This window comes from Ipomoea nil, unplaced genomic scaffold, assembly GCF_001879475.1.
Source record: "Ipomoea nil cultivar Tokyo-kokei standard unplaced genomic scaffold, Asagao_1.1 scaffold1074, whole genome shotgun sequence".
In the NCBI taxonomy this organism is placed as follows: domain Eukaryota; kingdom Viridiplantae; phylum Streptophyta; class Magnoliopsida; order Solanales; family Convolvulaceae; genus Ipomoea; species Ipomoea nil.
The window spans coordinates 1,093,440-1,162,915 of NW_017617502.1; the positions used below are offsets into that span (position 1 = coordinate 1,093,440).

A 69,476-nucleotide genomic window follows, 5' to 3' on the forward strand; every position below is an offset into this window, starting at 1 on the left:
AATCTGCCATCACAAGAAGATGGACCTACCAGTACCCCTACTCAACCAAATAATTCAGGCTTTAATTCCACTATCACCATCCTAAAACGTGCCTTTGACATTGCCACAACACAAACCCAGATTGAGCAGCCTTTATGTCTTGAATGCATGAGAGTGTTATCTGATAAACTTGATAAGGAGGTTGAAGATGTTAACAGGGATATAAAAGCATACGAAGCTTGTCTTCAGAGATTGGAGGGTGAGGCAAGAAATGTTCTTACTGAGGCTGATTTTTTGAAGGAGAAACTAAAGGTGCTTGATCAACAATGATCAATAAAAAACTCTCTCATCTTCCTTGTATATGTTTTAGACAAAGATTAATGCAACCTGAAGTATCATGATGGGTTACTTCTGGAAAGTTTTTTCTTCTTGTCCCTGTTTCCTTTGATGCCTTAAAAAATATTATTATGATCATTTTCCCTATAACACTGCTTTTAAGATTATGCAAAAGCTTAGTGAATGTCTCTTGCCAGCAGTCCAAAATATGCTTTGTTCATGTTGTGGTAAATTGGTCATTATGTTTAATATTTTTTTATTATTTTGTATTGCTATTCAAGATAGAAGAAGAAGAACGGCAACTTGAAGCAGCAATAGAAGAAACAGAGAAGCAATGTGCAGAAGTAACTGCTGAGCTAAAGGAACTTGAACTAAAATCTTCCCGCTTTAAGGAATTGGAGGAAAAGTAATCCCTGAAGAACTTGATTTGAATATTCTATTTGACTAGTTGTAATTTAATTAAATAGCTTATCTGTGTGGTTCTTGGTTGACATGATATTTTCTTTTTTTTTTTTTGAAATTGTTAGTCTTGTTGTTTCATATGATATTGTCTTTCCAGGTATTGGCTAGAATTCAACAACTTTCAGTTTCAGTTGATCTCTCATCAGGTTTGTCTAGTTATTTTAAATCCCTTTTTGTTTTACAAATTCTTAATCCCTTTTTCTAGTGTATGCATGATTCTGATCTGCCATAAGGTCTTAATCTAGTTATTCTTCCTCATTTTTCACATTGTAATTCGATGATAGTTGTGCTATTGGCACGAGCCACCAGTTGCATAGTTCCTTATTGATCTATTTATGCTACTAGACTAACGGAACAAATCTTTTTATGTTGCTGGTGTGTTTAAGTTTTAATAAATAAATTGTTTTCAACAGGAGGAGAGAGATGCAATTTTGGCTAAGACTGAAGTCTCGCAAGCTCATTTAGAGTTGTTGAAGAGGACAAATGTACTTAATGATGCCTTCCCAATTGGACACGATGGTGAATTTGGAACAATTAATAACTTTCGCTTGGGAAGACTTCCTAAAATTCCAGTATGTAACTCAACACAATTTTCTCTGGGAGATGAATTTAATGACTTCTTTCTTTTTGAGCAGCATCCTACAAGATGAAACCATAAATTTAATGTAAAATGTTTGGGCCAGAGCCATTTAAAGCTTTACCTTTTTTTCATCGACAGTTAGAGATTTATATTAAAATGGATGTTGTTTTAGCATGTAGCACGATATTTTTCGCTCCTGTTAATTAATCTAGTTAATTTATCAGTTTTTTTTTTTTTTTTTTTTTTTTTTTAATAATAATTTTATTTTGGCTAAATGTGTAGGTTGAATGGGATGAGATAAATGCTGCATGGGGCCAAGCTTGCTTACTTCTCCATACGATGGCTCAATATTTTCGACCAAAGTTTCCGTATCCTTTCTGCTGGTTTATATGTCGATCTGGTTGTTTCTTTTGAAAGTGTATCTATGTTGACATGTTGAACCAACCTTATTGAGCAAATGTAATGCCATTAACTGTTTATCACTAGATACCAGATAAAGATTCTTCCCATGGGAAGTTACCCTCGAATCATGGACACCAACAACCATACTTATGAGCTGTAAGTCAAAATACAAACATAATAGCATTATTCTGGATAAGGTCTACCAAGTATTTATTTTTTCTCAAAATTTTCTTTATTGTATGAGTGCACTAATCATTGTGTTTTCGGAAAAGAGGTTCTAGAACACTTAGAGATAAAAGAGAGTCGACATAAGATGAGAATTTATAGACATTTTACGTCTCTGAAGCCAGTTAAATTGTGTTTTGTTTCATTTTCAATATTATTGAACTTGTCTGCAGTTTATATTTTACTTATTTCGCTCTGTTTGCTTTTACGATATGGTTGTTTTCATCATTTCATGTAATTGTGTTTGTTTGATTGCATCCCATATTTGTTCTTGAACCTTTTGCTTGTTCCAGGTACCAACATTTTGATATCTATTTTTATTTATATTTTACAAACTGATGACTTTCCCCCTTTTTGAAGCTTTGGTCCAGTAAACCTTTTCTGGAGCACACGCTATGACAAAGCAATGACCTTGTTTTTGAATTGCCTCAAGGAGTTTGCTGAGTTTGCCAATGCTAAAGATAGAGAGAATAATATTCCTCCTGAGAAACGTTTTAGGCTTCCCTACAAGTAAGCCCCGCTTGAATCTTGTAGAACTTGATTCTGGATTTTTTTTGGTCCTAATACAAATGGTGAAAAGAAGATAAGTAAATGATTACTATTGATCACATTCAATCATAACTTTCTGGGCCGTAATTCATTTCCTTTTTTTGCAAATGAGAAATGACTTTTGCCAACATTTCATCTCCTTTTAAAATTTATGAAGTATGAAGCTGTGAATTCTCTATTGGAGGCTGACATGATAAGCCTCTATCCCTCTCAACGTTAAGAGGTTTTTGAAGACGGTGAATAGTGGACACATTTCATGATCAGGGAATTGCAGAAATCTTGTCCGCACGGGTTTAGTTCACTGGTTCAGTAGGCAGTATTTGGAAAAAGAAATCAGGGTTCAAACCTCGGCAGTGACAGTGTGGGGATTATGCCCAAAGTCCCAAAGTGGGCGCAGATCCCTTATGCGCATCGGCATTTGGCCCTGTCTGTTGAGCCATTGAGTCACCGTGATTTACATCCTCCCAAATGCTCTGTCGGACCGGGGTGTGAGAGGGGGGGGGGGGGAGGGGGGGGGCTTGGGGTTGGGGGTTCAACTTTTTGGAGAAGAAGGGAATTGCACAAATCTTAGGATATGAACCTCTTTGTGATATCATTATTTTGCATCTCTACCCTCTAAACGCTCAGAAACTCTGGATTTCATATAGCACGCTAATGCCAATGTTGGATTCTGACAGTTTGTTTTGTTTTCACAGGATCGAAAACGACAAAGTAGAAAATTGCTCCATCACTCAAAGCTTTAACAAACAGGAGAATTGGACCAAAGCTCTCAAGTACACCCTCTGTAACTTGAAATGGGTGCTATACTGGTTTGTAGGGAACACAAATTTCCAACCTCTTTCAGCCCCCGTCTCATCTCAATCGGAAGTTCCAGCTGCTGCAACTTCGATGTACAACAAAAAACCCACTGATGCCAAATAATACGATTCTATCTATAACTAACCATATTGTATTTAGATAAATACAGCAACAGGAAGGCCATCCTGTCCAGTTCAAAATTTGTAATTATATACTTCACAATCTACCCATCATGGGCTTCTTTAACTAGGGGACTTGAAAATAGTTCATTCTTATTGCATGTTAACAGCTTGCAAGAATTTCAATCATCCATTACCTGTTGTTACTTGTTAGCAGGTATGATACGATCTTCTGTGTACGCACTGTTTGCACTGACTTAGCTCAATAGTTCAGTAGACAGTATTTGGGAGAAGAAGTATTGTTCTTTACTGATCGAGGCAGTGGATATCCAAGGCTTGTTCTTCAACACTAGTCGAGCTACTAGGTCAGCTAGCCGAGCTGGGTATGAGATTTAGTAGTAATTATTCCAACACTAGTCCATTATTTTCTTATGCCGAGCTCATCTTGGTATGAGAAAATTTCAACATTTAATGATTTCTTTGCTAACCTCTTCCAACCTTTCGGTAGGAAAATGACAGATTGCTTCGACGTTGTTTTATTGTGTGAATCATGGTCTAAAACGGCGTCGTTTTAACGTTAAAAAATAAAATAAAAAAATTTGTGCTCTGCGCGCTTATGTGTCAGAATAATACACTTTCTGGGGTAAGATAATGTATTTTATGTGTTACAATAATATATTTTGTGTTAAAATAATGTGCTTTATGAATTAGAATAATGTACTTTATGTGTTACAATAATATATTTTGTGTTAAAATAATGTACTTTATGAATTAGAATAATGTACTTTATGTATTTTTGGATCGTAGTCCACACAATAATGATTGCAAATCTGGCCCATATAAATTCCATTGTGCTCTGCCCAATTTCACCTTAATAATCCCCTAGCCCACTAAAATTAATCTTAGACCTTGGTTGGGCCACCAAGCCCCATCACAGGGCTATTTAAAGGTAATTTATATCGTGCATCAGGGTGCGCATTGCATTGTACGCCCTGATGCAAAACGATGTCGTTTCACATAACTATATAAAAAAAATACACATAATTATATAAATAAACACACATAATTGTATAAACAAATATACATAACTGTATAAACAAATACACATAATCACGTCAACTTCCTACTGCGCCTCCCAAAACGACATTGTTTTGGGAGGCGCAGAACAACGCAAAGTGCAATGTGCGCAGGGTATAACGATTGCTATCTAAAGAAAAAAATCTCAATTACAAATGGTTGAAAAGTTAGAATTCACAACGACAAGCTAACTAGTCACTAAAGAAAAGTGGTTGACAATCTCTACCACCTTGACCTATATTTCCAAATTCCAACCATGTGAGTAGGAGATAGTTGTATGAATTTCAAGTTATGAATAATTGTATTAAATAATTTTTTATGATGCAGGTAATTTATATTATTATTTTACGACTCCAAGCGAAAAGAACTGAAGTTAGTAAAGCTTCAACATAGTTAGTAACATAAAAGACTTCAAAAGCATCTAGTGAAGTAAGTCTAGGGTGACCACGGTTCCGGTTCCGATTCTGAAAATGGACGAATCGGAATCGGAACCTTAATATACGGTTCCGGTTAAAATCGTCGATTCTAATTGGAATTCTTTTTTTTCTTTTTTCTTTTTTAAAATAAATTATATGTTATGTTGTTTGTTGCATATGTTATATTGTTTGTTGTATGTGGCAAAAGTGGCCAGTAGGCCACTAGCTTAGTGGCCTACTGGCCAATTTATTTATTTATTTATTTTTAAATTCACGGTTCCAAACCGGAATTGTCGGTTCCGAACCGGAACCGACAATTCCGGTTTCAAATTTTCTATAACCGGAACCAGAACCTAAGGTTCCGGTCCGATTACGGTTAGCACAGTAACGGTTACGGTTCGAACCCCGAAAGTATTGAAAAAAAGATTAGTAAAATTAATGAGTGAAGTAGAGAAGTGAAGATAGTTTAATAAAGTTGAAGATCGCTCATATTAGTGAAGTCATACATATTAAACGGCATAATTGTGACTCTTCCAAATGGGAGGTCACACGTTCAAACCCCAATAAGGACATTAACTCTTTATGCTTCAAGCATTCAATATGTTGAGAAAATATATATATAGACAGATACTACATTGTAACATAGTCAATGTTCTTGAAAAAAAAAAAAAACAAACAAACAAATTTCTTAGCCAAGTCTTCTGATTAAAAACTACTCCGTATAACACTAACAGACTATCCAACAAAAAGAATATTCTACCTAATTACCGTACAAGATTATTGAATATTGATGCAAAAATTAAGGAAGAATTACAAAAATACTGAGAAACAGTTTCAACATTCACAAAACTGGATTAGATACAAGCAAGAGAGAATAAGTTGAAATGTTACAAAATTACTAACACAAGCTAAACTCTAAAAATTTAGTCATTCTAAATTTCTCTCATTTTATTTTACTAAGAAAGAAAAATCAAATACATATAAAACAGAGAAGGAAGAATTTATCTACATCTACAAAATATTACTATACCATACTCATCATTAAAGCCTACCATTGTGATTTAAGTGGTACAGGTTGGTTACAAGCAAAAAGTCTACCATCCGCATCTTACATGTAGCTGGTCAAGCAATGTAGTTACGTAGAAAACCTTATATAGACAATTAGAGCCGGGTGGGCACTCATTAAAAGATTCTTTTAGGTTTATCTGCTTGACTCGTCCTCTACCGACTTCTTTGCCTTTACTCCTCCTTGCTTTCCTTGGCCTCCCTGGTTAATTGAAATACGTAAACTACAAAAATATGAAATGACAGCACAGTAACACACTACGAATGATTTCTAATGTTGATTTTGGTCCCTTCTGGATCCATAACTAAAGTAAGAAAATTTTCAAGTATAAACATATCCGAATGACTTATAATTAGTTTTTAAAGAAGAATGAAAGTAAAAAAGACAAGAAAACCCAGTGGTTCTATTTCTATACCAATCTCTTGTTTACATTTTTTTTTTTTGAGTTAATACTCAATTTAGTCCTAAACGTCTTTATGTGCTTAATTGGATCCTCAACTTTGATGGTTTTACCTAATTGAATCCTCAGCGGTTAGAATCAAGGACTAAATAAAAAAAAACCACTATAGTCGAGGATTAATTTGGTTATTAACCACAATAGTCAAAGACTAAATTGAGTGAAGGGAAATTACAAAGCTGCAGTTACAGAAGACTCAATTAGGTAAAACAATCGAAGTCGATAACCCAATTAAGCACAAAAAAATTTTTAGGACTAAATTGGGTATTAACTCTTTTTTTTTTTTTTTACTTACATCCATAGGGTTGTTCCATGTGTCAAAGCAACAGGAATGGTGCTCTTGAGACAAATATGTCAGAAATCAGAATGCACAAAATTACTACCTCTAATTATTTATTCTGATCATTGCAAAGCAAGTTATTAAGATGCTGCATAACTTACCGAAGCCTTTTGACCTGTCAGCCTCCTAGCAGAAGGTGCTCGAGCGACAGATGAAGCGGCTGCTGCTGCAGCAACGCGTATTCTGCAATCATAATAATGCCAAACAATCCCAAATGCTATCAGGATAATTTAGGATAGTGTGCTTCGGTTACCTATGATATTAATTGTCAAATAAAAAGGAGAAAAGGCATGAAATACAAACAGAAAGTTGATATGTAATACCTTTTGTGTACATCAATATATACATCAGTCTCATCTACAATTTCCTCCTGCACTCGTAAAAAAACAAGTCATAAAAGATGTGCAACCAAGGACCTATAAGTTACAAAATGCAGACATCTCTCGTTAACTTCAATTATAAATTTTGAAAATTGTTAAATTGACCCCCTAAGTCCAATGAATAGTGCAAGTGGGTCCCCTGACTGAAGGGGAAAAAAAAACCCTTCAATGAGGTACATTAAAATGGCCAAATAATGCAACTGGATCCTAATCTAAAACATTAAGCATGACTAGGCTAACATGTGGTGTTCTAATACTTGCATCTATCCCAAGTGTTTGAATTGTCTTTTAAGAACAGCCACCGGTTGTCAAACCTAAACAAGATAGCCATGGCTGTTGGAAAAAAAAAAAAAAAAAAAATCAATTTTTAAAAATATAGCAATGGTTGTGATATTGCTGATGGAGAAAGCCGCGGTTGTCAGAGTCCTGCATTTTAAGTTGTTTTTTTTTTGTTCAAAGATGTCCAATTCATCAAACCAAATCACCACCACATATGAAATAAGTACACATGGAAACATAGTTAATGCCACATTAGTGATAATCTACTGAATATGCCACATTAGGGTACCTCATTAGAGATTTTTTCGAATTAAGGGTTTAGGGTACCTCATTAGAGCTTTTTCAAATTAAGGGATCCCATTGCACTATTTATTGGAGTTAAAGAGGCCAATTTGACACTTTTTCCTATAAATTTCAGTAAATTCACTAGCATGAGTAGGAAAGGTTACTTGCAGAAGTTCTTCAAAAACATCTTCTAGAGTGATGATGCCAATGACTTCTCCATCATCAATATCCTCAGAAAGATCAGTATAATTATTTGTCACAACACCATTTTGCTGCAAAGACTTTTCTTTACTTGCTGTTTGCAGCAGCGAATCCTTATCAACATTTATCACAATACTATTTAATATTTGATCGTGCTTCTTCAACAGAGGAGCAGTTAATTGTGAATCCTCATTCCCAAGTTTGCTCTCTCGAATTTTCTCCTTTTCATGAAGAATAGGAGGGTTCTTATTCTTCCTTCTCACTTTCACTACAGCTGCCATGTGACTACTTCCCTTTTGAAACTCATTGAGAATATCATACAAGGGCATATCTGCTGGAACTCTGGAACGTTGGTGTATAAGAATTTAGAGAGTACATATGATTCTCCTTAAGAAATACAGAGTAAAACGGTAGAAATAAATTGGGAGGTGACAGACCTAGGAATCCTCCTGATGGAAACAGCACTAACAGGAGTCTCTGTCTCCGCTCGCACAGTAAGAAGATTTTTCACCTGTATTGCAGCAAAAAGAACACATGACAGTATTAATCCTCTAATCTGCAATTGGTAAACTAGATAATAGATGTCGTGGAATCTTGACCCTTGAATTTCATACAGACCAGTAGAAGTCCAATAATGTTCTTTGGATTCCCTGAATAAACAGGAACACGACTATGACCTCTGGCAAGAATTTTTCCTATTGCTTCCCTGTATTAGATAGATGATTTCAGACTTCCAGAAACCATGCCAGAAAACAGAAAAAAGGAAAAAGATAGGAGATGACGCAATGATGAAGATCTCTCTCTCCCCCTCTCCCTCCCAGAATTTTCCAAGTAATATGTCAAACTATGAGGTTCTCTTACTCTGATCTGAGATTTCCCCGTTCTTTACTTTTTGGGAGAAAAGCATAGGTTCATCATAAGAGCAAGATGAACATTCAAAACTTGAGAAGGTAGAACACCATGTATCATGTTGGTTATTACAGGTAAAGACACAAAAAAGAAATGGACAGTTTCCATAGGACACGTAAAAATCAGCACTCTTTTGCTAATGGACAAATGTAACATACAAGATAGGTTGAGAGGGAGATAGATATCTTGAAGAGATGGAAATCTTATGCATAAACGCACCAATCCAACTTTGAATTTACATCCAGGGAAAAGGTTGATTCAATAGGCGTCATAGCCTCCTCAGCAGTCTGCAAGTTTCAGAAAACAAGAAGTCACAATTCTCTACAATAAAAATACAAAGTTCTAAAGAGCACATAAAATTGACACTGAATTGGAGAAACAAGATTTATCTTTGAGAATAAGCATGAGATGGGGGTTGACCAGAGGCAGTTATAATTAGGGAGGAAAAGGTAACAGAAAAATCATGTGAGCTTGCTGTCTTTCTACTTATTACAAGTGAAAACACACCTACTTTTAAGTTCAAATTGTTCCAGCAGTGTCGAACTCTAAGTTCAAATTGTTCCACCAATGTCGGTTTAAAATTGTTTCCTTCTTATGTTTTATCTTAAAAGATTAACAACTGAAACAATTTAATACTTGAATGCATCCTTGCTAAAAGTAAAAAAGAGAGAGGATGGTGAAACAGAGAGTTAACATCCTCTCCATACAACAGGGTTAGTTGGGTGAGCTTAAATAATCTCACAATAAAATAATAGGATTGTTATATGGTAGAGGACATTCTCACATGGTTATTTTCTTTCGTGGGAGAAGTCCTGGAAATCTCTTCAATTTTGGCTATGTTCCAAAAGTGATATTTTGGTGACTCTCTCGGTTAATCAGACATGCCTCAAGATTCCTTGGCTTTATGCCTGATCCATCATGCATGTACCTACTTAAATAGGGCTTACTTTATCAGTGTTGGAATATACTTCTTAACAGCTAATTATTTTATCGTACCATTGCTTGTATATCTTGTTCTTATCTCACTATTTTTAACTAGCTCTATCTTATACTGTGACACCAAGGAGAGTCTCCTTGGTCAATTGATGCTAGAGTTTTTTATTTCTGTATATGCACTCTTTCACATCATTTTGTACAGCCTCGCTCTTGCTTTTGGGCTAAGGTGTCTGGAGTAATGTCCTAGGCCATATGCCACACATCATACATGTACTTATTTTGCTCGTCATTTATAAAACCCGGTAGGGGTGTACCTTGGCCATTCCTACCATTGGGTGGTTGCCCTTTCCGAGCAATAAATAAATAAGAAAGAGGAAACAGAGAGAAAGTGAACTTCAATGCATTGATTTTGCTAGACCTTTTCTGTCAAATCAAGTGCTCCACTAATGATCGTAGCTTCATCATGTGTTAGTTCACCGCCTTTACCAGCCTAGAGTAAAAGAAGAAAGAAGCCAGTAGTTTATGATGAGAAGAGCTCAGTTACAGCCTGAAAGTATCACAGTATTACTTAATCTCAGTAAATGCATAAGCTTTTTACTCTGAATAATGCACAAAAATTACCTCCTGGCTGTGGATAGAAACGAGGGCTTTAAGCTGAGCACGCCGGAATAAAGCATCATGATGTCCCAATACCAAGTCAAGAACCTGAATCACCACATCAACGTTACATGGATAAAAATCATGAATAAATCACCACATCAAGTCAAGAACCTTAATTTTCAATCAATGAATAAATATCATGAAAATGATCATTCACTTCCTCCAAATTATGCACAGTAACGTGCAATTTTGGATATGCGGGAAACTCTTCACTCTTGTCATGTTATTCAAAAGAAAGGAAAGAAACAAACAGATTTAATGCATTTTCCAGATGTAATAGCAAGAGATACATGAAATTTACCTTTCCGATAGGATAAGAAATTGGAAAGCAAATAATCATCAAAATACGCACGAGCCACACAAAGTTAGCACCAACAGCAAGTCCATATCTAGAGCATACTGCCTGTGGAATAATCTGAAGCGGCATATCTAAAACAAGTTAGTATAGTTTTAGAAAGACCTCTCTGCTTCCGAGGTGGAAAGAAATTCATCAATACCTCACCAAAAGCTAAAACAAAAGTTACAGAGAGAACAACAGCAACTACAGGATGAAAAAGTTTGTCCAAGTATATAGGAAGAGCCTGCAGAATCCATGTGAGAATGGGAATTGTATTAGTAAACCTCTGATTCAGTTGCGATATTGAAGCAACCCTTTTCTCAGGAAGAAAAAGGGAAATGTTCTAATCAATTTGATAAACTACACAAATGCCACTCCTAAATCATAAGGGTGATAGAGAGAAAGCACCTCCATGGCAGCAGCATTACACAAAAGCAAGGTGACAAGAAGCTGGTGCTGTTTTTGAACAACGGGCAGAATGATTGCTGAAAGCAAACAAGTCAACCATTAATTAATGAAACGGAGAGCCAGTTTAGAGCGGTTCAGTTCAAGAATGGCATATGAAACTGCAAAGATACACAAATAGGAGAAAAGGCTAACAAGAAGAAGAAGAAGAAGACTTAACAAAATTAGATTACGCCATTGATCAACCCTTACAGAAAAAGAACACATGCAATACAACAAACAGATGCAGTGCATAATTGAACCGAGCACATAGTATAACCTAAGTCTTTGCTCTAAATTGTGCAAAATTGAACAGAGAGAGCTCCACTCCATTAAACTGCCCGATAATCAACCCAATGTTTGTTTCGCGTATGTTAAAATCACTGAACGCACCGCCACAGTAACATTACACAAGTAGCGAAAGCTAAAAAGCGCAGAGAAGAAAGAGGAGAAGCACCCCACCGGCTTGTTTCTTCTCGGAGGAAGTACCGCTGCGCTGGAGAATCTCGAGGTCGACGAGGCCGAGAGACATCAAGCCTAAAGTGAGGCCGGACATGATACCGGCGAAGAGTACGAGGAGGCAAGAAACGCCGGCGTAAACGAACCACCAGGGGTTCCCGAACGCGATGTCCTGAGAATCCACCACGAAAGAACTCCTCGCGGTGGCGTTAATAGCCAGGGCCATAGCTAGGGCGTTGGCTAACATCCCCATGGAGGAGAGAGGTCCAGTGCGGTGCTTCCTTCTCGGCTCTCTCCTCTCCGCTCCGGTTGAAGTTGACTATAGAGAACTTCGTTTTGGTTTTGCATTAACCTATACACACCTACTAGAGCTTTCAAAACGTGAAAGACTAGGGGGTAGTTGTAGCTGACGTACGGCATGAAGAGTGAAGACACGGACTATATCGCCTGTACAACGATGTAACCTTAAATTAATTCATACTTTGACAAACCGTCCCCATATGTTTGTTTGCATTTAAGGATTAAGGAAAATCTCACTTCTTCTTTTTTTTCCTTTTAACACAATATTATATAATGTTTTTGAGAAAATTTTAATTTTGGTTCACTGAGTATTAGAGTTATGTTAGTTACAACACTTAATTTTTAAAAATGCTAATTTAGTACCTTGGTTATGTAATTACTATCAATTTTGATCACGCCAGCTAAATCTCACCAAAAAAATTTAATAGATCAACTAATAAGAGTATTTTAATCATTTTACTCATCTTTTTTTTCTTCTCCGATGAGCTTTTCTCCATTTCCAGCGACGATTTCTTCTCCGATGACTTGGGTTAAGTTCAATATCTTATATCTCCAGTAGTACATATGTAAATTAAGGTAAATTATTTGATATATATTGTTGATGATATTATTTATACTATTATCAGTGGCAAATTATGTTGTGGAACGGTGTCCACTTTGCAAGGTGGACACGGTTTCAAAATTGTTCATAATTATGAATATATAGCTTAAAAATTATGAACATATAGTTCTATAATTATGAACATAGAGTTGTGAATATAATTATGAACATATAATTCTGTAATTATGAATATAGAGATTCAATAATTGTGAATATGAAGTTCAAAAATTATGAATATATAGCTTTATAATTATGGACATATAGTTAAGTAATTATGAACATAGAGTTCTGTAATTATGAATATAAAATTCAATAATTATGAATGTGAAGTTCAAAAATTATGAAGATAAAATCATGTTCACCTTGCAAAGTGGACACGGTTCCACAACATAACGATTGACCCTCCAAGGCTCCAATGAGGCATGGGCCTTAGATCATTCCCATTAGGGGGGTTTAGGTTCAATTTTTGAGGTAAATTGAGTAAGGTGGAAGAAAGAGAGTGAAGAGAGAGAGAGAGTTGGATTCTCCTAAAAAAATTGGATTTTTGCAGTGAGTGGCCCCTACCATGGGGTTTATTTTTTGGCTGGTGAGACTCGATCCCTAGTCATTTTTCTAAAATTTTACCTCTGCGACCAATTGAGCTGCCCATGCGAATTTCATAATTACACATGTAAAAACTCCTCAAAAACCACACAGTATTGAGATTGCTCTTACAAATATCCTACTGATATTGAATATTTGGCAAGGTACAATATTAAATAATGCATGCATAAAAAATTATATCATGTGTGTCATGCTGAGCCAGAAAATTACAACTTGCGACATAAGAATCATTTAACGAATTACGGATAATATAATAAGCCGAAAAATATAATATAATACAGCTACATAATTAAAATTGTAAAAGATAGTCACCACTTGGTACTTTAATGTCAACTGACCCAATAAGAATTGCCTTAAAAAAAAGGTTTAACAAATTTAATGAGCATAGATTGCTAATGACCTTGTAGTCAAGTGGCACGAAGTGACTCTTTTATATGAGAGGTTATGGGTTTGAGTTTTAGTGGGGTGAAAGTAGTTACGAACAGAGTCAGTAGTAATAAAAAATATTTTATTTATAAATTTATCACTAATTTGTTTTTGTGGTCAAGAAATTTAATAGTTATGCTAGTAACCCTATAGATAACTATTGGAAGGCAATTGTTTTTGTGGTCAATAAATTTAATAGATATGCTATTAACTCTATTGATTTGTTTTTGTGGTCAATAAAGTTTTTGTGGTCAAGAAATATAGTAGTTATGCTAGTAACCCTATTGATAAATATTGGAAGGCAATTGTTTTTGTCGTCAATAAATTTAGTAGATATGCTATTAACTCTATTGATTTGTTTTTGTGGTCAATAAGTTTAGTAGATATGCTATTAACCCTATTGATAACTATTAGAAGGCAATAGTAATCAAGAGTGATGAGATGTTTAACGTATACTCATGACATTGGACTGCACTATACAAGATATTCGGTTGTACTAGAAGGTTATAATAATGCTAATTTGATATAAGATATTAAGGACTCTAAGTTCATTAGTGGCTACATGTTCACATTAGCTAGTGCAATTGTATCATGGAAATCTCCAAAGCAAACCATGATACTTATATATCTATGATGATGAAATTTGAGTTGATAGCATTGGACACTTGTAGTGAAAAAGTTGAATGATTGTACAATTTCTAGAGGATATTCCTATTTAAAAAAAAAAAAAAAAAAACAACAAAAAATATACACCTCTAATTTGTATACGTTACGATAGTCAAGCTACAATTGGAAGGATACAAAGTAATATGTATACTAATAAATCTAAACATATATGTCGTAAACATAATAACATTAACCAACTTCTCACAACGGGAGTTATCTCTATTGCTTCGACGAAAATCCAAACTCTTAAAAAAGAGAGAAAGACTAGAAAGAACTCTCAATTCATTATTCATTCCCTTCTTCATATTCATAGGTAGATATATACATGATCACAAAAATTACCCATTACCCACCGTTTTTAATGTGTATTGTAATTACCTTTGAAATGTATGGCCATTCCACTATCTACTCTAAAAACATAATAAATCTCAATCAAAGTTATATCCTTAATTTATGTCTATATTTTTGTTGCTAAACATTTTGTACATTATGCTTTTAGAGTTGTACTATATTTTTTTTTGGACAAAGATACTCCTACCATTATAACTTCCGTTATCTTTTTCATTACTGTTACTATGCACATGCATCCATCATATATTTTTGAATGATAATAATATTTGTAGACATTATATATTGGATTAATATAATAAATAAATTTGATTTTATAGATACAGATTTTAGGGGGGTTGTATTCAATCATGACTTTCATAGAATTTTAAAGACTTTTATGAACTTTAAAAGTTTGGAGGTATTCAATTCAAACTTTTAGAGAGTCTTTAAAAGTCAGGTGATATTCAATCAAGATTTTTAAAAAGTTTTTAAAAGTCGTGTGATATTCGATTAAGACTTTTAAAAAGTCTTTAAAAGTTATGTGATATTCAAAAAGTTATAAACTTTTGTAGACTTTTGATTTTTAGACTTTTGTAGACTTTTCATTCTCAAATATAAATAGTTGAAATCCAACCATCAACCCTAAGATTTCAAATTTTCTTTCTAACAACTTTGAATGTTTTTTTTCTCTATTTAAACTCTATTTTTTCTCCCTATTTAAACTCTATAAACCTATCTAAATTCAATAAAATTATTTTTTTCTTCATTATCCTATATTTTCCTCATACCTAAACTCTACCAATTTTTCTCTCCCTTATAAACTTTAGAATCTTCATCTAAAAATTTGAAATATTATTAGTTTTACTTCATTATTGCTTGTTTATATTGATTTTTATTTTTTTCTATATATGAATTTTTATCCCTAACTTTCTCTAATTCTTCCTAAATACATGAACAAAGTAAAATTTTCATCGTCAAATTTTAGTATATGTTTCATAATATTCATATAAATACTTATATATTTTGATTTTTATTATTTTTATGTTTATATTCGTAATATATATTTTTCATTTAAAAAAAAAAAACAGGTTACTACGAATAGCGAATTACTGTTCGCAACAATAATTTGGGGTTGCAAACAGTAGCACCTTGTTGTTGTTTGCAGTCTCAAATTGCTATTGTAAATAATAGTTATTTGCGTAATGCGTAGCAATATATCGTATAATTATATATATATATATATATATATATATATATTAGATTTTTATTTTTTTACTTTATGTAACTTGTAATTATATTTTTAAATATTTTATTTGATCAAATATTATAAATTTTATTGTTCAGTATTGTTATGAATTTCTAATGAAATAGTTTTTTTTTTTTTTTTTTGGAAAAAATGTCAAATAGGCCCTTGAACTTTAGCTTAAATGTCAATTAGGTCCTTAAACTTTTTAAAGGTGTAATTACACCCATCAACAATTCATTTAGGTGCAATGAAACCCATGAAGCGCAAAAACAAGTTAATGACCTGCTATCATAGGTCATTAGGGTTCAGGCCACCTTCCGACGAATTTTTCGACAAAAAAATGTGACCAGCAACCGACCTAGATTTGTCGAAAATTTCGCCGGTCACTTCTTTTGTCAAAAATTTCGCCGATCGCTTTTTTCTTTTTCTTTTTTTTTTGCCGGAAAATTCGTTAGAAGGTGGCCTGAATCCTAATGACCTGTGATAGCATGTCATTAATTTGTTTTTGGGCTTCATTGCACTTAAATGAATTGTTGATGGGTGTAATTGCACATTTAAAAAGTTTAGGAGCCTAATTGACTTTTAAGCTAAAGTTCGAAAGCCTATTTGACATTTTTTCCTTTTTTTTTTTTTTTTGATGTTTATTAATAATATATAGGGAAAACGACGCTTTTGGCCTCTGAATTGTTTTACTATTGAAAATTTGGTCCCTGTCAATTGATTTGAGCAAACTTAGTCCTTCAATTGTTCATTATGTAATACATTTAATCCCTGATGCTATATAATTAAAAAATTTATTAATAAAATTTATTTTATAAGATTATAATTGTCAATTATTACCTTATAAAATAAATTTTAATAATAAAATTTGTAATTATATAGCATCAGGGACTAAATGTGTCACATTATGAACAATTGAAGGACTAAGTTTGTTCAAATCAATTGATAGGGACTAAATTTTCAATAGTAAAACAATTCAGGGGCCAAAAGTGTCGTTTTCTCTAATATATAAGTAAAATTAGCATATAATCTCAGCATATTATGGATAAAAATAATAATGTTGAGACTGTTGATGTGGGTTAAGAACTATGTAATAAGAAGAATTTTATGATAATAAATGTTTTGTAAGAAAATTGTAATGATAAGAATCAAAATCATTGAAAGTTTGTAAGGATGTATTTAATTTAGAATTTCAATGATTTTTGTAGACTTTTTAAAATAAAAAGTTGATAAAAGTCTATGAATGTTTTTTATATATACTTTTATAGAGTCTTATAAAGTTTTAAAAAGTTCGAACGACTCTATTCAAATCAATCAAAGTTTATTGAAATCTATCATTTTAAAAGTCTTTAAAACTATACAAAAGTCATGATTAAATACAATTAATTAGTAAAAATTTGTAATTATTTTGTAAAATATAAATATTAGACATATGTTATTTTGTAATGGCATTGAAAAGACTAGTTATTATTATTATTATTATTATTATATAATATATAATATATATAATATAATAATAATAATGAATTAATGATGGTGGAGCATGGGTGTATCATAAAACTTCTAGTATATTATGGAAAATACTTGATGTACTTCCATTTTATATTCCCTCTCACATGTTTTTGATGTAGACATGAACCTACATGTTGAAGATAACCAATCTTGGTTTGTCACCTCTGAAAGTACAAATGAGGGAGTAGAATTTGAGAGTACATGTAGTAGAACTCTGAATATTATGCCAAATAAGTCAGATTGTTCAGGATAACAGAACAATGACTCAACGAGCGCGAATGCTTCCGAACTTCTGACACTGAAGAAGCAGCATAATAGTGATAAGATCTGGAGAAAAAAAAAAAAAAAGATTGTGCTTTTTTTTTTTTTTTTTTTTTTTTTTTGGAAAGAAGATTGTGCTAAAGAGCAAGTCATGCACATATGCAGAAATGAATTTTCGATCTTGAAAATAGAGGAAAACTAGAAAAAGATTAGGGCTAAAATGGGCTGCAGAGGCTGCAATTCTGCAAAGAAAAACCCAAAACCTTGAGCAATCAATCTTCTATGAACACGGATCAGTATATTGCTTCATATATTTTTGGCAATGCTCTTTTACGCACGTAATATATGCTCCCATTTAAGCCCTAGAACCCGACGACCCGGAGCTTCGATTCAATTCGCCGCCTCTATAACAAGCCTCAAAGTTGCCTGGCGCAAGGACCGGAAGCTAGACCAAGCAATCGAGAACGATAAACAATGGAGACTCTGCGCAAGGGTAGTGAGGGAGGTGCTAAACGAACCTGGTCAGGTAATCCCTCTCCGATATTTAGAGAAACGGCGCGAGCGGCTCCGTTTGCGCGTAGGAGTTACAACTTTTCTTGCCCAAAACCCTGGATTGTTCGATACCTATATGGATCGCATCCGACCCAAATCCAATCCCGTCCCGTTCCTACGCCCTAGCAATTGGCTTCGCCAATTCATGGAACAGGAAAACAGAATTTATATTCAAAATGAGAACTTGCTGGTTTCTAAGTTATGTAAATTGCTGATGATGGCTAAAGATAGAGTGGTAAGTGCAGATAAATTGTTAGAGGTGAAGAGAGAATTTGGTTTTCCGAATGACTTTTTGGTTAATTTGGTGCCTAAATATCCAGAGTATTTCCGATTGGTTGGGTCTCCAGGAGAGGGGAAATCGTTCTTGCAATTGGTTTCTTGGAATGATGATTTTGGCAAGTCAGTAATTGAGCAGAGAGCAGAGGAAGAATCGAGGTTAACCGGAATACGAATTATGCCAGCGTTTAACTGGACACTTCCTCCTGGCTTTTGCATTAAGCAGGAAATGAGGGAGTGGATTAGAGATTGGATGGAGTTGGCGTATATATCGCCCTACACCGATGTTTCGCACTTGGAGCAAGCATCGAGAGAAATGGAGAAGAGGACTGTAGGCGTTTTCCATGAGTTGCTTTCTCTTTCTTTATACAAGAGGATTCCTATTCCCATTTTGGGGAAGTTTGGGGAGGAGTATAGGTTTTCGAATGCATTTCCCAATTTGTTCACTAGGCATCCGGGGATTTTTTACGTGTCATTGAAGGCCGGGATCAAGACTGCAATGCTGAGGGAAGCATACAAGGCCGATGAACTGATTGATCGAGACCCACTTCTCGAGATTAAAGATAAATTCCTGGAGTTGCTGGCTGAGGGACATAAAAAGAAGTATGAGCAGCTGAGATTACAGAGAGAAATGATTCGGGAAGATATGAACTTCATAGCAGCAAGGAGTGCAATAGTAGATGATCATGGAGACGATTAGGAGCAGTGAGAAATTGTAAGGACCATGGAATTCAACTGAGAAAGCTGCTCTTAAATGCATGCCAAGCTGATCAGAGAATGTTTTCATTGCCTTGTAAGTTGATAGCATTGCTTACAGAGTGTCTGATCATGTTCAACGTGCTGCAAAATAGGTTGTTTTATGCTACAATTTTTTTTTTAAAAATGTTATAGGTATATTTTGTGCTAGATTAATGTGAATTGTGTCTGGTGAGAGGTGGTTTTTCCAGTGTTGCATCCTAAATAGATACCCTGCATTTTTTACTTCTAACAAGTGTTTATATCTAATGTTGTGTGTACTTGTGCAAATTCGAAATTCTTGTTTGTGATAAGTGGCAACATAAATTCTCTTTTGGTCAAAAGCTTTTAAATTCCTCAAGTCTGGGACAGCTAAAGCTTAAACTAAACTATCTGTCACAAATTTAATGTGTCATTTCTACCATTAACCTAATAAACTCAGCTCCAAGCACAAACCGGAACCACCTTCTTTTGCTTTCCTACTTTCTTTTCTCAACTTACCCAAGTAGAGAGCAGAAAATGCCTATGATTTATGAATGAACTTGTATTTAACCAGAAGTACTAACTGTTTGTTGGTTACTTGGTGCATGTTCTTGCAGGCATAACAAGCATGGATGGAAGCAATATCCACAAAGTAGCCTTCTTTTTAGCGTTGCTGGTGCTTTGCCCCATGACCGAGAGCCTTTGGAAAGCCGTTGGCCCTCTTTGCGCATCACAGTTAACACTTGTTAACCATGCATGTTCATTTCTGGCATTGGGGAACCCTTCACCTTCTCACCCCTCGCTCGTCTCTGCTAGACAAGCTCCTAGCGCAAACCGTACAGATGGACGACACAGGCACAGCCATGGGTCGCAACACGCCAGCAGGAGGCATCGTGGTCGTCATCATAAACACCACGACAATCCCGAAGAAGAGATTTGCTGCAGATGGCTGAGAGAAGTTGACGATGTGTGCGTATGTCAATTGCTTGCTCACTTGCCCGCCTTCCTCTCTAGGCCCGTCCACGAATACACTGTCAACGTTGGTGAAACATGCGACGAGAGCTTCCTATGTGGTTCATGGATCAAAATCAACGATTGAAAACGTTTTATGATGATCTCCATACGATGTTTTTTAAGGTGTGGTAGAAAATATTCATGTGTTTATGTTTTGCAGTTTGATAAGTGTGTCATGCTCCAAGTAGAATTAAAACACTATACTTTCATATGTTGATTTTGGTTATGAATTGTGATGTTCTTGTGCAGAAGTTTATGAATCAAGCATTTTTCTCTTTTCTTTCTTTATTTTGTTATCTTTGTTTTTGTACAAACCAAATCGGAAAGTTTTGAAATTTTGTAAAAATGGATACAAAGCGAGAAGAAGAGTTCTTGATCTTCATCCTCTAATTACTACTCCGTAATTGATTTCTCACGGCCTTATAGAGGTAAGGTTGTATCTATGTCTTTAAAACTTGATATCAGTGTAATCACAAAATTTCATGTTATAATTAAAATGTCCGTTACGATGATGAAAGGTAAAGAACAAGAAAGTCTACCGTTTCATAATTAAGGAGTGAATTAATGATAAATAATTACATAGTTGTTTCAATGTTACAAAACTAATTATAATGTCCACAATAATTATAATATTTATAACACTTCACTTGGACATTATTTAACCACGATCAAATCTAGACAAGAAAATAGTGCCAGATATATGAGTAATTATTTAAATATATTCCTGCCTTGTTAAAAATTTCATTAGGAAAATCACGTGGAAAAAAATCTAAGGAAAAAAGTACATGATATTTGTGAAATCATATGTTGCATTGGAATACCATGTGGGAAAAACTTAGTTAAGAGAAAAAGGTAAACATTCAGGGTTTAACCTTCAAGATTTTCATGAGTAGCATTTATAACATTACTTATTGACCAATGAATCAATTGTACTTGGTACCTAGATTTTGTTCTTCCTTCCTGAAGACAACAATCTTCCTGGCCTACACTAGGTTAGTAAATAGATTTGCTAGATTGTATCTGAATCTCTTGAACAAATATTTTACCACTCCTTTGGAGTTCATGTGGGTAGAGGAATTTTCGTATTAGGTACAATTAACTATGTTTTAAATTGTACCAAGTATTATAACTCATGTTCATTTGATCGGTACAATATCTTCAAATGTTCTTCCTTCGCTTGCTACTACTACTTTCCTCATCTTATTCCTAACTTATCAGTGGTCATTTCACATCCACGACAAAGCAAACGTACTATAAGTAGTAAAGCAATGACAAGATGATAATGTGGTGCATCAATATAGACAAAGCACATTTTATAATGGAACCAACTCATCTATTAATAAACCGAGTAAACATCTAATAAACCAAGTATGCATCAATATAGACAAAGCACATTTTTTAATAGAACCAACACATCTGTCAATAAACCGAGTAAACATCTAATAAACCAAGTATACACAGATTCCTTTTATTAAGTTTAAAATGTTCAAAGCCTAAATTGGTTCATGACATACCCACTATTTATTTATGCAACATGTGTTGTAATGTACTCATATATGACAATAGAAGTAATATATATACTTGGTTCGTCACACAAAAGGTTTCATATAAAGTGTTAAACTTTGTGTGGTTTAGAGGCCAGGTAATAATCGTAGTGTACTTAATATATACTCTTATAAAATGTCAATATCACAATAAAAGAAAATACATAGCTAGTTGAGAAATGATCTTATGCAGTCAGCGTATTTTTTTAATCCCTCATTATGAGCTTTATGTATTTGATAGCCCTTGACGATACGCTACGGTGGTGATATACGAATAAGAAAGGGCTGCATACTAATACTTAAAAGCTTAACGTAGGGAACAATACGATTTTAGACCACGTAATATATGTTTTTTATATGTAGTGATTCATATTTGGATAAACATAGTAGTATCTAAAAATTGGAGGTCCCCAAATAGATAAGTTTTTGTCCATAAACACTTAATTTGCCACCCGAGCAAAGCTACATTACAATTTTAGGTTTAGAGCTTATCAAACAAAAAATGATATTTATTGCCTATAACAAAATAATTTTTGTCATAAGAGAAAATCAAATGTTCTCTTTAAAATTATGCATCAATTGGATTCATACCTGATATGACATAGTGATTATCAGGTTTTAATCATGATAAAAATAGTCTTCAGGCAGATACATATGAATGATATGATCACATGTATATAATAGCCAATATCAGATAAGTACAAAATAATACCTTTACAAAAACATTTATCTAGTTTCTTTCCATGATGTTTGCTCGACAATTTTATGGCTACCGCAGGATCATTGGATTTATTCTTTTCTGGTGTTGGTAATTGCATCTTATGCCAATGTCGACATATTGTTTGCTCGACGGTTTTATGCCAATGAGTTTGCATTATCATTACTCCCTAGCTGCTCCGCTACGCTTGAAGCTCGGGAGTAAGGGGCCGATGACAGGATAATTGGACAGGTACTGGACCCAACTCGAAGCACCATTGAACTAACCCAAAGTAGTGAAAGTAAACTGTCAAAGCAATTAACATTGTAAATAACGGTTAGGACTTCGAGACGATTCCCAAAGTCTAAATGCACTTAGTAGTGCACTGCCTCATCAAAGAGCAGTAGTTATGAAGGAGAGCGCACAACAATTACTAAAGAGTAGCAATATTTATTGAAGGGAACCATTGTGTCATATTATAACCGTTATATTTAGTAGTCAATTATCTAGTATAAAATTGAGCTTGTGATAACGGGGAGTAGTAGTCAATTATCTAGTATAAAATTGAGCTTGTGACGACGGGACACGCTTAAATTCTTGTACTTCAAAAATATAGCAATGTAAAAGATTATTGTATAAATATACTCCGGTAACACATTTATTGTGATTATATATATATGATAAATAAATTTTGTGATAACCCAAAAAATCAACAGTTAAACAGCTGTCCTTACGTATTGGAGCGATGTCCATATATTTGTAGCTTACCAAAATTTAAGGCCCAAATAAGGGATAAAGAAATCCGTCACGGCATATTCTTCTGCATTTGCTGCTAGTCTTGCAATTTAAGGTCCTGTTTGGCTGCCATCTTCTTCGCTACGCATCTTCTTCCTCTGACATTCAACCACCATTTTCTCTCTTGCTTTCCTCTTCCGATCTGTCTCACCTGATTCTAAAGAGACAATCTTTATTCTCCTCAGAAGTCAAAATTCAAACAAGCATGGCGACCCCTGAAGTCTTGCAGAGAGAAGATCTCATCTTCTCGACCCTCTTTGACAATCCCAAAGGTTCAATTCTCACCCAAATCTCTCCAATTCCGTTCTTTCATCTGCGTGCTAATGTGTTAAGTGTTCTGGATTTTGTTGTTGCTGATTTTTATCGGTACTTGTTTAATTACTTCAATGGACTAAGAATTTCAATGCCCATTCTTATTCATTCTGTTTTCAATTGTGTAATGGACCTGCGGTTTCTCGTCTTATTCGATATAGATCTGCGGTTGCTATTTCTAATCCATTTCAGGATGTTCTATAAGAATGAGTAATTTTTCTCTCGGGATGGATTGCAGGAGAAAATGTGAAGTCCCGAGGGTTTGCTATTGAGAAGAAGATTGAGTTACTTGAAAACTTGGCTGGAAAAGTAATTTTCTCAAACTTCTTTATATGAGATTTTAGAAGGGACGGGATTGCTTAACATAATAATACTCCGTAACTTTTCTTAGCCAAAGTTGAATATTTTTATAATTTATGCTTTGGACTTTAAACTTTTTGAGAGTTTTGTCTTTACTTCGTCTATCATCTTTTAGCAAATGACCAATTCATGGTGCAATTTAGCCTGTGGCAGTCAAGATCATAACTTTGTTCTTAACCTATCTATCTATGAATGGCTAATGGGACAAGAATCACAAGATTAATATTGAGTTTTACTGTGTTATATTGGGTGGTCAAGGTGACTGACTATAAGATTTTGCCAACTTAAAGTTTGAGGCTTTCTTGCCTGATGTTTGTCAATGTAAACCAGTAGATGTTGTATTTCTCTATCCTTCTCCTAGTTGGGATAATTGACTAGTTTCTGTTGAAGCCATTAAGTATTTGCATCTGGTATTGAAGGGTTAAACATAGATTTGAATTGTGCTGTTAAGAAGGGAGAAATGGACAAATGGTAGTGAGTATTAGAATTACCATGGTGGCAACTGTAGTTCGAAAAGTTAATATGCCAAAGATTTCGTGTTTCATATAATGTTTCTTTGGCAATTATTGATGCCAAGGCTTAATATTCATCTCAGGTCAGCAACCGAAGATCTCGCAGATGGTTGAATGACCGTCTACTGATGGAATTGGTTCCTCGCTTGAATGCTGAAGAAATTAGAGGGTTGTTTGCTCCGCCACCTTTTGGTAAACTATATCCTTCATTGGTTTCCTTTCCAATATTATGTTGTCACGCCATAAATTTAACGTCTGTCTAGTCCATCATACTTAATACTGTTGTTGTTTTATATTACTAAACTTATATTAACTTCGTAATTCACAGGTGATGATGTGCCTCTCTCACCATTTTGCATGACAAATCTTGGAGAGTGGGACAAGTTCAGGAACATTGACATGGATAAAGAGGTTATTTGCTCCTTTTGAGATGCATATTTCACATGTTGACATATTTATTTATTTATTTTTAAATTTTATTTAATTTTTGTTGTTTTTGACCTTATGTAATTCTTAAGTTGGACGAAAGTATTTATTATACTGAAAGTGTGACAAATGCATGCCTCCTTGTATAAATCTGTGTGTGGATTTTCTTGGTTATTTATCCACATTATGTCTTGCTTTGCTGGTAATATGTGTATGCCATTTTTGCTGACATCCTTTACATTCGTTTTGCCTATTCTTCTTTTGGTTAGGCTACCATGATGAAGGCCCTTGAAAGTTCAGTGTCAAAGCGGAAAAGTTGCACTATTAATAATGATAAGGCTGCAGTATTAACCGCATGGCATAGAGTGGATTGTCGAACAAGAGAGGCACTTCGCCGTAACTTTCTTCCAGAACTCATCAATAATTATGAGGTAATTTTCAGTATCATGTGTCATATAAATTATCTACTATTTTTGTTGATACTGAATTTTAAAGTCCAAGTGTTTAGGAGCTTTGTGGTTGTTAATTGTATACACATGCAAGTAAATATGAAATAAAATATTTATGCAACTGATTTACATTCTGAATCACCTTGTTATGCTCCAAGTGTCCAAGTATTTTTACTCTTTTCAATTTTTAATGTACTTTTGCTTTTGTTATTTTTCAATGATGACACTAAAATTACGGGTTTTTTAGGAATGTCTTCGAACTTTTATCAAAGATAGTGGTGATGGGGATGTGCTGGACCTTTCTGTTCAAGATCCTTTCCATCGTTTGTTATTGCATGGTGTTTGTGAGGTAAAAACGATTTTGTCTATCTTTTACTTTCCAGTATATTGTCTATGGCATTCAAGATTAGGCAGGCTGTTAATTTAGGGTATAAAATGAAAGCTCTGCATTTGTCATACTGCAACTACGCATTGTAAGATTTTAGGTTTTTTGGTTAGACCACGAGGTGTCCTAAATAGTCTCTAACTATAAGAGACACCTTTAAGCTTGTACCATACTCATACTAATCCCCGCTCGCCGCCATCCAATTAAGAGGCAAAGTGCTGACCATATTGGTTTTTCCACACGATCGAGATTTTGAACTTTTGCCTTATATAGTTCCTTGCTTAACAACTCTTTACTGTTTACAGTACTACAACTTGATCTCGGTGACGGTTGTCACACAAACAAAAGGGACTGGGACGGGGGCGGTGAAGATCACAAAGATAAAGAAGAAGAAGGCGGGTTATAGTGAACTACCGAACATTACCCTCTGCAACTTTCTGAAAATGTCGAAAGAAGGGATTTGGTGATTAGGCTCCACTGGGTCCCTCTCTTGTAACATTAGTTAACCGTGCATTAAGTTTTTCTTGATTTAGACACAAAAGTGTTACCAGTATCTTTATTTCTGTAACCAATGCAGTGTACTAATAATGCATTGACTAGCTTTAATTCCTGGAAATTTCTTGTTTCCATGTGAAATAGGGAGAGTCAAGGATGGCAGTAATGGATTATGTAAATAATGAAGACATGTTAGATTTTCTTGTTTTCTTCAGCTAGCTGCAAGCTAGCTCTGTTGTTTCTGTTTATAGTTTTATTACAATGGCTAAACAAATATTTATACTGTTAGTATATGGATTTCAGTATTGAAGTTGCAACTTGCATTGCAAGAATGAAGGGATGAGCCTTTTTCTTGTTCCTAATTTTCAGCTAATGGTGTGTTTGGAAACCTGAAATATGTTTTCCAGAAAATGCGTCATTTTTAGAAAATATTTTCATTTTTAGTGTTTGGTTGCATTTTAGAAAAATTGTCTTAGTGTGTTTGAACCATTTTTCAGAAAATGAGCAAAATTGTATTTTTTTAAAAAAAAAAACTTGTTTTCGACTTTGGAAATCAGATCATTTGGTTTCCGGCTTTGGAAACCAAATACTAGTTTCTGTCGAAAACCAGATTTCTGAATTTTGACGGAAACCAACGAAGAAGATGGAGAACATGAAAGAAGTTGTTGAGTTTTTTTTTAATTTAAAAAATGACTTTCTCCCCCCCCCCCCCAAAAAAAGAAGAAGTTATTTTTCAAAAATATTGAATTGTTTTCCCTTTGATTGAAAATCAATTTTCGTTGATCATCATTTCTCCCTTTGTCAAACACTAAAAATTCGGAAAATGATTTTTAAATTCATTTTCTAGATTTTCCAGATTTTCATAGACACAACCTAAAACTACAAAACTTGCATTTCTTCCCTCTTCCTTATCATTGATTACTTATAAGTCAGTGATTAGTATAAATTCTTCAACATGTCTAAAAATATTTTTAGAACAAAAATATATTGTGCACCTGTAATTGCAATTTTCATAATTATGGATCAATAATAGTCAAAATAAGACTAGTGATTAGTTATATTAGAAGTAAATTAGGAGTTGTGAGTTGACCCCTCAAACTCAAATGTTGTGAAATGTGAACCACACAGTTGCGTAAAAATCTGATTTGGTAAACTCACTCATCTTCTCGATCTATATTCCCGGGCGGTTGTCTACTAAGCTAAGCCTTTCTTCAGTCTTCAATGGCGAAGAAGCCTGTGAAATACTGTGTGGTAATTTGAATTTCAATGTTTTTACCCCTCCAGGCTACTCCGATCCGCATTCATTTCACACTGGTAATTTTGTGGACAGGTGGATGCGTTTACAGACTCGGCTTTCAAAGGAAACCCCGCTGCTGTTTGTTTGTTAGAGGAAGAAGAAGACAGAAGCGATGAATGGCTACAAGCTGTTGCTCGGGAGTTCAACATCTCCGAGACTTGTTACCTAACTCCGATCACTCATTCCGGCAACGCTTTGCTCGATCCTACTGCCACTCCCCATCCCAAGTTCCGTCTTCGCTGGTTCACTCCCGTGGCTGAGGTCAATCACTCAATCCATCCACCTTTCATTTACTCCCCAAATCAATGGATAAACTTGCTATTGAATTGTGCTTTGTTTGATATGAATAATGATGGCATTCCAATATTTAACTGAATGTGTAATAATAACAATCATTACACTCTTTAAATGCACAATGACAAATCTGTTAGGATACTGCGCCAAAAGTTATAGCTCACATAATTCTCCATCACGGGTCAGTTTTTTACTCTTGCTGGAACTTGAACCTTGTAGAGGTATGGTGCTGGACTTAGCCCTGCCCAATAAGTCACATAATCCTCCCTCCCAGCACGGGCCAATCTTAACTGCACACAGGGTGTTGGACTTGGACATGATCCTCCCTTCCTCAATCTTAACTGCACAGTTCTTTGCTTTTGCTTGTGACCTGGCTCTCATACTATTGTTAGGATCAACCGATCAAGCGCCTACTACTATGCCAAAAGTTATACCTCACATAATCTTCCATCCCATCACTGGTCAATCTTAACTGCACAGTTTTTTGCTCTTGCTGGAACTCAAACCTTCTAGAGGTATGGTGCTGGACTTAGCCCTATCCAATAAGTCACATAATCCTCCCTCCCAGCACGGGCCAATCTTAACTGCACAGTTTTTTGCACCCTCGAGACGTAGGGTGTTTGACTTGGCCATGATCCTCCCTCCCCCCATCTTAACTGCACAGTTTTTGCTTTTGCTCGTGATCTGGCTCTGATACTATTGTTAGGATCAAGTGCCTATTACTATGCCAAAAGCTATAGCTCACAGTGTAGGGTCAAGTGCCTATTACTATGCCAAAAGCTATAGCTCACAGTGAATGCGCAACTTTATTTTCTTCTTTATATACCACCACCACATTTTCGAGAGGGGTGCTGGACTTGCCCCTTCACCGGCCTCCACCCAACAAAATTAATGTTAAATCTCCATCTGCAAATTATAATAATCAAATAAAAAACTTCAAAGAAACAAGGGCTAAATACCCTGAACCAGTTTATTTTGAACCTCTTATGGGAAGATACTGAGTGAATTGCTCTTCTGAGAACTTGTTAATTAAGTTGAGTTTTGAAGAAAGAACTACTCCAGGAGTAAGATGAGAATTATTGGCTAGGTGGAGCTTTAGCCAAAACTTGAGTTTTCTTGTATCTTCAGGGTTAAAGCATGTTCTAGCTGGACTATGTTCAATAATTTTCTGCTGGTCTATTTATTAGTATGTAAGAAGTAGTACTTCTTTATTTCTTGTATGGTTTATAAGATTGGCATATTGGCTTTGTCCTCTTTGAGACATATATTTGTTGACTTAATTGAGTATATGACAATAATGTGATTTGATTGCAAAATTTTTAACTGATTGTAGGTAGATCTATGTGGACATGCAACTCTGGCAGCTGCGTATTTCCTATTTCTTTATGGTTTCGTCAAAACTGATATCATCGAGTTCTTGACCCTATCTGGGATTTTGACTGCCAGAAGAGTGCCAGACAAGAAAGAAGGCTTCTTTGTTGAGTTAAATTTTCCAATTGTCCATGTCTTGGAGACCAACTATGCTGCGATTCCACCAATCTCAAAGGACTTTAACAAAGCATCTGTGGTTGAGATCAATAAGACTGACAAGGATGACCTCTTTGTACGCCTTTCATTTTTGTTATGTTGCACTTCATATCTACAATACTTCTTGCGTTTGCTTCCAAAAAAAAAAAAAATCTACAATACTTCTTGCGGTTGACTCAAGTGAATCCAGGTTGCATATCCAACCTATGGAAGTTTCAATTAGTAAATTAAAATTGAAATTATGAACCAAAGAGCTGTACTCTTGCAATATGAGTTGATTTTGTGAAAAAAAGATCATCATGCATGAGAAGGAATAATCAAGTGACAAGATTTAGTTTCCACTAAAGATAGTTATTCTGGTTTTATATTTTGGCAGGTTGTGCTTTCATCAGGGGAAGCTGTTGCAGGATTACAACCACAGTTTAATGAGATACAAAAATGCCCATCAAAGGGAGTGATTGTTACAGGACCTGCTCCTCCAGGATCCGGATTTGATTTTTATAGTCGGTTCTTTTGCCCCAAATTGGGAATTCCAGAGGTAGTTTAGATAACTGTCACTAGAAATATACCTCTTAATATTTATACAACCTGGCCATATATATTCTCTCATTCACTATAAAGATAAGACTTACAGGGCTGCCCTATGAACTTGTAGAATCTAAGCTTTCTGGTAAAACTAGTAAGGTAACCAGTCCCTTGATCTTTTTTCCTTTCAGGATCCTGTTTGTGGAAGTGCTCATTGTGCCTTGGCTTCCTATTGGCATAAGATTCTAGGGAAACGGGACTTTATTGCTTATGCGGTACTACCTCTCTCTCAATTTTAGAAGTATATCTGTATACATACATGCTGAACTTTGTCAGGATCAAACGCTTACCACTACGCCAAAAGCTATAGCTAGTAGCGAAGGTGCAACTTTATTTCCTTATAGACTGCCATCACATTTTCAAGAGGCAGGGTACTAGACTTGACCCTTTATCGGCCTCTGCCCGACAATCCCCCTAGCCACAAATTGTTGGACTTGGCCCTTTACCGGCCTCTGCCCAACAAACTTGAACATGAACTCATGTTTGAGCTATATTCCAGCAGCTCTTGTTTGATACAATGATTTGTCCTTTGCTTGGTACAGGCATCACCTAGAAGTGGTGTGTTGAATGTGCGTATAGATGAGGAGAATCAAAGAGTACTTTTGCAAGGGAAAGCTTGTGCAGTGATGGAGGGTTCTCTTTTGGTTTAGTATAGGAAAAAGTTTATGCAAATCATGTCTGTGTTAAAAGAATGCCTCAAATGAAGACAGATCATTAAAAATACATTGATGAATCAATTCAAGACTACAGAGCTTCTCAGAAATGGGAATGGTTTCTTTCTTGTTTTCCTTGAAATGGGATTATTCCTAGCTAGCTTATTCAACAACAGAAAAATAGTGCTAAAATGCCCTTCTTAAAATATATTTCCTTGTTATATCTTATAATTTCATTGTTCTATGCCCTCAAGGACAGGCATATGCCTTTTATTTTTTTAAACCCAGAAAAAAACACTACTGTGGGGGTAAGAATTGAGTGCACTCTACTAAATTTTTTAGATGCATCTAATCTAACTATATTAAGAACATGCATATTCTTCATCAAGCTGGTGTTGTCTTTTATCATACAAGTAGTAAATATTTTATTACATTCGTCATCTAAGTAGTGGAGCAACCTTAAGAATCGATGCAAGGATGATCCATATATTTCTGAAACACTAATTTAAAAATTACACAACATCAAACTATTCGCGACATCAAACTATTCGCGCATTGGGTGTTAACTAATTAAGTATTGGAGAAAGCTCCAACAAGGCTCTCTGAAGTGGCAAAATAGTGCAATTAAAGTCTCATTATTTCCTATTCAACATTTTATCACTAATGTGGTGCTGACTAAGTTAACACGTGGCATCCTGATGCTTACGTGAAATTTAATTATACAATTTTTTATATTTAAAATTTATTTTTTGGTAATAAGAAGCTCTAGCAAGGCAGACAAGAAAATTACTGGTAAATCAATCAAAAAATGGACAAGCAAAACACCTCAAACAAATACATATTCAAATTATCTGCAATACACTACTCTATGCTGAATTCAGGTTAGTCCAATGCCTACTTTTATTTACAAATTTTCTAATTACAGTATTATACTAGAATTGTGGTGCTCCTTCACTTTCAACATTGAAAAAATGAAAATGAACAAGCAAAGATCACTCGACTCTGCGGCCTTTTCTCATCCAAACCAAACCAGACAAGTAGTGCAAGGATAGAGGATAGTCAACCAATGATCATGGCTCCAACTATTCAAGCATTATTTTCAAGGTTTCCCTGAGTAGCTGAGAAGCGAATGAGAAAATATCGTCTCATAAGAACAGACACGATTGCAATTCACCCACACATTTAAGCTTGCAACTTAGCATCAACACTCGCACAAGAGAAGGGTTCAGCAAGGCTGATCTGCTCACTGCTAACTGTAACTGGCCGATTGGGTTCATGAAGGTTACACACCACATTAGAAGGAGATGGGCACGTTGCAAATGTATCCTCAGAGCCGGTACTTGCTGAAGCTTCAGCTTCAGCTTCACTTTGTTGCCCTGCATTTCCAAGATGACAAAATTTCTTAATTGCGATTCATGAAAGGGAACCTCAACAAATACCCCCCTCCCGTCCCATTTTGTGTCTGGTTCAGTTAACGAGGATTGACTACAGTTATTTTTTAATTCAATTTTTCATAATGTTTAGTATTAGTATATAAAGTTTATATATTTAGAGACTACATTAAAAGTACTATTAAACACAAAAATCAAATTTAAAAATAAGCAAAGAATAGTAAACAAGACAGGTAAAATGGAACTGAGGGAGTATAATAGGAATGGGAATGTAGATTAAATACCAGTACAAGTCCCTTGTCTTCCAGTATCTTCTTCAGTCTTCAATAGTGGTTTCTGTAGCATATCTGTGCCGGGGAACACTACCATACTCATGCACCTCATTTCTTGTCTCTTTGCCTCCTCGAGGGGCATAAAGCCAAAAACCTTAGTCCATGTTTCATTAAGTGCTGGTATAGCAGGTATAACCAGTGTCTCAACACCAAGTTCAACAAGAACCTGACCGAATTCAAATACAATAAAAACATCAGGTATATAGGCCTGAAGAGAAACAAAATCACTCACAACTTGGTATCACAAATATCAAAAAAACGCACACAGCCACATAGGAAAAAATGAGAATACATCTCTATTTCATCTGTGGCTTTAGCCCTCTAATAGACTATTATCAAGCTAAGAGAAATCTAACAAAGGAAAAGGCTTTTGACACCATCAAACTGGTCACATAAACTTACCGTTTCAATTGCAGTTAGAAGTTGACGGCACATCCCTTTGCGACGATATGTGTACCGTGTCCCAATAAAAGGCATTTCAGCCAATTGATTCCCATGAAGCCTATGTACAGAGGAAACACATTATTTCAATTGTTAGTAACAAAAAAAAAAAAAAAAAAAAATACCAAGCAATAGATCAGCCATATAAAAGATACAGTATATAATTTCTGATGCTATTTTGTATGCAGATAATAAAAGCATCAAGCACACAAAATTTTGATTCCTAACAAAGTAAAAATGGTTTCTGAAAAAAAGATTACAGAGAGCACCCCAGTCCAGTCCACAAAACTTTATTCACTATATGGAACATATGAAATTCTAAACATTATTTGAGAAAATGTTACCCATACATTTGTAAAGCAAGATTAAACACATTAGGGCAATAATAGGAGGGAACCAAAAATTAAAAAACAAAAAACAAAAAACCATTCAAAGTCAACCTTATAGATGCTGCACAGGCAAGTTCATCACCCTTCTCCAGAATAAAAGTATAGAAGCCATCATAGTTCAGCCGCCTAAAATTTGACCTGGGAAAACAACAGTATTGCATTAACAAATATAAAACTAACCATAAAATGCTTTAAACCAGATATAATGAAGTACTATATATATCAGTAAACACAGTTATGAAATGCTTACCCACAGTTAAAGACAACATTGTGAACCATATTGATTTTGCCTCGTGGATCAACTATAGGCACAAAACACTCATCCATAACAGAGAATGCAACAGCTAATTTTGAGTTACATTCTATTCTTGATGAACCATTATTCTCTGTTTCGTCCTTCCTGGCATCACGTCGGTGAAGAAGTGTCCATGAAAGTCCTTCTTCCAACTCATGCCTTACCCCAAGAAGCGCCTGAAAGCCCATAAACAGCTACAGAGAAGAATTGTTAAGAGGACCTCAATGTGTAAAAAGTACTATATATACTATAGAATATACACAAGCTAATATCCCTATCAAAACAATTACGCTCTCCATGAACCCACCAACTCATTACCTGTGGGTAAATCATAAATGTGGAGTATACATTGTAATGGGTTAAAACAAGATACACCCGAGTTCTTTTGAGTCAAGTTGGGGTTTAGTCAATCCATACAAAGACAAACTCCAACCTGACCTAACGTTATATAATACATGCAAATATCTGCATCTGTCCGCGCATGTACATCTCAAATTATTTGTTTACTGAACTTGAAAAATCCAATCCTATTGCATCTATCTCTCATACACCAACATAGCCCTCTATAACTCGAGGGACTGTAAGCTCTGCTTGCATCAGACTATTTAAAGGAATTCTTTCCCAATCTGTGTTGGTAAGCCTCTTTAGTTGTCTGACTTGTCTATTTGATTGCAGCATTACATATTTTTTTTCTTTCATCCCCCAGTTTAGGGCTCAATTGCTTTAGGGTTTCAGCTGAAAGGAGGACACTTAATTTCCACACACAATCCTGTCTATAGATGGAAAGAAGAGAACTCAACATTTCTTGAATGGATATGGGAACCTAATCCATACTGTGGCATCAGAACTTGTTAGTTGTTACTATACTAGTTGCCAAATATGTTCCTCTTAAAATTTGCAGGTCCAACTGGCACTGAACCATGCTCTAATTGTTGATCTCCTAGGCCCTTTTAGGAATGAGCCCATTAGGTTAACAAATTAATACCTTTATAAACAGTAGATCTCTGTACAATTCTTGACACTGAATAAAAAGAATCCATTTTATTCTTTCACATGGTATCAGAGACTTTTTTTAAAAAAACACCTAAAACAAAATCCATTTCTTCCGCCGCGACGATTCTTCTTTGTTCCGACGTATCTAGTGGTTTTTCTCCCAATCTTTCACCACTAGACCTCTTGGAACCTCGTCGCGAGCCTACACCGGAAGACCCATCACCAACTGCCGCCGCACGCGCCCTCCGTGCCGCCACCGCCATCGGAATTGCTTTCGATTTTCCGGTTAGATTTCCTTCTCCAGATCTCCATTCAAGGTGTCGTTGCTACCCTTGGACTCACCTTTAAGAGGCGCACCTAGGAGTGTGTTCGAATCCATGATCTTCGTTGGTTACCACCGCCGCCGTCACCAACCACCTCGTGAGACCACTCCGATTCATGTTGCTCTCTCTCTCTCTCTCTCCTCTTCCGGTATTTAGTTGGTGCAGTGAACGTGGACGAACACGTGACTATAAATCATTGGGACTTACATCAGTTGGATATCAAGAATGCTTTTCTCCATGGCGACCTTCAAGATGAGGTTTATATGGAGCAACCACCTGGGTTTGTTGCTCAGGGGGAGTCTAGTTTGGTATGTAAACTTCATCGCTCCTTATATGGTTTGAAGCAGTCTCCACGGGCTTGGTTTGGGAGATTTAGCTCTGTGGTATCAGGTGTGTGAGTTTGGTATGATTAGAAGTGAAATTGATCATTATGTTTTTTATCGTCATTCTAATGGGAAATGCATATACCTTGCACTGTATGTGGATGACATTGTTATTACAAGGAGTGATCAAGAAGGATTTTTGGACAAACTAAAGTGTTTTCTTGGAATTGAAGTGGCCCAGTCTAGCGGTGGTATAGTCATTTCTCAAAGAAAGTATGCCTTGGATATTTTAGAAGAAACTGGTATGTTGGATTGTAGACCTGTGGATAATCCAATAGATCCGAATGTTAAACTTCTACCAGGACAGGGGGAGCCATTGCCTGACCGAGAACGATACAGGAGATTAATTGGAAAATTGAATTATCTCACAATCACACGACCAGATATCTCTTTTGCAGTTAGTGTGTTGAGTTAGTTTCTTGAGAACCCTTGTGATACTCATTCGAATATTGTTGTTCGGGTTCTAAGGTATATCAAGAGAGCACCAGTGCAAGGTTTACTATATGAAGATAGAGGGCATGCTCAGGTTGTTGGGTATTCTGATGCAGATTGGGCCGGTTGTCCATTTAACGGGCGCTCTACTTCAAGTTATTGTATACTCATTGGTGATAATCTTATATCTTGGAAAAGTAAGAAGCGATGTGGTTGCTAGGTCTAGTGTTGAAGCTGAATACGTAGCTATGGGCCTTGCCACATGTGAGCTCATGTGGTTGAAGCACTTACTTCAAGAGTTGCAATGTGGCAAACTGGCAATGTTGCTCAACGACACTGATATGTGACAACCAAGCAGCTCTACACATCGCCTCAAATGTAGTTTACCATGAGAGGACCAAACACATCGAGGTTGATTGCCACTTCATTAGGGAGAAGATCGTGTCAGGGTGTATTAAAACCAGCTTTGTCAATTCTGACAAAATCCCTTAGAGCTCCTAGAGTTGGATATATTTGTAACAAGCTTGGAGAATATGATTTATACTCTCTAGCTTGAGGGGGAGTGTTGAAACCCTAAGCCCTTTTAGGAATGGGCCCGTCAGGTTAATAGTTAATACTTGTATAAATAGTAGATCTCTGTACAGTTCTTGACACTGAATACAAGAATCCCTTTTATTCTTTCACACTAATCATGTGAATAAACACTGTTTGATTTGAACTCATTTGTGTGTGTGTGTGTGTGTGTGTGTGTCTCTCTCTATATTTAAGTGAAGGAACACTATGAATGTGGCTTTCTTCTAAACCGTAACAAATGTGGCTTTTAACAATTTATTTCCTTTCTTTTTCACTGTTACACTAAAAGAGACAATAGCAGAGTCATAACACTGGAAAGAACAATTAGTCTTGTATACATGTATACTGAGAAGTGGTCTAAAATAGCTGCTTGTCTTTTCTCCTTAGTACTAAATTGTGTCACCTGGTCTTAGTCCCACTATTATGTTCATCTGATCCTTGAAAGAACTCCAGTTTCGGCATTGAGTTGTTGCACGACTATTTTGCAATGGTTATTTACCCATGTAGAATGACAGTTTAATGTCTTGCTATTATGTATTCAGTATCAAAAGTTGTTGAACTTGCTGCGAACAAGGCAATTCATACATGTATTTAGATGGAAACAAAATTTAAACATTTATTTCAGGCATGGGATATACCTTTTTGCATCCTTTTCCACAAAAAGACAAATCCTTTGAATCAAAACCTTCAGTACCCTCAGTCTGAGTACAAGCCAAATGAACTGTGAAATGCCAGACAAAGTATCATAAGGACAATGAACAGGTTCCTATTATAAAATTGAAAAGGAGATTAGGGTTTTTTTCTGGGAAACAACAACAGAATTAAGTATATACATTTTCCCTCACACAACAGGCATGAGGACAATTCAGAGACATTTGTGGTGTCATCAACATGATGGAATAATTCAGCTTGACAGGATTTCCCACTGATTGTGCCGCAGAATTTGCATGAACAATATATACATCGCCAATCTCCAGAGGGAAACTTCTGCAGCATGTTGACAAAAATCAATACAGTTTGACTTGAAAAATTAAGAGTTGAACTGATATATAAATAAATAGTGCATATATAGTGGAGTAAAAAACCCTGATCTCTTACTTGAGGAATAAGAAGTGGCATTACATATTTAGCCACAGACCAAAAGTGTATACTTTTTGTTTTGAGTGCTATCATCTTACAGTGTCAATTCCAAGTCTTATATGCGTCCCATTTTCAAATGCATGTGGGGAAACTCTAGATTAGGCTGTCCTAACCTCAACCATTGTTTGAGGGAGAGAACTGAGATTGAAAAGTGCACCAATGGCTTGAGTTTTTAGCCTGACAATCTGACATTCAACATGGAAGCATATTCTTTTTATTTGGCATGACATAATCTTACGGTGTCAATGCAAAGACTTACTTGTGTCCCATTTTCACATCTACATGGAGAAATCCTAGTATTAAGCTGTCCTATTTTCAGCCATTATTTAGGGAGTGAGAAATGAGACAGAAAGATGCATCAAGGGCTGAAATTTTTAGCCTGATGTTAGACCAGACTATAAGTAGAGCTTCCCCATGTAAGTGAATATATTTCTTAATGGAAAACTAAAATAGTTGATAAAGATTTAATAACTGATTTATTCAGTACACAATCTAAAATTAAAAACTGCACAATTTCACTAAAAGGCAACCCAAATTGAATTAACTTCAATCTATGTCCATACACACACAAATTGCCTACACACCCTAAAATACAGTTGCAGTGTAAAAGAAATACAGAAATGAATACACATCCTTACTTGAATATTTAAACAACTTTGATGGAATGTTGATGGGCAGCCATCACAACAGATCAAGTCACCACCATCACCACAGATATTGCATGTGTCATCATTTGGATCATCACCATTCACATCCACAAGATGGAATCCAATATGATCAGATTCTTCTAGTTTACTCCATGAAGATACTAAGCATTGCAAAAGGGATAGTCCAGATGCAAGGCATATGTGTTTAAGTGGCTCTCCCAGTTCACTTCCAGCATGGGACTCAAATTCTAATAGGGAAAGTATTTTACCACAGCACTCACACAAAATCCCATCCCTGGTGATCTTTCCAGCATGCATTGCTCTTGTCCTCCTATCACTCATGTACTGCACCTCTGCATTAGACGGGATTGTTCCCAAATCAATCATCCACGAGAGAAGACTGCGCTTACCATCATACGCTACAAATCCATCACCACTTTGATCAGACACTTCACTAGAGTTTCGAGCCAAAAGAGCACATGGTTTTCTGTTTGCATTCATTTTAGTTTTTTTCCTGAAAGTTCTGTATCCAGATTTGGGGTTAGAATTGGATCTTTCTTTGCGTTGTGGGCTACGCATGCTCTTTTTAGCAGATTTTCCTTTTTGAATCAACTTATTTTTAGTCTTCTTTTTTCCCTTTTCGGTAATTCTGAATAGTGTTCCAAGTACCTCATCAGGAATTAGAGTAAATGCTGCAATGCTCTTATCATCCGCCTTTCCCCCTTCAACTTTCTCTTTGAGTTTCCTGTAGGCCAAAGTGACTGACCAATGTTGCCTTCCTTCACAATCAACATAAATTGCATCACTGTAGTCCCTACCTAATCTGGGCCTATATTCTATAGTCCATCCTGCCTTCATCAAAATATCAACTATCTGATCTCTGATGGCCTGTTTTTCTTCCCTACGACTCATTTCCCCTTCTCTTGATTTGTTACCATGTGTTTTTGACTTGATAACCTTTTTCTTTTCATCATTCAAAAGCTGTGGCACCACTTCTTCCAGTTGTGAATTTACAAACTTAGAACTTTTCGCTATTCTTCCTGCCATTCTAGGTTTAAGTATTTTCTTGGACACTTTGAATTTATCTTTTTGGTTAATAACCATCCTAGAAATACAATCTTTGTCCAACATCTTGGGCGGTCTACCACGACGACCTTTCTTTTTTTTAATTCCCTTGCCAATTGGAGAAGCAATTTCATTATTCTTGTTCCCACATGATTTATTCTTAGAATTATCAAACTCAAGATGATCAATATCTTTATTTATTTTTACACCCGCAAAACCTATACTCTCTCCGTTCAGACGAGTGTCAGTAGTAATAGCAATCGTCCTGGACCTCAACACCCTTCCAACATTTCCATTTGAGCCAGTCAAATGTAAGCGGTTTACCTTTCTTTCGTCTTCATCATGTTCACCGCATTGAGTATTCTCAACTCTCTTTCTTTTCCTCCCCCTGCGCTTCTTCCCTACAGGCGAAGGTAGAGCAGAACATTTAGCTGAATTCGGATCATCTTCTATCAACATTGCATCAGTTTCTTCAAGGTTCAATTTTTCAGCAATTGCAGAATCAGTAACCAACCCTGCATCACGGTCAGAACCGGCACTATTTCCAGGACATTCTTCAGAAGAAAACTGGCTCTTACTCTCTTCAAGCTCAATTTGTACAGAATGAGCATCACTATCCTGATGAGAGGCAGGTTCAGTTGTAATTAAAGAATCCTCAATTTTCTCAGGAGGATCAGCATTCAAGTCCAACTCCCGTCTAACCCCCTTCAACAAGGTACTGGATCTCAAACCCTCTCTCATCTCACCAAAGTAATCCTAAGAACACAGAAATTGAAATTTAAAAAAAAAATAAAATAAAACAAAAACAAAAACAAAAACAAAACAAAGATCATTACTCATAACTAAAATAGACTTGAACGGCAAAGAACAAATTTTAATGCAAGTTAACATGAAACTCAAAAAAAAAAAAAAAAAAAAAAAAAAAAAAAAAAAAAAAAAGTGAAAATTAAAGAATAAAAATCATACGCCAGTGAATAAAATTGGAAGCGTGAAGCAAGTATAAAATCTCACCTCTGGTGCAATATACGAAATCGGAGAAGCGGCAGTCAGATATACAAAATCTGTAAGTATAGGTTTGTAAAGTATGACAGAAGAGAAGAAAGATGAAATTAGAACAATGGATTTTTAGAGAGAGAATGAGAACTGACAGGGGTTTAGAGAGAGAGAGAGAGCGAATTGGAACTTCGGAAGAGAGAGGGTATGCGTAGTTGTGTACTTACGGAGTGATACAGCGTTGTGTAAAGCGTTTCGGGGGTTAAAATGTAATTTCGGCCGGATCTGTTCCCCTTCTTAGTTCATTCCCTCCACTCCGAGTTTCTGCTAATTTTTTTTTTTTTTGAATGCTACTGACTCTATTACATTGTAGTATGTGTTCAAATATACTTTCTCAACCTAATGAAGCACAAAGAGTCAACAACGCCTCCACTGAGGCTCGATCTCATGACTTCCCACATGGGAAAGGTCACTACATGCCATCTGAGCACAAGGTGCTTGGCAGTTTCTGCTAATTTATAAATCTTGAAATTCAAAAATCTCAACCAGTCATACTTATAATACCCTTTAGAAGATTGTCTCAAATCCATGCCCACTCTAGCTGAAACCAAATATGGGCGGGGATGGTCTACGACTATTGCGATCCAGCATGGTGAATTTAGAGATGGAGGAACGATTTGGTGTTTAACAATAAGGATCGGAACCATGGTAAAAGTTAAGGTGGATTTATATACAAGTAACTGAAACTAGAAATGTCTTTAGGAATAAGAAGAACGTGATCGGCACTCAACAGGAGCACTTCTTCTACTATTATCAATTTAATATGGAAGAAGCCTTCGAAAAGTTGGTATGTGCTTAATGTTGATGGAGTGTGATCAATGGGGGAGATGAGGGAGGCTGTGTTGGGGTACTATGCGACTCGCAAGGAAGCTGATGTGGTGGTTTTGGATGCAAGGTCTCTTCTTCCAAGGTGGCGATTATGGAAGTTTGGGGGATCCTCAAGGGTGTTGAATGGGTTTGGAATAAGGGGTTTAGGAAATTGATCGTGCAAAGTGAAGAAAATTATTGACTGGATTGAAGGATTTGAAGGTAGGAACACGTCTAAAGGACCTTTGTGTAACATCATTGAGAGATGCAAGAGAAACATTGAGAGATCTCCTTCACTCACATATATATAGAGAGCAAAATGTAGTGACGGACACTCTGGCTAATTATACTCGGGCCTCCAACACCACGTGGGTTGATTGGGGGAGGGGGAACCTCCTTCCAACGTCAATGATGATTTATTATTTGACTTAAGTGCTTTGCGGTGCGAGAGAGATATCTCGGAGGGTGTCCATTGACTAGACGTCGGGCTTTGCCCTCCCACTGATCCCAAAAAAATAATTCATGCCCACTCTTTCTATATTATCTCACTAGTACAAAAAGACGTGATTTCACTATGCCCCTCTAGAAAATTCAAAAATTTAAAAACTTCCTTCCATGCGCCCAGTTGGCACTGTACGCACCAATTGAACGAGAGGGCGCTAAACGCGCACACAAAGCGTTATTTGTTTTCATTTTGTTTTATGGGTCTCACAAAAAAAAAAAAAAAAAAAAAAAAAACATTTTCCTGCTACATACTCCTTCTCTCTTGTCTTCTCTCCCCTCCATGTCACCATCTCTCACATCCACATAATTCTAAAACTCCAAAAAAATTACAGTTGAAGATTCTCTAATAAGCGTTCATTTTTAATATACTAAATTTTTTAAAGTATATTAAAGATAAAACATTCAAAACATGAACATTTAATATGCTAAAAATGAACCTTCAATATACTAAAAATGTGTGAGTTGTTTAGAAAATTGCTTATCAACCAATGTTCGACTTATTTCAATTATTTGACCAACTTTAGCTATTTGACTAGTTAAAATACTAATTTGAGTATTTAGCCAAAAGTCAATTCAAATGCCAAGCTCTATACGGATGATATTTAAAAAAATGTAAATTTGAATAAAATTATATAGAAATTATAAGCACTACAATAATCAACAATTACAATAAACAATTTGACTTTTAAAACGAAAGCACAATAAATTAATATCAATACGCAACTCAAAGTAGCTTTTTCAACTTCTCAACTTATTGTCGTCAATAAGCTAAGCCAAAAAAAATATTTACCAAATTAAACACTCAAATTAGTTGTTCGACACTTTAATTAATCAAATAGCTAAAGTTATTTAGTAATGCAAATTTTGGTGAATAAGTCATTTTTCAAACACGTCATACGCTTTTTTAAGTATATTGAATGTTCATTTTTTAAATGTTCATATTAAATATAATTCAAAATATAAACATTCAGTATACTAAAAATGAACGTTATAGTGAATTATTATTAATAACTTATTTTTATTTTAATTTATATTTTAATACTAAAGTATTATTAACTATACAGTTCTTCTTTGTAATTATAACATTATTAATAATAAAATAAATAAAATTAAAATAATTAATAATAATAAAATAATACAAATAAATTGTAAAATTACTTTAAGGGGGCGTTTGGTTCAGGTCATCTTAGATTACCTAGGTCATCTGAGTCTGGTAATATTATATTACCTTGTTTGGTTCAAGTTATGAGATTACTAGGTAATGTTATATTACCTTAAAGCTGATGTGACGGTAATGTTTCAAGGTAATATGATTACCCCATTTTTTTAGGTAATCTTAGATTACCTTGAATTATTCCAACTTTGCCCTTGTTAACTAATCTTTATATAATAATAATAATAATAATAATAATAATAATAATAATAATAATAATAATAATAATGATGAAATTAATATATGTTTATATAATTAAATATACATATGTGTATATTTATATATTTAATTTTTTTTAATATTTAAGTTTTGATATACATTCATAGATATAAATAAAAAAAACACATAATAAATAAATATATATATATATATATATATATATATATATATATATAGAATTGCACTCAGGTGCGAATGCTTCGCCCAGGCGCGAAATAGGAATGAATTTTGTTCGTTCACGTGTCCAGATCTAATGGATGAGAAACGCTGATTTTTTTAAAAAAACGCGGTGGCATTTTCGTAAATAATTGAACATCGAAGTGCAAGTAAAATGTATTACAAGTGCATGTAAAATGTATTATAGGTGCAAGTAAAAACTTACACTGAGCATCAGTACTTAGTTGCACCTATAGTTTTAAGTAGTTGCACCTATAGTTCTAAGTAGTTGCACAAATAGTTATAAGTAGTTGCACCTAGGTGTATGAATGTTTGCGAGTGGTTTTCAGGGGTATTACTACCCGCTGAACTCAGATCAATGAATGCTAACAAGGCAAAATTACATGCACTTATAGGTGAAAGTAGGTGCACCTATAGTTATAAGTAGTTGCACCGATAGTTGTAAATAGTTGCATATATAGTTATAAGTAGTTGCACCGATAGTTGTAAATAGTTGCATATATAGTTATAAGCACACCCAGGTGCATGAATGTTTACGGAAAGTGAATGCTAACAAGGCAAAATTACATGCACTTATAGGTGAAAGTAGGTGCACCTATAGTTATAAGTAGTTGCACCTATAGTTATAAATAGTTGCACATATAGTTATAAGCACACCCAGATGCATGAATGTTTGCGGAAAGTGAATGCTAACAAGGCAAAATTACATGCACTTATAGGTGAAAGTAGGTGCACTTGTAAGTGATTTTACTTGCACTTCGATGTTCAATTATTTACGAAAATGCCACCGCATTTTTTTTAAGTTATTAGATCTGGACACGTGTCGCGCGCTGATTCGTTCGCATTTCCCTCCTGAGCACTTATTCGCACCTGAGTGCATCCCTATATATATATATATATATATATATATATATACGTATGTATGTATGTATGTATGTATTATTGAGGGCATTATTGTAAATTTATCTATATAACCTAAAATATAACCCTGAACCAAACAAGGTAATATTATATTACACCATTCAAACCAAACACACAAGGTAATCTTACATTCCCAAAATCTCACATTACCTTCCAGGAGGTAATCCTATTACCTGGGGTAATCCAAGATTCTGTGAACCAAACGCCCCCTTATAATCATGTATTACTATTATCTAGTTTAATTAACTAATACAATCAATTAATGGTCAAACACCTCTTATGTATATCAATGGTTCATCTTGCAATGTGGATCATGGTTCACGGTATAAAGATAAGTATGCTTATGGCGGGGTTGTCGCATCACTCAATAATGATATGCTATCATTAAATAACATACACTAATGGCATCTCGCATGCATCAGAAATAGGGGAGAAAGGGCTAGCAGGATAAGGGGGCGGGGGAGGATAAGTTTTCACCTAAGAGACTATTCTCTTCGGAGAGAACTACAAAGGCGCCATGCAACACACTGGCGCACATAGGGTGGGGGACAATTATGCCCCGCCCTATGTTATATATATATATATATATATATATATATATATATATATATATATCATTTGACCGTCGAGGTCAAAAATGTTTATTTGTTTATGTTTATTTTTTATTCTTTTTAAAATTTTTATTTTCAAATTTTGAGTTTAATTTATTTTAAAAATTTTAATTGTATTAGCGGTTAGTATATTTCAAATTTAAAATTTTGTATATGCCGCAAAATACAACAAAATGAGGAGTTGGACCAACAACACTTCTTTCCTTATCTCCTCATTTTGTTGGTTCAACTATTCCTCCACATCACCATATAATCATCTCATCTACGTCCGAATGCTGTGGAAGCCCAAAGAAAAATTGCATCCAAAATATTAGAATAAACTAATAATTTATTCTAACTTAAAATCCAATAGACTATCTTTCATCTTGCAATATTTACTTACATACTAATATAAGAAAAGCACATGCTACAAAAGTTACAAGAATAAAAATAATATAACTCACTTGCATCATTATTTAGTCAAGTTTTTAACATCTTGATTATGGTCACTTGGAATATAGATGATTCACAAGTTGTTCACGGACTTAGAACTATTGGAGGGAATCCTCGTTTGATTTGATTTTGTTTAATGTCACATTTTTTTCTTATGCATTTTTTTAGTACACACTAACCTAGTATTTGCTCAACAAATTATGCCGACCCTTATTAACTTCAAACGATGATAATAAGCCTAGTTTCTCATCTGTGTTGGATATATCCAGTAAATTCAACTCTTTATCCATATACAACCCTAAACCCTAAACCAAAACCTCTCCGTATACAGTATGCACTCTACGCAACCAACTATTTATCTGTACCCAATACTAATACGACAAAAAACAGGAGAGCAATTACGCTCCATTTCCCAATTTCACACTGTGTTGTGTAGGCTGACAAAGTTGACATTCAAACCATGCTTAAAGCCACTCGTCAATTATTCAAGGAATCTTGAGGAGGCTAACAAATTCCAATATTATAACAAAAGCAACGTCTAAAAGTCTAGTTGGGTTAGACAACCACTTAATGTGAGACACTATAGTAGAAAACATTATGGCCCACCGTGATATTATTGCCATATTCACATTCCTTAAGTTATGCAATATAACCTGAACCAAACACTGTCGAATGGTATATAAAGATTCCACAAAGTGCAGACTATATCCAGAGCTATATATGCTAAAGTAAAAAACAAATCTGCTACTTATAGTCTGATGAAACAAGAATTAAGGATCATTTAGGGGTCGTTTGGTTCACGGAATGTAAGATTACCTAGGGAATGTTAGATTGCTGGGAATGTTAGATTACTGGGAATGTTAGATTCTTGTGTTTGGTTAAAATTGGGGTATGTAATATAATGATGTTTGGTTTAGGGTTATCTTTTATACACACTATAATATCCTTAAACATATTTTCATATATTTTAATAAATTTAAAAATTAAAATAAATAAATAAGATAACGGTATCATATATAATCACATGATTTTAAAATATTAACTAAAATCTTGAACTTGAGAAACAAAATTATTTTATAAACTAACATAACATAATAAATATATATATATATATATATATATATATATATATATATATATATATATATATAACTAACATAACCAAGGTTATCTTAGATTACCTAAGATTTTGAAGGGAATCACATTCCCTTCAAAATCCTATGTGGAGGGAATGTGACATTCCTTGGGAATGTTAGATTCCCTGAGATAATATGAACCAAACACCGGAATGTGAGCTTTGGAATGTCACATTCCCTTGGTTATCTTATATAACCTGAACCAAACGCCCCCTTAATATAATGCATTTAAACTACTTGGAGAAACATTAAATAGCAAATCACCCAACTCAGGTTCTGACAAAAAATAAAGAAAACAACATAACAAGAGTGATGGAAATCACTTCTTCTTCCCTCCCTTAGCGGCATCTCCAGCCTTTGTCTGCAAAAGATGTAATTATATAATTAGCTCCAACACAATAACAAACTTGATTTCAAATCCATAGGAAATACTAAAAACTTCACGATTAGATAATAGATATTTCTCTATATTATATAAGGTGGCTTACCTTCTTTACACCTCGTATTTTCTTGGTCCTGTTCTTTCTCTCCTTCATCTGTTTTCTAGATTTTTCAACCTTGGTATCCAATCCATTCTGCAAAATTAGTTCAATAGCCCGTTATAACCAATCAATCTAATCAACTACAGAAACAGCATAAAAAAGAACTAATTCATCAGGTACACTGGGAATACATTGTGTTACTAATGTTAGAGTTGCACATCAACAAACACATGAAATAAATTCATTATACATAGTTGTGAATAGGATGATATGTGGGTAGCTTTAGGCTTTAGCTTGAATGTGATATTACAAACTGAAATATCTAAATGGTTAATTTAATGCAAACTAAAAGCTGCCTGCCAAATTCACACACACTTATTCATCACCAGGCATTATGAGAATATTAAAATGAAATACACCGAAAGCATTCAACAGTATTAAAAAATAAACCATAAGTAAGAACATTTCTAATGCCTCCTAATAAATTGAATTCAGTGGGCAAGATGAGAATTCCACTGGATTTTAAGAATAAGCAGGAATGCAATAACCAAAACAAAGTTTTTATCAATCAGTAATTAAGGTAAAATGCGTGTATTCATTTCACATGTGTGCCAATATTTGGTTCACCAGGATACTAAAGCCATGCACCTAGCAAGCTTCAAGATAAGAATCCATAAGAAACATAAGAACGTAAGTGAAATTAAGAAAGGTATGATACAGAGATCCATCACAGCAACATCATATTCAAAAGTTCTCACTAAAAGATAAGAGAGCCAATACCCAAAAAAAAAAAAAAAAAAAAAAAAAAACTCACCCTGATCAGCCTGTACTTGGGCTCGAATTTCTTCGCATTCTCAACTGAATCATAGATCAAACCAAACCCAGTTGATTTGCCACCACCAAAGTGAGTCCTGAATTTGAAGACAAAAATGGCATTGGGATCTTTAACCTCATACATTCTTGACAACTTATCCTTCAATTCCGCCTTCAAAAACATAACCAAATTGTAAGCATGACAACATATTCACAGGGAATCAAATGACAGCTCTTGGAGCTGATTAAAAAGCTATACAAATTGAGAGTAGTAACATTAGACAATTGATATTTAATCATGTCCAGTAAACCTTGATTGCACACTAATCAAACATAAATGCACCAGTAGCTCATTAACTCCACAATTAAGTTTGCACAATAATTATATGCAAAAATAAATAGCAAAAAGAAAATGAGGAAAATCGAGCAAGCTGCAATGAAAAGAAAAAGGTAAGAGAACTAACCTTCGAAACATTGGCCCTACCGGGGTGGAGAACATCGATGACCTACTTCAACAAAATCCAAAAAACCATCTAGTCAAACCAAAACAATGAGAAATGCATGCGTATCATGTGTATTTGCTAGCAATGTCGATCGACTGTTTAGAGGACTTACAAATTGCTTCCTAGCGAGAAGGCGATTGGTCATGAACTTCCTAGTTCTGATAGTTACCGCCTTGTCAGCCATTTTCCTGCAGATAAACTTTTCTTTAGATTCAACATGGCTACGCAAATGTATATAGATGCTACACAATCAGAAACTGTGAATAATACGTTGCTCTCTTTGCAGACTACACCGGCGACTGTCCAATTCGATCTACAAGGCACAAGCGCACTACCGCTTCCTCCGTCTCCCTTGTCTCGCGAGGCTGTGCCCTAATTTGCCAGGTAGTAGAATTTTAAGCCTAGGGTTTTTCATTTTATATCAGGGCTAAATTTGGGCCGTTTTAGGCGGGCCTCAATAATATCTATCTAAATCTATATATCTAAACTAGTACCCACCCAAGCGCAAATTATGCCGTGGAATCGTGTTCACGAGAATGGTGAACACAAGTCAAAACGATGTCGTTTTTAGGCAAAAAAAAAAAAAAAATCGCGGATGTGAAGTTAACGGCGCGTTACTGATCAAATTATGAATTTTCTGTTATTTATGAAAATTCATAATCTCATAACAGAAAATTCATAATCGCATAACAGAAAATTCATAATCTCACAACTGAAAATTCATAATCTCATAACAGAAAATTCATAATCTTATAACAGAAAATTCATAATCTCATGGTTCCAAAGTGAATGTGTAGGCATGGTTCCAAAGTGAATGTGCAGGCATGGATTCATAATTTATGAATGTCCGTGATTTCGGACGGGAATATGTAGGCATGGTTCCAAAGTGAATGTGCATGCATGAATTCATAATTTATGAATGTCCGAAACTCCAAAATTATGAATGTAATGAAAATTCATAATCTCATAACAGAAAATTCGTAATCTCATAACTGAAAATTCATAATCTCATAACAGAAAATTCATAATCTCATGGTTCCAAAGTGAATGTGTAGGCATGGTTCCAAAGTGAATGTGTAGGCAGTCACGTAATTAATTAGTCCGCCCTCGGAATAGTCATTTAGATTGTATTGGGTCCTTCTACACGATCAATAAAAGACTTTACTTGCCTTAACTTAGTCGTATTTTTTACTTTAACCGCATTACGTGGAATTAATACTATCAATAGTTATGAAATTATGAACATAGAACTCTGACATTATAAACTTACCATTATATACATATAATGATAAAATTAGGAATAGCTCTAAAATTATAAACATATAACTTGGAAAATGTCTTGCCGTATTTATAACATCATCATAGTCAATAGACGGAAGTCGGTATCAGTATTCACATTTCACTGTTCAACGGAACAAAAAAGCGGCAACAGCGATGGCTTCTCTGGGCTTCCCATTCTTGTTTTCTCAGCCACCGAGCCAGCCCCCCACTGGCTCCTCCCGCCCTCACTACCTCTCCGCAGCCGCTTGTGCTGCCGCTGTTGCTGCCGGCGGCGTAATCGCAATCTCGCCGATCACCCACAACCACCCACTGAATATCCTGCTCTCCAACTTCTCACCCAGCAAAAATAACTCCTCCCCGTTGTGGGGTTCTCTTTCTCTGTCTGATGGCTCCGCCCCGGCCACGGAATCGAGGACCGGCATCTCATTCCCGTCAGTTCTAAAGGGCTCGCAGCGACTTCTTGGAATTGGGTTAAGGAAGAAGGCTATCTTGGGGTTGAAAAACATCGATGTATATGCTTTTGGTATGGCATTGCTTTGTTTCTTCTTTTAATAGCCCTTTGTTTTACAAAGTTTAGTTTAGGGAGCTTAAAGCTCAAATCTTTACTCATCATTTCAGTTTTCCCTGACTAATTGGATCGAAATTCTCGAGTAATGTTAATTAATAATTATGTTAGCATAATTATGATGTGATGCTATGCTTTACATGCGAAATTTAGTGCTCAGTAGATTTAGTTGCCAAATTAAAGCATTGATGAAAATTCTGAAATTTTGGTTCCCAGTTTAAGATATCTTGATTTTGATTAAAGCATGTTTTGACCTAATTTGGACCTCAACATATGACATTGTAAATATAGGTGTTTATGCCAATGATGCTGATTTACAGAACATTCTGAAAGAGAAATATGAGACCCTTTCTGGGTCTGAGTCAAAGGGAAAGGATTTGAAGGATGAACTGATGGATAAGGATATACGCGCAACTGTTAGGCTTCAAATCATGTATGGAAGACTAAGCATTCGTTCTGTGCGTAGTGCTTTCGAAGAGTCTGTTGGAAGTAGACTACGCAAATTCGGTGGATCTGATGATAACAAAGAATTGCTTTCAAGGTATACTTTTGCGAGCCGGTTTTGCAAATTTGCAATACTTTGAGGAATGAATGTCCTTTGCTCTATTATTGATCTTTGTGGATGACCAAATAGTTTATCAGGAACAAGAAATGGATAAATTCTCTTGTTAGGATCAAGCGCTTACCGCTATGCCAAAAGCTATAGCTCATAGCAAAGGCGCAACTTTATTTTCTTATAGACCGTCATCACATTTTCGAGAGGCAGGGTGCTGGACTTGGTCCTTCACCGCCTCCGCCCAACAATCCCCTAGCCACCAATTGTTGGACTTGGGTTTTCATCGGCCTCTGCCCAACAATTTTCCCTCCCAACACCTGCCAGTCACAATTTTTACTCTGCTGGGAGTTGAACCGTGACCTGTCTCTGATACCACTTGTTAGATTGAGCACAACCCCCCCTAGCCACCAATTGTTGGACTTGGCTTACATCGGCCTCTGCCCAACAATTTACCCTCCCAGCACCTGCCAGTCACAATTTTTACTCTTGCTGGGAGTTGAAACCATGACCTGTCTCTGATACCACTTGTTAGATTGAGCACAACCCCGCTAGCCACCAATTGTTGGACTTGGCCCTTCATCGCCGCCTCCCAACAAAGATGTTTTTAATTCTTTACTTCTTCTCCTACCCCTCTAAGACTTGCTTATGACTCTCCTTTCTTGTTCTCTTCATTGACATCTAAATTGCTAATTGTGTGACTTGGAAAGGCAATTGCATACAACATTGTTCATGGTTCAATATCAAACACTCTTACTCCACCCTGCTTCCTCTCCATTAAATGAGATTGAAGTACTCATTTTTACTGCAGGTTCACTTCCCAGTTTAGAGATGAAATCAAAATACCCCGAGGAGCTGTCATAGAACTCTCAAGGGAGCCAGGCTACATACTCCAGACAACAAGTAAGATGTTTATTTCGTTGTCTTCAGAATCGCATCAAGATTTGATAGGAACAGTTCTTGGTTATGAAATTTCTTACTTTTGACTAATGATTTAGTTTTTTTTTTTTTTTTTTTTTTTTTTTTTTTTTTTTTTTTTTTTAAGAGTAATCATTAAACCACCAAAGTAGTAGGGTTATATTATCGGTTTTGCTAGATAGCACCTTGTGAAATTTGATCTTTCTGTTTATGTTCTTAAGATTTTAGTATACTTGTTTCATCCAAATGTATTCTGTTTGGTTGCTTAAACGTATAGCATCGTTTTCATTTTGTAGTTGATGGGAAGGAAGTGGGAAGCATACAGAGCAAGTTATTGTGTCGATCAATTCTAGACTTATACATTGGTGATGAACCATTTGATCGGAAGGCCAAAGACGATGTTGAACTCAACCTGGCTTCACTCCTCCAGAAGTAGTCCTGCTATTCACACACACAGGCATGAGAGGCATTTTTTTTTTTCTTCAAATTTTCCAGTAGGGATTTCTTGTATCTACAATAAAGCTGACCATCCCGGAAATAAGAGCAAAGTAGGCGGAACTTACAACAATGATATCCTTGTCCAGAAATAATAATTAAAATCCAATTAAATGTTAATGTTTAACTCCTACTTTAGCATAAATATAACAGATTCCCCAAAGAAGTTTGAAGTCAAGTGCCTTAAAGCATCTAAACTCAAAACCCCTACCAGAGTTAGTACATTCACTTGTTCAACGGGGAGGAAGAATAAATTTGTATACATCTACTAAAGCATATTCGAATACCAAATATTTAACTTTGATTCTGATTTCCATTCCAAACTTTGATTCTGATTTCCATTCCAATATTTGAACCACACGCCCCCCTTTATCATTAAAATTTTGAAAACAAGTGTACAAATTTATCAATTTGAAACACAAACACGCTCAATTACTCAACATGCACTCAGATATCGGGAAAAGTACATTTGCAGCAGAACTCAATTTACATCTTGTACAAAACCGGCTTCTAAACTGTCAACAACTCCTGCCAGACCAAAACCAAGATAAAGCCATGTTACAAGTCCACCCTTAAAATGAAAATATATTAAGATAATTGTCACAACAATTATTACAAGTTTTAGATAGTATCTGCGAAAGCCGAAAGGAGGCTAGCTTTATAGGCTACTAAAACCATCTTCTCACAGTCTCACTTCTCAACTAATAGTATAGACTTTGATATCGAGAGGCATACTTAATGGGATATTATTATTTGAGTTGCCACTCACGGGTGAAGAAGGATTTATTAACTATCCAAAGAATCAATGCTCCCCCCACCGGGGTTTGGTCCTGTGACAACCCATTTGGAATGGTACCATCACACTACATAGTAGTTGGCAAGGGTTTATTAACCACTCTGTATAATATTTCTTCCACTTCTATTTCCATACTCTTGTTTTACTTGGGGTTTGGATCACGGATTTTTCAGTTGATAAAATTGAAACTCACTCAGAAATCGAAACCATTTCTAATCCAATATTTACCTTCTCCTTTTGCTTGTAGATACTATCAATTTTCTTCATGTACTCATCAGTCACTTTCTGCAAATCACTAGACAGATCCTTTACATTGTCCTCAGATAGCTTTTTCTCCTGAGAAAGATAATACAAGTCACCAAAAGAAGTACAAGTCTCCAACAATAAAGAGGAGGGAAGAAGTCAAAGATGTCAAACCTTCTCAAGTTTTTCATAGGATTTCAAGGCATCCCTTCTTATATTCCTAATAGCTACCTATAAATATAAACAAAGAGAAGTCAAGATAAAAAAAAAAAATTCAATGAATGTTGTAAGGGACACACGGGTTGCAAATTAGATATGCAGGGCATGGTTCACGCCTTTAGCAACTCTATTCGTAATGGAGGAAACTCATGATTAAGTGAAAACTATCATAGTAGTGGTGACACGAGTCGTTGATTGGCATTATTAAGCACAACATCTAACATTCATAATTGAGCATTAGTTAATCATCAGAAGTTAAGAGCCTCAGAATTGTAGCCATCTATGATCTATTAGGAAAAGATGAATTCATCCAGACTAACGAGTAATAAACTATGGATTTTATCAATTGGTGTAGATAATTTACCATCAAAGCATTCATCTTAAGAAATAAGTTAAAGGAAATGTGCAGGTTACTGCAAAACAGTACCTTTCCTTCCTCAGCCTGCTTGGCCACAACTTTTGACAACTCCTACACAATGGAAAAAGAAAGAAATTGATATTATATCATGTTTCATTAAATTATATTGGCAAAAAATCTCTAATCAAACCTAAATTTGATTGAAAGATGATCTGTATGTAGCAAAGGAACTCCAGGGGTGTCCAAAGAAAAACTAATTAAAAGCTGGGACCAAGTATATCAGAGGCAGTATAACCTACTTAAGAACGTTAAAATTAAAATGTGTAAAGTGTGCAAAGTATATAATTAACCTCTCACATAGCAATTTTGTATAATGCAATGATGAGATTTGTAAATTGCCATATGAAAATAGTCATGTTTAAAATTGGAACCAATAAGACATGCCCTTACTACGAAAGAGGTCAAAGGCACACCTTCCTCCTTTCAGCTGTCAGTTGAGGGAGAGCTAATCTTATCACTTCTCCATCAGAATTAGGAGTCATACCAAGATCAGAGGTGACAATGGCCTTCTCTATAGCTTTTAGGCTTATGATCAAACAAGAACCACCATGTCATAAACATATACATCATGTGGGTTAAAATCACAGCACACATCAGCAAGTTAGACTTGACAGTAACGACTAGATCATATAACTTATCAAAAACCAACAGAACTGCAGGAAAACAGTAAATCCAAAATAAACAGATAAATAAGGGTGTGTTTGGTTCATGGGGTTAGACACAAGGAATGGGAATGGAAGTCTTACACATTGTTTGGTTGACAATTTTTTAAAACACAGGTATAGGATTTGATTACCCCTATAATTATAAAATTCATTACCTAATTTAAATCAGGTATCATTCCATTAATTCAATCTTATCTCTCCTCATTTCATCGCCTCATCATTTTGTCACCTCCTCACTCATCTCTTCTCACTTCATCGACTTCCTCACTACATTGCCTACTCACTTCATCGCCATCTTAAGATCAATTGCCTTGATTTTTTGGTTTTGTATTTTTAAAACCTTTATTCTGATTATAAGCACATACATAATCAAACATCAATATTGGTAATCATTCCAATTCCACCTTACTACCAAACATGCAAAATACTTTCGCTAAAATTCAATTCCAATTACTATGTATTTGATTCCCATCCGATTCCGATTCCTATGTTCGAACCAAACACAGCCTAAATAATCATGAGATTCAACACAGAAACTCCTCAGGAAATTTCAGCAAGTCTTTGAAATTCTGTGTATCTACAAGACTGGAGCAAAAGCATTTGTGTGACTTCTTTTCAAGGCAGAAAAAGAAAAGAGACATTGTTCATGTCCTTTAAGAATATGATTACTGGATGGTACCTGGATTTGTCATAGGGCTGTACCAGGAGAGAACTTGCATCAGGAGTGCTAATTTGAGCTATGCTCTTCAAGCTGACTGGAGTACCATAATACTCCACCTGCCAAATCGAGAAGAGCCATCATCCAAACGATAAAAAAAAAAAAAAACCAAACATAATTAGTCACAGCTCATAAAATCCAAGATATATTTACAAACACACACACACACACACACACAACACGTCTCAAAGATTGAGACATTTTATTTTCCACAAGGAAAACTAGAAATTGCAAACAGCTTTCTACCTCAACTTTATCCAATATTGCAGGGTTAGCTCTCCCTGTCCTTATAGAGTTGAAATTGGACTTAACATTCTCAATAGTCTTTTCCATCCTTTCTTTCTGGAACAACAAATGGAGTTAACTTAACTTTCTAATATGCGGCAATCAAACATTATTTCTTCTAAAGTAATTGCCTTAACATCTATGTATACTTACAACATCTGCCTCAATAAAAGATTTTTCAGCTTCTATTTCTTCTATGGTTGCACACCTAAACACTCCAGTTCTGAAAAACCACCAAAATGAGAAAACAAAGTTTTAGTCCTAAAAGGACAGCCACACCTCAAGACAACGGCCTAAAAAAACCTTGCCTCTGCTTCCCTGATAGCTTGACAAGAGGCTTCATAGCAAGCTCCCTCGCACAAATTTGCAATTTCACATAATTCGACGCCGCGCTCAATGAAGCAACATTTGCTGAAGTGGAATAACCATCTGCAAAAGGTGAAAATAAGGAAATTCCATCCAAAAATTGTAAAGAAAAAGATTACTTCATAGAACTAAGCGGGGGATTAGACCGTGCCTCGAAGGGAAAGGAGGAGTTTGGAAGAGTTAGGCTTGTTGGCAGGTCGTTGTGGGTAGAGCGAACGAACATGAGCCGCCGGCGAGAAAGTCATTGCCATTTTATGCTCGAAACTTGTTCGACTAAATGCGGAAGTGAACTGTTTAGTGTGACTGACTTTTTGATATTTTTTCTGATAATTTGGCCGTTAAGCAGATAGAAAAACCGGTGAGGCCATGAGCCAGAGTTGTGGATAAGAGACGTTCCCAGCCCTTCTGTTTTTGCTGTATATTACGGAGTATAAGGCTATAAGCATTAAGCAATTCATTTATTATGCTGCAAGAGCAAAGGAGCCCAGGCCCATTTCTGCCAATAGTTATGGTGTGTAATTGAATGCTCCATGCGCATGGTGCATACGATGCAAAACGACGTCGTCTTGACTAAAAACACACGTTTCACTTAAAAAGAAAAAAAACAGGTTCGATTCTCGACAATAATATTATTGTGGATATATAGTTATGAATTTTGGATATATAGTTATGAATTTGTGGATATATAGTTATTAATTTATGCATATTTAGTTCATTCATTGTGGATATTTAGTTCATTCATTCATTCATTCACTGTGGATATATAGTTATGAATTTCTGGATATATAGTTATGAATTTATAGATATTTAGTTCATTCATTGTGAATATTTAGTTCATTCATTGTAGATATTTACTTCATTCATTCACTGTCTTCATTCATTCACTGTGGATTTAGTTTATTCATTGTGGATTTTTACTTCATTCATTCACTATGGATATATAGTTATGAATTTGTGGATATATAGTTATAAATTTATGGATATATAGTTATGAATTTATGGATATATAAAAATGCTATTGCCGGGAATCGAACATGATTTCTTCTTTAAGTGGGACGCGCGTTTTTTTAACCAAAACGACGTCGTTTTGCATCGAATGCACCATACGCATGGTGCATTCGGCTGCACAGCATAATTTGTGCATTTCTGCGTCGGTCGGAAAGTCGAAATCAGAATGCCCAAAATCAAGGCTTGTTGCATCAAGCCTATAAATCATAAATGCAATCGTTATGCTATGGACCCGTGTCCAGCATACATTGTGGACACGATAACGGTATTGTTAGTGGCACCATTATCTTCCACTAATTTTTTAAAAAAAATTTCAAATCGCTTCGTTATAGGAGTATATGTTCATAATTTTATCACTATATGTTCATAACGTCAGAGTTCTGTGTTCATAATTTCATAACTGTACATTCATACTTCCATAACTGTACATTCATAATTCCGTAACTGTACATTCATAATTCAATAACTGTAAATTCATAATTTTCGAAGCTCTATGTTCATAATTTTAGAGCTCTATGTTCATAATTTTATCACTATATCATAATTGTAAGTTCATAATGCCAGAGCTCTGTGTCCATAATTCCATAACTGTACATTCATAATTCCATAACTGTACATTCATAATTTTCGAAGCTCTATATTCACAATTTTCGAGCTCAGTGTTGATAATGTTATCACTATATGTTCATAATGTTATCACTATATGTTCATAATTGTAAGTTCATAACGTCAGAGCTCTGTATTCATAATTTCATAACTGTGTATTCATAATTTCATAACTGTGTATTCATAATTTCATAAACGAATAACGCCGTTAACGTCGAGACAATCAATTTTTTTTTTTTAAAACTGGAATGCTGTCGTTTCCCTTGAAAACAACGTCGTTTTGGACTCGTGTCCACAATGCATTGTGGACACGAGTCCACAACATAATTTGCCTCATAAATGCCCGTTGCGGAAGGCAAATTATTCTGTTGACTTAGGTCCAAAAATTTACAATTTATATACTGAATGTTCACAATTTACATATTGAATGTTCACAATTTTATATATTAAATGTTCACAATTTACATATTTAACATTCAGTATGTAAACAGTGTATTTTGACCCGGGTCAATGGCATAATTATTGATCTCAGAAAATGCAATTCATCTTCTTTCAACAATGGTTACCAGTTGTTATATAGTGGACCATGGTCCACAGTGCTATGTGGACCATAGTTGTCAAATGAAACTGTAATATAATTAAAATGATACTTTAGTGTTGCTCAAACGAAACTAGTGTTTGTGAAAAATGAAACTAAAAAGCATAGCTCATTCAACAACGTATTATCAAATGAAACTGTAGTATAATTAAAATGATACTTTAATATTGTTAAAATGAAACTAATGTGTGTGGGAAATGAAACTAAAATTCAGAACCATACAATAACATATATTGTCAAATGACCGTAGAGTATAATTAAGAGTGTGTTTGAAAACCTGGAAAATGAGTTCTGGAAATCATTTTTCAAGTTTTCATTGTTTGGATGTGCTTGGAAAATCAAGTCAACGAAAATCATTTTCCGTTGACTTTGGAAAATAGGCTTGTTTTGGAGGAAAATGTCTTTCCCTTTTTTTGGGGGAGTCATTTTCCAACTTTTACACCAACATCACACCACCACCAACATCACCAACACCATACCACCACCACCTCACTACCACCATCACTACCACTATTGCAACCGCCACCACTACTATACCACCACCACTACCACCACCAACACCATACCACCGCAACCACTACCATCACCAACACCATCAACACCATACCACCACCACCACCACCGTTGCCACCACCACCACCACCATACCACCGCAACCATCGTCGCCGCCACCACCACCACCATCACTACCATCACCGTCGCCGCCACTACCACCACCATACCACCGCAACCACCGTCGCCGCTACCACCACCACCATCACACCACCACCACTACCACCATCGCCGTCGCCGCCACTACCACCATACCACCGCCACCACCACCACCGCCGCCACCACACCACCATCACACCACCGTCGCCGCCACTACCACCACCACAACCACCGTTGTCGCCACCACCACCATACCACCGCAACCACCGTCGCTGCCACCACCACCACCATACCACCGCCGCCGCCACCACCACCACCATCACACCACCGCCACTACCACCACCATACCACCGCAACCACCGTCGCCGCCACCACCACCATACCATTGCAACCACTACCACCATCACACCACCGCCGCCGCCGCCACCACCATACCACCGCCACCACACCACCACCATCACACCACCACCACTACTACCATACCACCGCAACTACCGTCGACGCCACCACCACCATACCATCGCAACCACCGCCGCCGCCGCCACCACCACCACCATACCACTGCAACCACCGCCACCACACCATCACCACCACCACCACTGCTACCACCGTCATACCACCACCAGTTATTATTATTATTATTATTATTATTATTATTATTATTATTATTATTATTATTATTATTATTATTATTATTATTATATAACAAATAACACCACTACCACCATAATATTTTTGATATATTATTAGTTATTTTTTAATATATTTAAAATTATTATTAGATTATTATACATGTTGTAATATTCTAAATAAAATAATTAAAATGTTTAATTATACAAATCTACTCATTTTCCAGAAAATGAACCAAACACACAAAAACAGTTTTCCAGAATGCAACCAAACACTGGGAAGGAAAATATTTTCCGGAAAATGGCTCATTTTCCAGAAGTCATTTTCCTGCTTTCCAAACAGACCCTAAAACAATAATTTAACGTTATTATAATTAAACTAATGTGTGTGAAAATTGTATGACTAAGAAAGAAAAAATGGGAGTGAGGGAAAAAAAAAGAAAAGAAAAAAAAAACAAAAACAAAGTTTGAAAACAAAATTTCTAAAAAAAGTGCAGATGAATGCGCCCAGCTAGCACATGCACTGCATATGCTCGGCTAGGTGCGGGATGTGCGCCAAACGCGCAATAATGCATCTCTCTTCTGCCATTTCTCTCTCCCACCAAACCCATAAAAAACTAGGCTCTTGCATGAGAAAAACATTAAAAAACAATCACTTTCCCAAGGTCCCATTTGTATAAAAAGTAAAAATCATTGTTTAATTTTTTGACCCGTAAAAATTTGAACAAAGATCACTAATGTAATTGCTCTAATGACTATGCTCTGATGGTACAATCATGACATGATGGCAACTTATTACCCCAAGTCAATAGATCAAGCTTAACTCCAATATTCAAAAGCAATATTATAATTATTATTTTTTTCTTGTCTCTCATTGAAACTTAAATACTTGCAAATACTAAAATACAAAAAAATGCATGCCAATAAAATAAAATTGCGTAGCTAATTTCACATGGATATGGCTAATGGCTATGGCCACTCTATGGGTTTGTACCCAGCGAATTTAACCAACACGTATTGATAGTGACAAACAATACACACAAAATGCATATTACATGGTGTTTGGTTGGAGGGGAGAATTATGTGAGAAAGGAATTGTAATTTCATGGGAGTTGAATTATTAGGAATAAAGTGGGAATTTAAATTCCAGTGTTTGGTTGACATGAATAGAATTACTGGAAAATTCAATTTCAATGTTTGGTACACATAGGAATTGAAAGGGAATAAGTAGTATAAAGTCAAAAATGTCCATTATTGTTGTTAGACATTAATTTTAAGTTAAAAAAGGAAGGGGTAATTTTGACTCGTCACTATTTTTTTTTCCCCAGGAATTCAAATCCCAGGGGGGACATGGGATTTTAATTCAATGAAAATTGGGGAATTGCAATTCCATGGAATTGCAATTCCCTCCAACCAAACTACGGAATTTAATGGCCTTTGGAATTAGGTGGGAATTAAGTAGGAAGGAAATTTAAAATCTCTCCAACCAAACGCCCCGTTAGTTCCCCGCCATGCCACTATTTATGGTAAGATTATTGCATTTCCGATCTTTATCAAAACCAAAACATACAAATATGCATTTATAAGTAATTCCATCGAGAATTATCAGCGAATAAGACTATTCATTTATTAGCGCAGAAGTCATTTTCTATGACTATTGTAGAGAGTGATTCTTTACCCTTCCCTCTTTTATTGTTAAAACTATGTATTTTCAAGCTTGTTAATGGAATCGTTTCTGTTTATGTCTGATAGGGAATATACCTTGATATACCAATCCGTGTGTACTAAGCACCTGATTGGGTCTGCATCCACACATATTGAAAATCTTTTCTGGACTTGATCCGACCTTGAGAGAGTACCTAACTGACTCGACCTGAGAGTTAGGCATCCAATTGGCTTAATGAGCTTCTGCTCTTACCCTTGTATACTCAGTCCCGACATGACTACCTGGCTTGGCCCCAAGCGCATGAGATAAGCTTTTAAAGGAGAACATTGACAATAATGCTTGAATCGGGCCCGATGATCATTGGTCAATAAGATATTCCTCTACAAGTGGACGCGTTTTCTAATCTCTAAGATCGTCAAGTGCATGAGAGACACGTGTCGCACGTGTCAACCCTCCGGCATGCGTCCCCTTCAATCTCCTATAAATAGCACGCTAGACGCTTGTAGAAGAGACTTTTTTCCCGATTCTCTCACTAGAGACCTCACGCGCTTGAGAATCTCTGACCCCCCGTCCAGCTTCCCAAGCAACTACTTCCGAATAGGCATCCCAACTACCCGAGTGACTACACGGAAATACACTTTGTATAGTAACACATACGAATTGAAAACATATATCCGGTGGATTACTTTAATGTCAAAAAGAAAAAAGTAATTCGATTGAGAATTATTTATTGTACCACAAAAGTAATTGAGATGCCACTTGGATACCCCGTCCTCACAAGAGTATGGGCATATTATATATATATATTGTGAGCAAGCTAATTCCAAAGTTGTTGATGAATTGAAAGTACAAGTTTGACTTGCGTCGAAGGTGACAAAAAACGTTGGGTGGCATCACCAGCAATGGAAAGGACACATTTCTAAGAGAAGCCAATTGACACAGCCCAACACTCATCTCATCTCTCTTATTCCATTTTTTGCTACCAAAATTTGTTGGCATGCCTCCATTAATGCTCCAAACTCATTTTACTATAATTAGTCTACCATTCAACCATAATCTAATACACTTCTCACTTAATTAATTGTCTTTTTATTTTTGCTGTTGCTGTGCATCATCGTATTCACTCCCTCCTAATGACCTTTTGACTTTTTGAACTCCAATCATGACACTTGAACTATCATATATACTTACATTATAATTTAATGAAATGTAGAGTTTGAATTGTTACATACTATACTTCACGGCACTGCAACATGAAGGCTCGACTGCAACAAGAAACTTTGAGTTCAAATCTTGGTATAAATGCTATAAAAGGGACATTGTTCAAAGTTAGTTTCAAAGTAGTTGATATTTAATTAGTTGAAGGCCTCTACGTATCCATTTTAAAAAGGGTCTTCTAGATAACGAAATTATGATAGACAAGTTGTTAATTACAAAACTAAATGTTTTACAAATAGTTGGATTTTCAAAGAGAGAAAAGAAGTGCACAGAATTACTCGACCTTTCACTTTCTCTCTCAATGTGCTAAACAAAGACTACAAGCTAAGTCGTCAATCGATATTATGATATTTACAAGTGCTATTGACTTGTGGTGGTACTAACCTTTATTCTAGGCATACTTGGGAGGAATGACAACTCATGTGAAGGGATTTCACGGTAGGAAGGATCGAGGGGGAGCCTCGAGTCTAAAGTGGGGCTGGCGAGTTTATTAGAAGATGATCAGTTCAAGTTGGTTGCCGGTTAAACTGAGGTGGCCTGGAAATTTTGCAAACTACATATGAAGGAACTGACTCCGTGAAACAATCAAAGTTGTAGTAGGTCCATCAAAATTTGGGCAACTAAGGATGAGGGAAGATAAGTCTATTGTACAATTTAATACGCAAGTTCAAGATTTATCAAATGAGATCATATATAGTACATTGATCACAATTCTCAACCACACTCTCATGAAAAATGACTAATTATTTTTTTGGATACTCCATAACATCAAAAAAAATTTAAAAGTGAAAATATCCCCATCAAAGTCAAGAGTCAAATACTCAAATAATCCACCTCAATTTTAGTTTTAGTTGTTTTCATGAATGGTATACCCAACAAAATACTAGGAGCACTTGAAGAATAGTCATCATCCATATTGATGGCCACGAAGGGTTTTGGAGGAATTGAAAACTACTCTAAATCTAAGTCTGAGAAAGACTTGAAAATATTGGAAGCCAAAGTTAAAAATTTGTTAGTGATCAACAACTAGGCAATATACTATTTAATTTGATTAAAGATCAAAGCATTACACTTGCGGATGGCAAAAAAGCATGAGAATGTATCACTTTGTGGATAATGGAAGTTATCAAAGGAGAAGACATCTATGAAGCCTTCAAAAATTATTTGAGCATGAATGTGGTTGGATCCAATCAAAGATTTGTGCATGATAATATTCAAGGGACCATATCACATATTATTGAAGAACTTGATCGAATTAGAGAAGAAGAGAGAAGAAACCTCAAGAAAAGAGGTAAAGAGTTTTTTTTATTTTTTTTTTGAAAACAGGTAAAGAGTTTTTAATAGCTCTAAGTTTTGTTTTTGTAAGCTTATTTTGTTTTGAACTCCAAATATTGTAATTGTAATCGTGATTGTTTAGTGGAAGGTCATTTACTTTATGCTTTTAAGTTATTTTGTTGCAAATTTACTTTCCTAGAAATTTTTTAAGTGTCAAATTTGAATTTATTAGTTGAAACACTTTATGAAAATGTCAAATTGACAAATTCTTTCAAATCGATCAGCCAGAGTATAGGTTTTGACATCATACTATTTAATTTGTATTAGATTTTGATGATACCAAATATACTAGGATTTTTAGTTCCCAACTCTTTTTATAATTTTAGACTTGTGAAACGTTTTTCATTGTAACATCCACATAGTCATACTTAGGGGGTGAACTATACCACCTGGTGTTGGTGATAATGAACCAAAATCGATTTAATATCCCAAAAATAATATTTATATATACACACAAGTATATAAAATATTATTGGATATTTATCCGAAATATATATATACACACAAATATATATAAAACGGACCCAAAGGTTATATATACATGTATATCTACAAAAAAAAAAAAAAAAAAAATACACCAATATATATCAACCAAAATTGGAACTAATAATCCTCAGATTATAAGTCCAATCCAACGAATATATCAAAAGAGGGAGAACAGATTTTCGCTTAAAAGCATAATCCAAAAACAAGAAAGAAGAAGAGGAAGAAAGATTAATACGAGTTAGGCGATGTGCCTTTCTTTCCTTAAAACCTTATTTGCCACCTCCCAAAAGTGCTAGGAGCGTTGCGGCCTAGGTCTCCCAGGATAAAACGTACAACGATTCGACGTTTGAGCATCGAAACGAACGAACCCGGCGAATAAGAGCACGGGCAAAACACAGCTTCAAGAATGGAGTAGAAGCAGAAGTATTTTGAGGCTGAAATTTTTTTTTTTCTTGTGTGTTAAAACTGCTACTGCTCAACTCCTTCTTATATAGGGATTGTGGAGTGAATATCCTTTATTATGGCATTTAGGGGCACCCCTACAACTCCTGTAACAGCAACCATAAACATGGGTTTTAATTCAAAAATTAAAATTGGAATTAATTCAAAAAATTAATCCTGTAACAGCTGAATTAAATCTCAACAGTCACAAACGGGAGCTTCAGGCCGAACTTTCGGCCTAAGTTGAAACCATTGTTTCATTTCATTTCGTGGTGGCCAAGGTAGCACACGAAACTTGTTTCATTACAGTGAAACCATTTAGGCCCCAGTTTAGTGAGGAGACCCAAATTGATGTTATTATGGCCACATTTGCACTACATAATTATATTCGGAAGAATTCACAAGATGACATGATGTTTAATGTGCTTGAGCAGCATCCATATTGCATACTGACCGATGAACTTCAAGATTCAAGTAGTAATATCTCCATCAACGAAAATTTAAGTCACACCTCTATGGAGATGAAGGAGATTTGCAACAATATTGCTACTTCATTATGGGATGCTAGATCATGATCATGCTAATAGTTTTATTTTAAAAAGTGTATACTTTTTTTGGAAGACGAAATGTTAAATTTTAATATGTAAACAAACTAATTTAAATTTTATGAAGATGTCCTTTTTAGTCTTTTTACATTTATCAGCTTATCAAAAAGCTAATTTTACCAAACACTTTCAATCATAACAGCTAGCTTAACAACTCTTCAATTTTCAGCTCCGAGCTTATAATTTTTCAGCTTTCAGCTATCAGCTCCTAGCTTATAGCTTTTTAGCTAGGTTTGTCAAACAGAGCCAAAGAATCTATAAATATCTCATTTCAAGTTAAAAGAGGCGTTCGTTGGTCATTTTTCATAAGTATACAAGATATTAAATAAATAAATAAATAAATAAATAACTAACTTAAGTACAAATTCAAACAAACCAGTGAGAAATTCAAAAGCAAAGGCTTTCGATCAGGGCATCAGGCCATAATCCATAACACAAAACTCATGCAAATTCAGGCTCTGTTGGCAGAGCTTATTTAGGAGCTTATAGCTTATTTTAAGTTACTAATAAGCTATAAGTTCTGTTTGGTAATGTTTCTAAAATAAGCTCCTAGCTTAAAATAAGAGTTTATTTTGAAACGCTACCTTAGGTAGCGTTTCAAAATAAGCTCATAGCTTCCTAACTTTTTTTCCATTTTTATCCTTATTATTTTAAAGAAATGACATAATTTACCCTTCACAATTAAAACCCTTTTCTCTTTTCCTTTATCCGCTACTTTCACCACAAATATTATTATTATTATTATTATTATTATTATTATTATTAGATTTGCAACAATATTGTTACTTCATTATGAGATGCTAGATCATGATTATGTTAATAGTTTTATTTAAAAATGTTAATTTTTTTAAAAGATAAAATGTTAAATTTTAGTAGGTAAACAAACTAATTTAAATTTTATGAAAGATGTCCTTTTTAGTATTTTTACATTTATCAGCTTATCAAAAAGTTAATTTTACCAAATACTTTCAATCGTAACAGCTAGCTTAACAGCTCTTTAGTTTTCAGCTTCGAGCTTATAGCTTTTCAGCTTTCAGCTCATTTTCAGCTTTCAGCTCCTAACTTATAGCTTTTTAGCTAGATTTGTCAAACAGAGCCTCAAGCACATCTCAAGCTGAGCCCACCGACTTGGATAAGAATAAATTCTTGATCTTCAAAAATCATTTCTCTACTTAAAAAAAAAGTGGAGTAAACTGAGTGAACCAAACCACTATAAAAATTATCTATCTCTCTTTTACTTTACTACATTCATTTTTCACACTTACATAACTACAAACATTTGTTATTTCTTAACAAGACAAACATCCATGTGTCAAGTAATTCAGGTTTCTTAAAGTTCATTTTTTAACAAACAATTTTGCGAAGTAAAAAAAAAAAGAAAAAAAAAGAGTATAGGCTAACTTATTATGCTTACCTAACGCGCTCTTTAAAATACGAGTATAGTACACCACTACACCGTAATAACTGAGCACGTAGTAGCAATATGGTACAGTATTAATTAAACAAATACACAGAAGTAAAAAAATAATAGAGTACTGTATAGTACACCGTAATAATCTACAACCAACATCGTAAACTCAACATCTGAGGCTCGAGGTGCGGAACATAAAGAAATTAAAACAAAAGAATCTGCGCGTGTGTAAATATATATACACAACTATATAAGTATATATAACGCACCACTGCTCTTTCCTTCAGTGTCTCTCTGTACCTTCTCCAACACACTCTGTGTGTGACTGTTAGAGAGAGAAATAGAATGCAGTTACTGTGAGAGAAAGAGAGAGAGAGAGAGAGAGAGAAACTAAGAGCCATAAATGCCTCTCAGAAACAAAGCGTGAGGACTTTTCATGTTTCACGGATTTTCTTTCAGTACGGCACCACCCTATAGTAGTCCAGTCCATGCTCTATGCCTCTCTATACACACTCGCAGTTCATAGCCTTCAACAACACCCACTGTAACACTCGCCTTGAGATTTGAGATTTGAGATTGTCTTTTGTTTTTGCTGTTTTTTTGTTCTCTCTGAAGTCGTGTTGAAGGTAGGGATGATGGAGTCGGAGCTGAGTAAGATGACGCAGGAGATTTTCTCTAAGCTGGAGCAGAAATGGCTTTACCACTGCGAAGGAAGGAAAACGGGTGTTCTTTGCATCGACGGCGGAGGAACTACCGGCATTGTTTGCGCTGCTGCTTTGATCCATCTAGAGGATCAGATCTGCGCGAAAACCGGCGATCCTAATGCTCGGATTGCCGACTTCTTCGATGTTATCGCCGGTACTGGAATAGGTGCTATCTTCGCCACAATGTTGACTGCCGACGGAGGAAACGGCCGTCCTTTGTATACGGCGAAGGAGGCCTTCGCGTTCGTGAGAGAGAAGCAGCCGGAGCTGTTCAAGAAGAAGCACGTCGGCGTTTTTGGCAGGCGGCGGAAATTTTCGGGGAAGAGTATGGATAAGGTGTTGAAGGAGGCTTTGAGGAGAGAGGACGGAACGGTTTTGACGTTGAAGGACACGTGCAAGCCGCTTCTCGTCCCTTGCTTTGACCTGAACAGCTCAGCGCCGTTCGTTTTCTCCCGTGCCGACGCCTCGGAGTCCGCGAGCTTTGACTTCGAGCTCTGGAAAGTGTGCCGCGCCACGTCAGCTAATCCGTCCATTTTCAAACCGTTTCCACTCAAGTCCGTCGACGGAAAAACCTTTTGCCTGGCCGTAGACGGCGGACTCGTCATGAACAACCCAACCGCCGCCGCCGTTACTCACGTTTTGCACAACAAGCGAGATTTTCCGTCCGTAACAGGCGTGGATGACCTTTTGGTTCTCTCTCTAGGTAACGGTTCATTTTCCGCTTCGCCAAACTCTAAACTCCGTGACAACGACTATTGCTCTACGGCGTCCGTTGTAGGCATTGTCCTTGACGGCGTTTCCGAAACCGTCGATCAAATGCTTGGCAACGCCTTCACTTGGAACCCGAACGGTTACGTGAGAATCCAGGTATGAACAACATAATTCCTTTATCTTTTTTTTTTTTTTTAAAAAGTAATTGTTGTAAATCATTATTAATTTTATTTTTTGATAAAATCAGGCAAATGGCCTTGCGAGTGGACTGGGAGAGAAAGTGGAGGACGTGTTGGGAGAGAGAGGAGTGGAATCGTTGCCGTTTGGCGGCAAGCGGTTATTGACGGAAACAAACGGACAGCGAATCGGAGGCTTCGTGCAACGGCTTGTTGCTTCCGGGAGGAGCAGCCTACCACCGAGTCCGTGCAAGGAAAATGCCGTTAGTCCTCTTACTAACGGCCGTTAATATCATCATCCTATTCCTCTTTTTGTAATGCTTTTTTTTGTCCAGACTCTATTTAGTCTATGCCCAACTAATAAATGTAGCAGTGATCCTGTAACAACTTAGCATTATCCTCTACCTGCAAGCGTAACTACTATTCTAAACTACTTTTCTAGTGCATAGTGCAATTTTTTAATTTTTATTTACTGCTCATACAATATCTATCTCAAAAAAATGTAGTTAAGTAGGTAAAATATGACTTGTATAGTTTAAGATTATGAGTTTGATTATTACATGTATTTTTGGGTAAAAAATTATGAGAATGTTTGATAAATAGTTGTTAGCTGATTGAGTTAATGAATTTGACTAGTTGATATCATTAGCTGATTGTAGAAAGATATTTGGTAAATTAGATATTAGCTGATAGCATTTTTTTAAAAAAGGGATCGAAAAAAGTGTTTTGAGCAATTTGTTGAAATTTTTGTTTTCAAACAATAAGGATTATAAAAAGTTAATTTTTTTTTTGAATGTTACTGGCCCTATTACATTGTAGTATCTGTTCATATACTTTCTCAACCTACTGAAACACAAAGAACCAATAACGCCTCCACCGAGGCTCGAACTTGTAACCTTCCAAATGGAAGTCCAACCCGGGTACCATTAGACCACATAGTCTTGGTTATAAAAAGTTAATTAATTTATCAAACATTCATATTAATTATTTAACCATGTTAAACAACTAATAAGGGGGCGTTTGGTTGGATGGAAGTCAAATTCCATGGAAAATGTTTTCCTAAAAGTGTAGGAAAATGTTGTTTTATGTTGTTTGGTTGGATGGAAAATCTTTTCCATAGGAAGTTGAATTCCTAAAGTTGAAGGAAAACAAAATCCTAGCAAGACATTGGTATTTTGTTTTCCAAAGGATTTGGGAAGAAAGTATTACAATATTGGACTATTTTACCCTCTTCAAAGTTTATTAATTACACATGTATATATTATTATTAAGGGCATATTGGTTTTTATATTCATAATTCCTTACCATTCCAAACCCAACCAAACAATAGAATTCATATTCCCAGTAATTTCTTTTCCACCAACCAAACAATGGAATCCATTTTCCTGATAATTTGTTTTCCATGGAATTTGAATTCCATTTCCCATCAAATATTTTCCAGCGAACCAAACAGGCTGTAAATATCTAACAAGCCAAAATTATATTACCCAACAGGACCAATACATATCTAATTCTACCGGCGTCTACATAGACTGCCTCCTTATACTCAGTTGAATATATAGGACAGATTAGGACTCTAATACTCTATTACCGTAATCTTGTTTACAGGACATTGCTAAGTTGACAAATACTTCAACATATAGTAATTGCCTTTTTTTTTTAAAGGTTTATTAAAATTTTAATAGTTTGATTCGACCTATTTTATTTCTTATATTCAATCAAATCCTAGCATATAGTTAATTTGCTTCATCTTTTGCCACTTTCATGACTACATCAAGGCAAAAAGATATGAGATAATTGATGGTTTCTTACTGGAAAAATCAAATTGATTGAAAATTATTAAAATGTTGATTATAAATGATGCAATGGACTGTAATGATACAATTAATATTTTTTGGGACAA

At 35.5% G+C, this 69,476-nt stretch overlaps 9 protein-coding genes and 1 long non-coding RNA gene across 12 annotated transcripts in view; 5 read left to right on the forward strand and 5 right to left on the reverse strand.

Moving 5' to 3' along the window:
• Positions 1-3,620, forward strand: part of LOC109182824 (beclin-1-like protein) — a 5,080-nt gene extending 1,460 nt beyond the window's left edge. Inside the window, exons 2-9 of the mRNA XM_019333030.1 lie at positions 1-291; positions 597-721; positions 875-923; positions 1,191-1,349; positions 1,640-1,725; positions 1,844-1,915; positions 2,345-2,494; positions 3,229-3,620. The exon at positions 1-291 is cut by the window's left edge and continues 245 nt beyond it. Of these exons, the coding sequence (XP_019188575.1) occupies positions 1-291; positions 597-721; positions 875-923; positions 1,191-1,349; positions 1,640-1,725; positions 1,844-1,915; positions 2,345-2,494; positions 3,229-3,454 (1,158 nt within the window). The 3' untranslated portion in view covers positions 3,455-3,620. The remainder of the gene's footprint in view (positions 292-596; positions 722-874; positions 924-1,190; positions 1,350-1,639; positions 1,726-1,843; positions 1,916-2,344; positions 2,495-3,228) is intronic.
• A 2,245-nt stretch (positions 3,621-5,865) lies between these two features.
• Positions 5,866-12,106, reverse strand: LOC109182825 (DUF21 domain-containing protein At4g14240-like). Of its 2 annotated transcripts, none has more exons than XM_019333031.1 (13): positions 11,700-12,106; positions 11,202-11,278; positions 10,959-11,037; positions 10,758-10,885; positions 10,418-10,501; positions 10,215-10,286; positions 9,080-9,147; positions 8,570-8,657; positions 8,389-8,462; positions 7,915-8,293; positions 7,130-7,176; positions 6,908-6,989; positions 5,866-6,210 (listed from the first exon to the last, which is right to left on the reverse strand). In XM_019333031.1, the coding sequence occupies exons 1-13, from the start codon at positions 11,947-11,949 to the stop codon at positions 6,145-6,147; spliced, it is 1,494 nt and encodes a 497-aa protein (XP_019188576.1). In that variant the 5' UTR covers positions 11,950-12,106; the 3' UTR covers positions 5,866-6,144. The 2 variants fall into 2 exon arrangements, with proteins under 2 accessions (XP_019188576.1, XP_019188578.1); XM_019333033.1 differs by having other exon boundaries at positions 10,758-10,871; positions 10,954-11,037; positions 11,700-12,104.
• A 5,504-nt stretch (positions 12,107-17,610) lies between these two features.
• On the forward strand, positions 17,611-20,488 carry LOC109182707 (protein ROOT PRIMORDIUM DEFECTIVE 1). Its single transcript, XM_019332869.1, has 3 exons — positions 17,611-17,732; positions 17,773-19,262; positions 19,804-20,488. The coding sequence occupies exon 2, from the start codon at positions 17,964-17,966 to the stop codon at positions 19,167-19,169; it is 1,206 nt and encodes a 401-aa protein (XP_019188414.1). The 5' UTR covers positions 17,611-17,732; positions 17,773-17,963; the 3' UTR covers positions 19,170-19,262; positions 19,804-20,488.
• On the reverse strand, positions 19,491-22,427 carry LOC109182713. Its single transcript, XR_002054401.1, has 3 exons — positions 22,416-22,427; positions 21,715-21,717; positions 19,491-19,576 (listed from the first exon to the last, which is right to left on the reverse strand). It is a non-coding gene; the product is annotated as an uncharacterized LOC109182713 (long non-coding RNA).
• A 786-nt stretch (positions 22,428-23,213) lies between these two features.
• LOC109182712 (uncharacterized isomerase BH0283-like) lies at positions 23,214-30,784 on the forward strand. Its single transcript, XM_019332874.1, has 11 exons — positions 23,214-23,508; positions 23,787-23,857; positions 24,504-24,612; positions 24,749-24,831; positions 25,116-25,277; positions 25,543-25,644; positions 27,506-27,733; positions 29,100-29,369; positions 29,670-29,831; positions 30,010-30,093; positions 30,421-30,784. Exons 1-11 carry the CDS (start codon positions 23,442-23,444, stop codon positions 30,526-30,528), a joined length of 1,446 nt encoding a protein of 481 aa, XP_019188419.1. The 5' UTR covers positions 23,214-23,441; the 3' UTR covers positions 30,529-30,784.
• A 515-nt stretch (positions 30,785-31,299) lies between these two features.
• On the reverse strand, positions 31,300-40,116 carry LOC109182706 (increased DNA methylation 1-like). Of its 2 annotated transcripts, none has more exons than XM_019332867.1 (9): positions 39,947-40,116; positions 37,862-39,691; positions 36,917-37,067; positions 36,722-36,804; positions 33,335-33,573; positions 33,136-33,222; positions 32,657-32,756; positions 32,207-32,420; positions 31,300-31,907 (listed from the first exon to the last, which is right to left on the reverse strand). In XM_019332867.1, exons 2-9 carry the CDS (start codon positions 39,674-39,676, stop codon positions 31,714-31,716), a joined length of 2,883 nt encoding a protein of 960 aa, XP_019188412.1. In that variant the 5' UTR covers positions 39,677-39,691; positions 39,947-40,116; the 3' UTR covers positions 31,300-31,713. The 2 variants fall into 2 exon arrangements, with proteins under 2 accessions (XP_019188412.1, XP_019188411.1); XM_019332866.1 differs by having other exon boundaries at positions 36,917-37,070.
• Positions 40,117-46,222: 6,106 nt separating this feature from the next.
• On the reverse strand, positions 46,223-48,215 carry LOC109182711 (40S ribosomal protein S24-1-like). The gene is made up of 6 exons (XM_019332873.1): positions 48,077-48,215; positions 47,919-47,994; positions 47,768-47,809; positions 47,305-47,475; positions 46,497-46,583; positions 46,223-46,369 (listed from the first exon to the last, which is right to left on the reverse strand). The coding sequence occupies exons 2-6, from the start codon at positions 47,988-47,990 to the stop codon at positions 46,328-46,330; spliced, it is 414 nt and encodes a 137-aa protein (XP_019188418.1). The 5' UTR covers positions 47,991-47,994; positions 48,077-48,215; the 3' UTR covers positions 46,223-46,327.
• Positions 48,216-49,187: 972 nt separating this feature from the next.
• LOC109182709 (fatty-acid-binding protein 1) lies at positions 49,188-51,745 on the forward strand. Its single transcript, XM_019332871.1, has 4 exons — positions 49,188-49,610; positions 49,944-50,193; positions 51,017-51,108; positions 51,420-51,745. Exons 1-4 carry the CDS (start codon positions 49,241-49,243, stop codon positions 51,557-51,559), a joined length of 852 nt encoding a protein of 283 aa, XP_019188416.1. The 5' UTR covers positions 49,188-49,240; the 3' UTR covers positions 51,560-51,745.
• A 220-nt stretch (positions 51,746-51,965) lies between these two features.
• LOC109182710 (ribosome-recycling factor, chloroplastic) lies at positions 51,966-55,741 on the reverse strand. The gene is made up of 10 exons (XM_019332872.1): positions 55,480-55,741; positions 55,271-55,391; positions 55,116-55,185; positions 54,924-55,019; positions 54,639-54,736; positions 53,708-53,819; positions 53,304-53,345; positions 52,832-52,888; positions 52,643-52,750; positions 51,966-52,146 (listed from the first exon to the last, which is right to left on the reverse strand). The coding sequence occupies exons 1-10, from the start codon at positions 55,577-55,579 to the stop codon at positions 52,129-52,131; spliced, it is 822 nt and encodes a 273-aa protein (XP_019188417.1). The 5' UTR covers positions 55,580-55,741; the 3' UTR covers positions 51,966-52,128.
• A 10,518-nt stretch (positions 55,742-66,259) lies between these two features.
• LOC109182708 (probable inactive patatin-like protein 9) lies at positions 66,260-68,019 on the forward strand. The gene is made up of 2 exons (XM_019332870.1): positions 66,260-67,553; positions 67,645-68,019. Exons 1-2 carry the CDS (start codon positions 66,615-66,617, stop codon positions 67,861-67,863), a joined length of 1,158 nt encoding a protein of 385 aa, XP_019188415.1. The 5' UTR covers positions 66,260-66,614; the 3' UTR covers positions 67,864-68,019.
• The last annotated feature ends 1,457 nt before the right edge of the window (positions 68,020-69,476 follow it).

What these genes read in the sequence shown, in the direction of transcription:
- LOC109182825 (XM_019333031.1), bottom strand. Translation starts at nt 11,949, where the DNA reads ATGGGGATGTTAGCCAACGCCCTAGCTATGGCCCTGGCTATTAACGCC. An exon ending in GTAATGCTGCTGCCATGGAG is followed by an intron (nt 11,038 to 11,201) that starts GTGCTTTCTCTC and finishes TGGATTCTGCAG; the next exon opens with GCTCTTCCTATATACTTGGA. An exon ending in ACATTATTGGACTTCTACTG is followed by an intron (nt 8,463 to 8,569) that starts GTCTGTATGAAA and finishes GCTGCAATACAG; the next exon opens with GTGAAAAATCTTCTTACTGT.
- LOC109182707 (XM_019332869.1), top strand. Translation starts at nt 17,964, where the DNA reads ATGCTCTTTTACGCACGTAATATATGCTCCCATTTAAGCCCTAGAACC.
- LOC109182712 (XM_019332874.1), top strand. Translation starts at nt 23,442, where the DNA reads ATGGCGACCCCTGAAGTCTTGCAGAGAGAAGATCTCATCTTCTCGACC. An exon ending in TTGAAAACTTGGCTGGAAAA is followed by an intron (nt 23,858 to 24,503) that starts GTAATTTTCTCA and finishes TATTCATCTCAG; the next exon opens with GTCAGCAACCGAAGATCTCG. An exon ending in ACATTGACATGGATAAAGAG is followed by an intron (nt 24,832 to 25,115) that starts GTTATTTGCTCC and finishes TCTTTTGGTTAG; the next exon opens with GCTACCATGATGAAGGCCCT.
- LOC109182706 (XM_019332866.1), bottom strand. Translation starts at nt 39,676, where the DNA reads ATGAGAGAGGGTTTGAGATCCAGTACCTTGTTGAAGGGGGTTAGACGG. An exon ending in CCTGTTGTGTGAGGGAAAAT is followed by an intron (nt 36,805 to 36,916) that starts GTATATACTTAA and finishes GGCATTTCACAG; the next exon opens with TTCATTTGGCTTGTACTCAG. An exon ending in TTCTAACTGCAATTGAAACG is followed by an intron (nt 32,421 to 32,656) that starts GTAAGTTTATGT and finishes GAATTCGGTCAG; the next exon opens with GTTCTTGTTGAACTTGGTGT.
- LOC109182711 (XM_019332873.1), bottom strand. Translation starts at nt 47,990, where the DNA reads ATGGCTGACAAGGCGGTAACTATCAGAACTAGGAAGTTCATGACCAAT. An exon ending in TTCTCGCTAGGAAGCAATTT is followed by an intron (nt 47,810 to 47,918) that starts GTAAGTCCTCTA and finishes TTGTTGAAGTAG; the next exon opens with GTCATCGATGTTCTCCACCC. An exon ending in GTAGGGCCAATGTTTCGAAG is followed by an intron (nt 47,476 to 47,767) that starts GTTAGTTCTCTT and finishes ATGTTTTTGAAG; the next exon opens with GCGGAATTGAAGGATAAGTT.
- LOC109182709 (XM_019332871.1), top strand. Translation starts at nt 49,241, where the DNA reads ATGGCTTCTCTGGGCTTCCCATTCTTGTTTTCTCAGCCACCGAGCCAG. An exon ending in CATCGATGTATATGCTTTTG is followed by an intron (nt 49,611 to 49,943) that starts GTATGGCATTGC and finishes TTGTAAATATAG; the next exon opens with GTGTTTATGCCAATGATGCT. An exon ending in AACAAAGAATTGCTTTCAAG is followed by an intron (nt 50,194 to 51,016) that starts GTATACTTTTGC and finishes TTTTTACTGCAG; the next exon opens with GTTCACTTCCCAGTTTAGAG.
- LOC109182710 (XM_019332872.1), bottom strand. Translation starts at nt 55,579, where the DNA reads ATGGCAATGACTTTCTCGCCGGCGGCTCATGTTCGTTCGCTCTACCCA. An exon ending in ACTCCTCCTTTCCCTTCGAG is followed by an intron (nt 55,392 to 55,479) that starts GCACGGTCTAAT and finishes CACCTTTTGCAG; the next exon opens with ATGGTTATTCCACTTCAGCA. An exon ending in CCTATGAAAAACTTGAGAAG is followed by an intron (nt 52,751 to 52,831) that starts GTTTGACATCTT and finishes TATCTTTCTCAG; the next exon opens with GAGAAAAAGCTATCTGAGGA.
- LOC109182708 (XM_019332870.1), top strand. Translation starts at nt 66,615, where the DNA reads ATGATGGAGTCGGAGCTGAGTAAGATGACGCAGGAGATTTTCTCTAAG. An exon ending in ACGGTTACGTGAGAATCCAG is followed by an intron (nt 67,554 to 67,644) that starts GTATGAACAACA and finishes TGATAAAATCAG; the next exon opens with GCAAATGGCCTTGCGAGTGG.